This window comes from Chiloscyllium plagiosum, unplaced genomic scaffold, assembly GCF_037043375.1.
Source record: "Chiloscyllium plagiosum isolate Xiang-an unplaced genomic scaffold, Cpla_swu_hap1 HiC_scaffold_3, whole genome shotgun sequence".
NCBI lineage: Eukaryota > Metazoa > Chordata > Chondrichthyes > Orectolobiformes > Hemiscylliidae > Chiloscyllium > Chiloscyllium plagiosum.
Genome location: NW_028270141.1, coordinates 18,556,113 through 18,628,201, shown reverse-complemented (window position 1 = coordinate 18,628,201; position 72,089 = coordinate 18,556,113). Strand labels below are relative to the sequence as shown.

At 40.8% G+C, this 72,089-nt stretch overlaps 1 long non-coding RNA gene across 1 annotated transcript; it reads right to left on the bottom strand.

Annotated features, from left to right (window-relative positions):
- Positions 1-33,755: 33,755 nt before the first annotated feature.
- Positions 33,756-70,051, bottom strand: LOC148150528 (uncharacterized). The gene is made up of 3 exons (XR_015751779.1): positions 70,013-70,051; positions 48,316-48,457; positions 33,756-33,772 (listed from the first exon to the last, which is right to left on the bottom strand). It is a non-coding gene; the product is annotated as an uncharacterized LOC148150528 (long non-coding RNA).
- Positions 70,052-72,089: the final 2,038 nt, after the last annotated feature.

The following is a 72,089-nucleotide window of genomic DNA, read 5'->3' as shown; positions in this document are numbered from 1 at the left end:
TTTGGTATCACATGTTAAGTTCCCAGACCCTTCTCTAATCGGCATAATGGCTTGAGAGGTGCTCCTTTTCCTGGCGAGATACGCTAGGTACTTGCCTGGCTTGTCACCATGCTCATATAACCTTTGCTTTGTGAAAGTAAGCTCCTTCTTTGCTGTCTGCGTGAGCACGGAATTCAATGCAGACCGCAGCGCCATAATCCTCTGTACCTTGACCAACGATGGCCTGTCAAAGTGAGCCTTTGTGGCTACCTTCAACTGTGCTTCAAGGAGACGCTGCTGTTCGGCCTTCTGCCGCTTCCTACTGGCAGAGTAGGAAATAATTAATACCCTGGCACAGGCCTTGGCAGTTCCCCAAAGGATAGATGGGTTACTAACCGAGCCTGAGTGAATGTCTAGGAACACCCGAAATTCCCGAGAGAAGTACTCCACAAACATATTATCCTTAAGGATAAAGGGATCCATTCATCAGTGCCTTGGGCCCACTATAGCATCCTTAATCTTAACCAACAGGTACACTGGAATAAGATTGGAGATGGTATCATTACCAATCGTATAAAATGCCACCGAGTCCAGGGTTGCCACAGGGGTCAGAAAAAAATCAATCCTCGTGTGACATCTGTGTGGATTGGAAAAAAACATGAAATCCCTGCCTGTAGGATGGAGATGCCTCCAAATATCCACCAACCCTTACTTCACACACAGATCCACTACTTGTTTAGTTTGTACAGAGGGTATCGGGGGGCCTTTGGGCAACCTGTCTACCATGGGATCCATAAGACAATTAAAATTTCCCCCTATAATGATATGCCTGGACTCGAGACTGATCAATTTAGAGAAGGCATCTACCAGAAATTTGAGGGGATGGGCTGTAGGGTAGTAAACATTTAAAATACCATATTCTTACCCATTTATCAGGGCTTTGAGAATTACAAGCCTCCCATGTGTGTCTTTAACACACTCTAGTAACTTAAATGGGAGATTCCTCCTATCCAATATAACCGGTCCCCTACTTCTAGTATTAAAAAATGAAAAGTAAACACGATCAAAGCCATCCTGCTGTAGTTTCAAATGCTCCCTATCATCCTAGCATTTCTCATGTAATAAAGTAATATCCCACCATTTCCTTCTTAATTGGTGAGTGACTCCCCTTGGTGTTCCAGGTACACCATTTAATCAAGTCATTAGCCTTAGCTTCTGCAGTACCATTTAGAGTCCAGAGATAAGGAGTTTGAATTACAAATCACCGAGCTTTGGCTTTGCAAGACCCATCGAACATAAAAACTACATAAACTAAAACCATTAAAATAACAAACCTCCAAACCTCAAAGGCTAGATACAACAAAAACTAAAAAGCAAACCAACATATAACGCACCAATGGTGCTGAAGAGGGGAACTCATCCCCTGCCCGAAGGGGGCATCTAAACATCCCAAAACCAACTTCCCATCCCGTTGCCAATACTGCAGCCAGGACATTTAAATACCCGAACCGAGCATAAACTGCCCATAAGTAGACATCTAGCCATCCCAACCATTTGCTCTCCTCCTAGCTAGAGCTGCACCACAAACACAAGCAGAAAAGAAAGAAAATACACCATGAATTTACAACGTGAATAAAGAAATTTTGAAAGAAAAAAACATAAGTGCCCACTCATCCTTTGGTATAACTTAACTTAGAAATTGAAAGTACACATCCCAGCCGCCCCCAAGCATAGTTTAGACTAGATTATTACCAATAAGAAAATAGGAAAAGAAAGCCCTGACTGGACTTCCTCTTTTTTCAAAGAAAACTAGAGAAATATCCAAACAACACTACTATTTGTACATACTCATTTGTTCAGATGAAATTAGTTTGTCCACAAAATCTCTTGCCTTCTCCGACATGTCAAAGAGATGTATAGATCCATCTAAGGTGATCCAAAGCACCGCTGCATACCTCAGAGAGTACTGGATCCTGTGCTCCCTCAAATCTTTTCTTGATGCCGTCATAGGATTTTCTTTTCTGGATCACCGCCGCTGAGAAATCCTGGAAGAATATAATCTTAGAGCCCTCGTAAATTAGGGGGCTTCGGATCCTTCCCCTGGATTATGGAAGCTTCCACCATTCTCTCCTTATCTCTATACTGATGAAACTGCACCAAGATAGGACGAGGATGTTGATCCAGACCTGATCTCTGCGCAGTGACCCGCTGAGCCTCTCATTTCAGCCTCCAAGTTAAAGAATTTCAGCAACCAGTCCTTAATAAATTCTGCTGGCCGTTCACCTTGCTTACCCTCCGGTAGACAGGCGATCCAAATTTTGTTTTCCTGCCCCTGTTCTCAAAGTCATCAACCTGGTCAAGCAAATTACGGACCTGCCGGGATCCAATCCTTGGAGGAACTGGTATCAGCTTCCACCACTGTGACTCTGTGTTCTACCTCATCCGTTCTTTTCTGGAGGTCTCCCAACTGCTGTTCATGCTTCTCTAGCATGATAGAGATCGGGACCAGCTTCTCCTCAAGCTGCTTGCCTAACATCTCATGAGATTTCGTGAGCTTCTTCACCAGGGCGTGGTAAGAAATCGAGTCCGAGGATCCTGCAGGCTGGGCCCTGGGCCCAGCCTCGGACATACCTGCTCCCTTCTTCAGCATCCCTGGACAGTGAAAACCAAGGTAAGTTGCTCTCCAACAGTTTCCTGGGACTCCACGACCTTTCCAGAGTCCCAGGATATCGCGCTAGTCCGGGTAGGGTGGGTTAGGACTTTGTCCCACTTGCCATATGGTGTGGAACTCTGCAACACGATCTTTCCACATCGCCGCCATCTTGGATCCCTCTCAGCTACCTCTTTAATATGGTCAGAGTTTCTCAGTTCCCAGCTCTTGTGTTTGCTCAACTTCAGCTGCTGCTGACTGCAACTACTAGCACTGACTCTAGCCAAAGTATAACCGGTCAACCTTGAGAATGTCTTCAATTTCATAATCACTAGCATCAACATGTAGATCCAAAGGAACATCTTGGTCCTTGTGTGAGTAGGATAATTTATTCAGTATGTTAAACATAATCATCCTGGTACCTGGCAAATACCTCACACTGAAGTCATGTCCATGACAATAATTGATTTGTTTATGTCATGTATGATTCGTTTCACCACCATGGGTGTAGATTGAAACTCATGAGTTGTGATTATTCTGAAATCTGTGTGTGTTGAGTCATGTCACTATCAGACCATTGATATCTATTTATTAGAACACTTCAGGAAGCAAAGATGTGTTGCATATTGATACTACAGCATGATTCTGCTGATAGGACTGGAAATCCATTATACGCTGTGAGGCAGTGTTTGTCAGCTGTGCTATGATAAGCCAACCAATGTGGTATATGTATTTCAGGATGCATAATGGTAAGATGTTGACACTGGCTTCTGTATTGATTTTAGTATTTAGGTTGTGTCATCCTGCCTTCCATGACAGATGATGTGAATTATTATAAAAGCTTCTGATGGCCTTATATCACCAACATGGTATGTGAGCTAATAAATTGGAAAACTTGGTTATCTTCCGTAATTTGCCTTTTGCTGGGATAGCTCTAAACCATGATTAATACATTTGCATTTCTGCATCTTATTAATGCTTACATTACTGCCAGGATTGTGGCATTTTGTTGGTTATCTGTGTTTTGCTTTTGTGTCTGGAACCAGCTTTCCCACATACATGCCAAATTTACCTCAGTGCCACGTGCTCTCAGCTATCAAGAAAGTGGACTCTTTTAGGTAGCGGCACATCTGTTATAGGTTTTGTTGGTTATTTGTGTGCTGTCAACTGTGTCAATTTTCATTTGCACCTAAAACAGATCATTGCTGTTAGTGTACTACTATGTCTTTGTACATTCATCTATCGTCAAGTAATGTGTCAATGATATGACCCTTCTTTTTGCCCAAAGGATGCTTTTGAAAAGCTTTAATTGTTGTATAGGTGCTGAGTAACTCAATGAGCCTCCCTGACAGTTCCACTTTAGAAAAGTCACACTCATTGTGTTAGCTGTGGCAACACAGCTTTCAACAAACTTGAAAGATTGCTGTCTGTATGACATGAGCTAAATTAATCTGTTAATCCTGAAATTAATTCTGACCTTGATCTGATACTCGAGACCTTGGACTGCAAGTTCATAGTTCCTTGAAAGTGGAGTCCCAGGGAGACAGGATAGTGAAGAAGGTGTTTGGTATGCTTGCCTTTATTTGTTAGTGCATTGAGTAAAGGAGTTGGGAGGTCATTTTACGGCTGTACAGGACAGTGGTTCAGCCACTTTTGGTATACTGCATGCAGTTTTGGTCTCCCTGTTATAAGAAGGATGTTGTGAAACTTGAAAGCATTCAGAAAAAAAATCACAAGGATATTGCCAGGGTTGGAGGGTTTGAGCTGTAAGGAGAGGCTGTATAGGTTAGGGTTGTTTTCCCTGGAGCATTGGAGGCTGAAGGGTGACATAATAGAGGTTTATAAAATCATGAGGAGCATGGGTAGGGTAAATAGACAAGGTCTCTTCCCTGGGGTTTGGGAGTCCAAAAATAGAGGGCTCAGGTTTAAGATGAGAAGGGAAGCTTTAAAAGGGACATAAGTGGCAACTTTTTCACACAGAGAGTGGTGAGTGTATGGAATGAGCTGCCAGAGGAAGTGGTAGAGGCTGTACAATTGCAACATTTGAAAGGCACCTGGATGGGTATATGAATAGGAAGGTGTTGAAGAAATTCTCTGGAATCAGAGCACTTGAGCACTGCCAAACTTTTTTGCATGATATCATAGGGAGCACACCCTTCCTAAGCATGGTTTGATGATACTCCAAAGCACTGGCAGATCGCTGTGGATGTATATAGTCTGAGCTGACAGTTGCTAAATCAGACACAGAATCACAAGATATGCACTGGATGGCCTACGAGAACATACACCAGGAAGAGTCGAGGTCTCGCCAAGACTTTAATGTAACTAAACATAATGAGCTATTGTTCTCAGACCTTGAGTCAGTGCACAATCCAGATACTACATTTGCCTGTTGATGTTTGGCTGAGTTGTGCTTTCTACAGATAAACAGTTCATGAGTTATGTGATAAAAACAGAAGTTATGTGGTTGTTATAGAATGTTCTAGCAGGCTAGGATCACCCAGGGGAAAGGGTCAGGTCAGGCGATAGCAACACCATGACTAACTAAACAATGACTGAGAACAAGCAGTCTAGCGAAACCAACTTCCACAGAAGGGTTTAAAGGGATATGGGCCAAATGCTGGCAAATGGGACTAGATATATTTCAGATATTTATTTGGCATGGATGAGTTGAACCGGAGGTTCTATTTCCATGCTGTACATTCAATGACTCTATGACTCTAAGTGCCCAAATCATTACTGATTATCTATGGCTAGATCTTATAATTCGGAGAAGCAATTCCTTACCAATGGCAAGCAAGATTTGCCTTCTTGGGATTATCTATTGTTGGATCTGGCTTTGGTCCCTTTAAAACTTTAAAAATTGCAGGTTTACAATTGAAAGTATCTGAGTGAAGATGGTACTCATGCTGAATAAGGAGTGATAATCCTTGCCCAAGTTTGAAGAAAGAGAATGGCAGAACTGACAGAATCTAAATACAGGTAAGATCTTTCATGTTTGTGTCTTTTTAAAGAGAGAGAGAGGGATAGAGAGGGGTATATGTTTTAGTGCAGATCTGTAGCCTTTTTAAAAATTATTTTCATAACTTCAGCCTTGTTATTTTCAAGTAAGACACTTAAAATCAAAATGATATTAGCTTGTGTTGTCCAGGGCCATATCTACTGATCTATATGGCTATCTGTTCTTAAAGAAATTAATGTTGTTAATTGTCTGAATTCTCTGTTTTCCAGATGGTCTTCAATTAGTTTTCCAAACATCTACAAAGGCAATGAAGTCTACTTTTAAAATAACATCACTACTAACCATGGTGTGATCTTACCTCTAACAGGATATTCACCTTGCTTCTGTAACGTTTATGTTGGCAATAATGTACCTCTCTTTCAGCCCTTCACTTTTTCTGTGGCTTCATCTGCAGGTAACATCCTTGATTTTTTTCTGAGGGTTGATGAAACAGGACTTATGCTGTAAGTTTACTGCAGGGTAAGGCAAGGTGGAAGGTCTCAAGTTAACTTCATCTGGAACTGGAATCAAACCCTGCACCATCAGTGTTGTTCTGAATCATATGCCAGCCATCTAGCCTACTGAACAAATCCAGCATTCCCCCTCACTTCAAGGAATATAAATATTGATCCCTAACAGGATTTGAAGTTGGCACTTAAAATCATCGAACTATGAAATAGCTGAAAATGGCCAAAGTTCCAATATTCAAAAAAACATACTTTCGGAAAATGTCTTGCAGAATTTTTTTTTCACTTTGGTATTCACAGTGTAATGTTTTGAGAAGGTCTGCATTTTTTTTTGCACTTGCATCGTTCAGATAATTACACTGCTCACTATCTTATAATTAGCTTGCTGCCAGTTTTGGGTGAGGCCATTGTGCACATGTACTACATTCTAGAAAAGGTGGTTTGGTGTTGTCAACTGGTTGGGGAATTAATGTTGCTGATTTTGACCCATCCTTGGAGCCCTTAAGGGCACCTTTAATATCGCAATTGCTGTTGTAAAAAGGTAGAAAATCTGGACTGTTCTGTTTCGAGAAGTTTCAGAATTATTATATGCAAGTGAAAAATTTATTCTTGTGGAGTAATTACAAGCATATTTGTCTATCTCTGTTATTATCTGTTATTAGAGTTGCGGTAAGAGTAACAGAACATTTCATTCGCCCGCTCCTTGTCCACCCACACACCTAAACCTAACCTCCACATATAGGATTATAATGGCACCCTTAATAGCTGCTGTCATTAGAAGCAAGTAAATTAATATAAAAGGTGTTATACTTGACAGTCTAATGTCTGCAAGGCAAGACAAAGAACTCTCTCAGCCTTAAAAATATAGGATAGAGATAAACATATATTATGATAAAAGTAACTCATATTTTCATTTTTCTGAATCTACAGCTTACAGAATTACAGAATAAATTGATTTGAACTTTTAACTTCACTTGCACAGTTAGACTTTGAACTTAATCATACTGATCCTTGTAGCATTGAGTAAAAGCAATTGCCGTGTGTGTGTGTGAGAGAGAGAGAGAGAGAGAGAGAGAGTGTCCCCAAGACCAAAATCAAATGATGTGTGGCTCCTGCAGAAACAATAGTCGAACCATTTATTTCATTATTTTAAATGTCATGTAGTAACTGGGTTTTTGGACCTTTTTTTTTAAAAGAAGGAACATAATATATAAGCATATAACATTTGCTGAGAAAATTTGGTCATGGGTGCCCACTCAGTATTGACTTGAAATGGGTAAGGGGGACCAATGTGTCCTTGAATATATTAAAATGATGTCCCTCCTGAATCTGGCAAATACTTGGACTATCCACTTAAAGATCTGGGCAAAGACTGCAGCCATTGCAAATATTGGCCAGTCCAGAGATCTCATAACTCCTCAGTTCTGATGAAGGGCACTGGACTCAAAATGTGATATGTCTTTCTCACCATGGATACTGCCAGACCTGCTGAATGTCTCCAACACTTTCAGTTTTTGTTTCAGATCTCCAGCATCTGCAATTCTTTGTTTGAGTCCCATAAATTATGATTGTGCCCTGGAAAGAACATTCTGGTTTTGCTGCAGAGCATTAACGGAAGAGACACCAGTTAGAATTGATAAGTACAAACAGATTCTATGGACCATCTCTGATCAGGGGAACAATGCCATTTCAAGCCAGGCAGATCCCGACCAGGAAGCTGCTGACCTATCGTCATCCACCTGCTTTCAGAGACAAGAAATTCCCAACATTTGCAGAATTCTAACTTTAGGATAATTGAATCCCACCTTTTATTGGAAGGGTAATTGCAACCAGCTGTTGTCATATCCATACCCTGCCCTCCACTACAGTCATCAGTTTACACAATTTCTGGACAGGCCTACTCAGGACTATCGTGTCACCTACCCCGTTGGTGATGGAAGAGGTCTTGTCCACAACTTGCCTGGGTTGGGGGCAGAGGGTTTTAGGGTGGAGGTTGGGGCATTGTTGGGATAGGAGCTTATGCTTGGATGAGGAGCAGGAGGAATTGGAATGAGTGACTGCTGACTGGGTGTGGGTATAGGGGAGAGAGATTTGGGAAGACAGTCTGGTGAGGCAATTGAAGAAGGCTGGGAAAAGGAGTTTGTGGTGAGATGAGAGGAGCTGAAAAATGTGTTGCTGGTAAAGCGCAGCAGGTCAGGCAGCATCCAAGGAGCAGGAGAATCGACGTTTTGGGCATAAGCAGTCCTCACTTTCCCCTATTGAGATGAGAGGAGCTGAGTGTAATGTCTGTGGGGGTATTGTAGCTATACTGAGCCTTCACTCACCCTGGAATTTGGGGAGACTTTGACTGAAACTGATATGAGTGCATAAGATCAATTTTTTTACAAAGTACCTTAACAATACAGGTTTTCATTTTTGGCCTGATGGATTAATAGATGTTGATCAATAATGCACAGCCATCAATAAAAATAATAAAATGTCAAAAGTTGCTTTATAACTTTTTTATGTTTGTTGGTATACATTTTATGTCTAAAATATTTGTTCATGTAAATGTGAATATTACTGGGCAAGACCAGCCATTAATTGGCCTTGAGAGGTGTTGGTGAGCTAAAAGGGTCAGATCAGATAATAGTTTGCAAAGCATTGGCATAGCCCTTTGTTTAACTTCATGTACAGCAAGGTCATGTTCCCTCATTGGTACAACCTTCATTCCTATATTACATGTACTAACAGCAGTGAATGCTGAAATGAAGAGATCAATTCGATGATTTCAGACAAATATAAGGCATAGCTTTGATAATAGAAGGTAATATTGTTTCTACCCACTTAAAGTCAAATAATTTCATACCTTTGAAATGGTCTACAAGAATTTGCATTACACTGCAGATTATAAAATGTATTATAATTACATGGTTCCTTGTCACAATGATTTTCAGACACTCTTGTCTCTGGCCACTCTCATCCCTTGAGATGCCTTTGTGTCAGACCGCCAACTGGAGTTGCTAATTGCTTACCAGTGCCATCACCTCGCATCTTCATGTGCGTTACCTCATTCAGACAGTGGGCAAACTCCACCTTCCCCTCTATGGACAAGCAGATGACAGTGGAAGGGTTCTTACTGCAAATGAGAAAACAACAGGAACTGAATAAAGAATGGCACAAAAAATGCACCAGCAATGAGATGCAAGCACCAAAGAGTAACATAAAATCTAAACACTGGTGCCAACCTGGTGCACCTTGTTGCTCTTTTTAATGTGCTTCTAAGCTCTCTGACAAGGTGTGGTCCTGGAATTGGCAGCTAAGGTGGAGGTAGTTTGATGATTGTGATAACTTATGGCTTGAGATAACTTAGTTTGCTCAATGTCTGCAGGGTCCCAGCTAGCTGAGAGGCTCCTGTTTAGGTGGAATTGTCTCTTCTATCACTGTGCCATCTGGCAGTGGATAGATCATTGGCAGAGGTGCTGAGCAACATCTCAATATTATTAGGTCACCCTGTGAGTTGCACTCAGGTACCGAGAGCTGCCTCTTCATTTTGTTCTTGGTAAGCATTATCTACCAGAGATGGAGGAGTACATGGAGGGGAATTCAGTTGCCTCAATACCCTTCTGGACCGGACATAGGTGGATAGAGCTAATGGCTGAACTGATGCAGATTCATGACTGTATTTGGCAATCATTTAACTGTTTCTTTTTATTCATTCATGGAACAAGGGTGCCTGTGGCTAGGACAGCATTTTATTCCCCATTCCTAATTGCCTAGAGGACAGTTAAGAGTCAACCACATTGCTGCATGTCTGGAGTCACATGTAGAACAGACTGGGTAAGGATGGCAGATGTCCTTCCTTAAAGGACATCAGTGAGCCAGATGGGGTTTTCCAACAATTAGCAATGGTTTAATGGTCATCACGAGACTCTTAATTCTAGATCTAAAAAAAATTGAATTAAATTCTGCCATCTGCCATGCCGTGTTTGCTGAATGGGCTTCACCAACTTCTTGATGAAGGAAGACATACGCTCCCTTAAGACATGGCAGATGTGATGGCCAGGATATATTCTTCCTTCATCTGTGCGTAGAAGCTTGACCACATGTTCCATTATCTGTTGCCGCAACTCCCACTAGTTTCCTCTGGCCAACACCAGCTGAGGGCTTACCATGGGTCTGGTCTCTAACAGTCTTCTGAGTGTCAGCTGTCACAGCTCCCATCAGCACATCTTGAATGAGGTCTTCACCAGGTAGTGACTCTGTATTGAATCGTGGATGCATATCCATCGAGGTGAATGGATCTGTGTCAGTAGAGGGTGTGGGGCAATGATACGGTGTTGCATTCTGAAGGTTCTATGCCGTTACCTTCAGAAGTGGATTTCAGGATTGCTATCCAGTGAGCAGCCTGTCCCTTCAAAGTAAGGCAACCATGCACTAAATAACACAAATAATCAGGGCCGAAGGCCTCCCATTCCATCCTCCCATCCATGCCATCCAATATAGCCTGACCTCCATTGGTCTCCACTCAGGTATAGCGTCTCTTCCTCTATAGTTGTCAGGATGCAGATGTCCAGCACACCTCCACCCACTTATACCTGCTAGCTTAGGCCCTATTTTATTCTGTGCACAGAAGGGGAAAGTTAGATTCTTCACACTGTGGTGACCTCATTCCTCAATCAATTATCATTCCTCTGATACATGACAGATCTTCTGGGATGTCTCATCCATACGTTAACCCTCATGGGAATAGGAAGCTGCTGGCACTGAGAGATAGAGGCCTGTCACTTACATGAAGCCATTTCTCATGACACAGCTGCTGCGAGGGCATATTATTCTCTCTCCCAACTCACTGATCCCTTCTTTGTGTTGAGAACTGTTGCGGTTTTATTGTGAGGGGAATTGAATAGTGAGGTTGTGCTACAGCCAAATAAGGCATTGATGAGACTGCATCTGAAGTACTGTGTACATATTTATGGAAGCATGTTAATTTTATGGAAGGAAGCAGTTTGCTCCTTTAATATCCAAATAAGCGGTCTGCCTTATGAGGAAAGGCTGGAGAAGCCAGGGCTGTTTCCTCAGAATTTAGAAGAGTCAGAGATGCTGAGGGGACTTGACGAGGTGGAGCTTTCTTCTTAAAGGAGAATCTAGAACTGGGGCACAGTTTAAAAACAAAGGGTGGCCCATTTAAGACAGAGGTAAGTTCAAAGAAGTTCTGAAGGTTGAGTGTCTTTGGAATTCCCTTCCTCAAAAGGCAGTGGATGCAGAATTTTAAAGTATTTTTAAGACAGAGATTGATAGATTCTTGATTACCGAAGGGATGAAAGGTTATTGGGGATATGCAGGAATGTAGAATTGAAGGTAAAATCAGATCAGCCATGGCCTTCATGAAAGACGGAACAGGCTCAAAGGGCTGAATGGCCTCTTTTGTTCCTTAGCTGTAGGTTAGTGTTGCCCACATGTATATCACAGCGCTCAATATTCAGTTACATTTACCCTGACAATGCTGAGGAAGTTGTTAAATCTCTTTAAGCACTGCACCCATATATGCTAATAGTTCCCATTCCTCCACTGTCATCTCTGCTCAGGCCTCTATAATTTTGTGTGAAACAGAATTCTACAGGTTCAATATCACATAATTGAAGAAATTTCTCCTCATCTCATTCATCCTGTTTATGTGTTTATAGAAACTTTTACAACCTGCTTTTATGTTCCTTGCAAGTTTAGTCTTTCTTAAATCAACCTCTTTGCCCTTCTTTGCTGATTTCCAAACAGTTATATGGCAGCTTTTTATGACTCCTCTTTGGAATGGATAGTCCCCATAATTTTGTTTGTTAGCCGTGGTTGGCTTATTTTCATGTTGTGTTCTTTTGCCTGAAAGAGATGTATAACTGCTGCAGTGCTTGAATTCATTTCTTAAATACTATCCATTGCCTATCTATGGTTATGCCTTTTAATGAAGTTACCCAGGAGAAAGTGAGGACTGCAGATGCTGGAGATCAGAGCTGAAAATGTGTTGCTGGAAAAGCGCAGCAGGTCAGGCAGCATCCAAGGAGCAGGGCAATCGACGTTTTGGGCATGAGCTCATGCCTGAAGAAGGGCTCATGCCCGAAACGTCGATTCTCCTGCTCCTTGAATGAAGTTACCCAGTCAATCACAGACAATTTTCCCATCTTTGTAGTTTCCTATGTTTAGATTTAGGTCCCTACATTCCAATTAGAATACTTTACTTTGAATCCCGACGAAGACTTCTATCATGGTTTGGTCACTAAAGGACTTCTCACAACAAATAGTAATTAACCCCACCTCATTTCATAAAACCAAATCTACATTTTGTTCCCTGGTTAGTTGCTCAGTGCACTTGTGTAAAAAATCATTTTGTACACACTCCAGGAATTCATTTAGCACAGTATTATTGCAGATGTAGGTTGCCTATACTAGATGTAGATTAAAATCAGTCATGATAACTGTAACACCCTTTCTGCATGCTTCGGTAAATTCCTGTTTAATGCCATCTCGATCATATCACAACTATTTGGACATCTATGGACAACTGTCACTAATGTTTTCCATACTTTGTTGCTTCTTAGTTCCTCACAGACTGATTCCACTTGTACATATTCTCACTATTGCACTGATTTCATAGTTCATAAGAACACCATCTTGCAACCTTTTCCTTTTGACCTGCCCTTCATAAAGATCGACCACACTGAGACATTCAATTCTCAGCTTCAATAAACGTGCTGTCATGTTTCTATAATTAAAATTGTGTTTTTGACATTCTTAAATTTTTCCAATGCTTTGATTCCACTTGTTTCCAATCCTAGTTTCCTCTACCTTCCACTTTTTCTTTCTACTTTTCTATCTTTAATTTCCATCTTTGTTTCTCTCATTCATGTCTCCATACTCAGGTTCCTGTGCCACTCTAGTTTAAACCCTCCATTACTGTCCTAGAAAACGCTCCTGTGAAAATATTGGTCCGGTCCTGCTGAAGTGTAACTCATCCAGTTTGCACAGGTCCTGTTTTCCTCAGAGTCAGCCCCAATGCCTCAAGTATCTAAGTCTTTCCTTCCTTCACCATCCTCCAGCTACAGATTCATTCAGGCTATTTTCCTATTCCTGATCTCTCAAGCATAGGGCACTGGGAGTAATCCTGAAATTCCTGTCATTGACGTCCTGATATTTAATTTAAATTCCTAAATCACAGTATTCTTCTTGCAGGTCCTCATCCCTCTTTTTGCCCAGGTCTTTGTTATTAACATTGCTATACAATCCCTCCCACTTTAGAATGTCCTTCAGTTGCTCTGTGAAATGTTTGATGCTGGCCCTAGGAAGCAATATTTCAACCTGATATCATGTCTGCAACCATGGAAGCACCTATCAGTTCTCCTTACGATAGAATCCCTACTTCTATCACACTCTTATTTTCTTCTCCCCTACCCCAAACTGAGCCACTCCTCATGCACTGGACTTGGTTCTCACTGTATGCCCTTGATAAATCATCTCTGTTAGTAGCATCCAAAATGGGATATTTGTTGGGGGGAGAGAGAGAGACAGAGCGAGCGAGAGAGATAGAGATGTCTTCAGGGAACCCCTGGTGTATATGCACAGTGCTTTTCCTCTGTCCATTCCCTTTGTGTCCATGCACTGTTTACCTGTAGTGTGACCACTTCATTGAATGCAGTATTTGAGGTGGAGACTTTAGGTTTTATCCTGGATGCAACAGAGAAATGCAATTGGAACTGGGAATATGTAACATCTTTCACACTGGATTTTCCTTTCAGTACTTTACATGGAACAACGTCCTACATTTATGCAGCACCTTAGACACGTCACAAATGTAATGGAAGACTTGGTATGCCTTCAAGCCATATGAGCAGAAGAAAAGAAATGAATGTAGTTCGGTTAATCACATGTTGATTTTCATCTCTTTGTTCTGCATAGCGGATGTTTCACAGTCAGACTGTATATACAAATACCTAATCCTTTCTATTTGTGATTCATTATTAATGGTAGTTTTGAAAACTGTGTGCTTGCAATACAATTGCTGCAAGAAACCTGTAACAAATTTAGGAAACCTATCAAGTGAGGGAAATGCTATTTTTAAAAACAGAATTATCAGTTTGATGTTAAAAAGCAAGTAGTAATTTAAGCATTGTATTATATTTTTTAATAGACTATTTTGTTTTCAATTAAACCAACTGTGCATAGAGTAACTTCAGAAAATAAGATAATTAAATACGGAAGGCTAATTACCACTGTTTACTTAAGATCAGCAGCTAAAGTAACTGCAGAGCAGTTAAAGTGCCAACTATACCAGCTAGACCTGTCATCATTTGTACCTGTTATTTGTCACTTACCTTGATGTTACCTAGACCTTTCTTGTCTTTTTGTAGCTGATGTAATTCAATTTACTTATTCAATTTCTGCTGTGCGATATTATATTTTTACAAATTCTGAACTATTCCAGTTATTCTAATTATTTTCAGCAGTAAACAATCTCTAATCAAACGAAACAGTACGCATGAAATGACTTTAAATTTAAATGTCATCGTGGATCATTTTCCAACACGTTTGTCACAGCTACATTACACTGTTTCACAGAAGGCAATCTCATTTAAATTTGTAAATGTAACATAAAAAGAGCAGCGACATAAACGTATTTTGAGGGTGATAAAGCACGCCATGTTGTAAAAGCGTCAAACAATTCAGCTCCTTGTTACTATAGCAATAACTAAGTACAATGAATGAAGATGTTTGGAACTGCAGGTTCCCTGTGATTTTCAAAATGGAGATTGTATATATGTATAAAATAATACTAATAATTTTTATATATAATATCTAAATGTTTAATGCTCTAAAGTACTTACAGTGAATCTTGTAAGCAAGGCATTTTACTTTCCAAATCCTAAATTCTTTAAAATTTATGGTCTAATTTTTCTTCCAGTTTTCAAACATATGTTACCTGCCTCAGATTAAAATTAAATTAAAAGAAATGACTGAAGTGTTGTTTATACAATTTATTTGAACTAAAGAAAGCTATACATTCATTTTGCACCTTTCAACAGCTTCTGAACACATTAAAGTGTTTTACCATCAATGATGAAATATACTTTTTGAAGTAAATTCGCTGAAGGAATGTAGGAAATGAGGCACCAATTTCTACATAAGTCCCTACAAAACATCAATGTGATGATGACCAGATAACCTATTGAATGGCAATTTGTTAAAGTGATTTAACTAAGGGATAGTGATGGCTTGCAAGAGTTTTTTTTTAGATTCTTACAGTGTGGAAACAGGCTCTTCAGCCCAACAAGTCCACACCGACCCGCCACCCACCCATACATACATTTACCCCTTCACCTAACACTATGGGCAATTTAGCATGGCCAATTCACCTAACCTGCACATCTTGGACTGTGGGAGGAAACCGGAGCACCCAGACGAAACCCACGCAGACACGGGGAGAACGTGCAAACTTCACACAGTTAGTCACCTGAGGCGGGAATTGAACCCGGGTCTCTGGCGCTGTGAGGCAGCAGTGCTAACCACTGTGCCACTGTGCCACCCACCTGTTGAAGTGCAAAAGTACGTACTTCACTTCATTTAAAATGCAGCCTTTTTTTGTTAGAGAAGAACAATCTATTGACATTTTGGTTGAATTCCAATCCATAGCCTTGCTTCTCCTTCACTCTCTAGCATTCCTAGTTCTATAACTCAAGCTCTTTGATCTTGCTCATCCAATTCCAGTTATATGAACATCCTGAATTTTGGACATTCTATCTCAGCTGTCTTGCTTTTGATCCAGCACACACTAAACCTTGGAGTTTGCTCCCTAAAAATAGAAATTTTCCTGGAGGATTCTGAACCTCACACTCAGGATGGAATGTGGTCAAAAGCTCAGACAGTATGGGGAAAAGTCAGTCTGTGATTTTCCTTGTTGTGGCCAATTAATGGGCCGGAAGTTTGGCTTGTCACCCATTAAGAATGGTGGGTGGGCTGTCAAAACTGAAGGTTAGTGTGGGGCTTTTGCCCAAAACGTCAGTTTTCATGGTCTTCAGATAATGTCTGTCCTGCGGTGCTTTTCCAGCACCACTATAACCTTGACTCTAATCGGCAGCATCTGCAGTACCCACTTCTGCCTGTCAAAACTGATGGGCCAATTAGTGGCCTTTCAGCTTGAAAGGAGCAGCAGGCTGTAGGTCCAGTGTGTAAGGGAAAAATTACTTCAAAATTACCATCATAGGATGACAAAGTTGCTTTGCAGCAAGGCAGCTGCATTGGTAAAGAGAGATTCCTCTCCAGGGAAGCTTGTATCTGCTGCAAAATTTGGGCAGTGTACGAGGTTCTCTATACCTTGCCACAACCACCCCACCCACCCGCTGCTTCCAGAAGTTCACCTCCAGTGACCAAAACCTGACCCCACCAAAAGTAGGAACCTAAAGTCCTGAATTAGCCATTTTCAGACATGAAAGCTTCTTATATCACCTTCCACCTGCCTTTGTGAAAGCAGCCAGGGGCAGCTTGGTGTCTGGGAACTGACAGACCAGACAGACTATTTTTAGCTCCTTCCCCACTTCTGATCCGACACCTGATGGGCCCTAAAAGTTAAGGCTAAATTTCTCCACTTCTCTACTCTTCTCGTTTCCTTTAAGGTGCTCCTTTAATCCTCTTTGACCAAAGTTTGGTCATTACTTCTAATATATCTTTAATTGGCTTAGTCTTAGAATGTTATGATTGCTCCAGTACTGGCACCTTGGGATGTTTTCCAGCATTACAGGAACATTATACAGATACCCCCCCACTTTTCAAACATTCATTTACGCAATTTCGCTTTTAAAAAAGACCTACTTTAATACCTGTGTTTGTGAATCCAAAGAGGATTTTTGCTTTTATGAAAATCAGCGATACTTTTTCCCATATAAACCAAACACCTTTGCTTTACGCTATTTTTGGCTGAAGAAAGATTTCCTTGGATTGCTCCACTTTCAAATACTGGGAGCTGCCTATAAATGCACTGTCATTGTTAACGAAAAGCAACTAGCCAATCAAATTTACCTGGAACAATGTTTCTTTTAGATTTCTTAAGCAAGTGAACTGACCTTAAAAACATTCTGGTGATACCATGATGAAAGTTTTGGAAACGTTGTACAAGTAATTTTAATTGAAGCTTGATTGTAACACTCCCAAGTGCATGTAGATAACAAAACAAAGGGTGGTCGAGGCAGAAACCTTCATACATTTAAATAGTGGTTAGATATGCAAGGCATACAAGATTATGGGCCAAGTGCTGGAAAATGGGATTTGGTAGTTGTTCTCAACAATTGTGAATGTGACTGGCCGAAGATCCTGTTAATGTGCTGCAGATCTCCACGACTCTATAAAATGAATAATTTTAAAACAATTTTAAACATTACTTATAAATATATAATAATTTAGGAAAAACACATTAGAACAATTTTACTCTACCTTATGTAGTTGAATTTCAATCTGACTGCCTGTTGTGCATTAAATTGAATTTTATTTTTTTACTGATTTATGTTTGAACCATCTGTCAACTGGATAGCTAATTATGTCAATTTCATACAGGGAAAGTTAGTTAAAATTACTGAATTCTGTTTTTTATACTTTTAGTAAATTGAATATTTTGTGGAATAATTTTATTTCAGCTGTTGCTTTTGCAGTAGTTTCTCTCTATTAAGAACCTTTCCCCATTTTCTCTAATGACTGGTCAATTATAAATTCTGAAAGACCATTTCAGATTTTATTGTTGTCAGCTGCATATTAAAATAGAGTTTTTTATTCGATTATTGATTATAGGCATCACTGGCTTCGCTAGTGTTTATTACCCATTCCAAATTGTTCTGAAGAGGATGGTAATATGCCTTCTCGAACCGCTCCTTGCTTTCAGGTGTAGGGACACCCACAATGCTGCTTGCTAGTTGTAAAGATATGTCTTTTAAGATTACAAGGCTCATCAGAATCTAATAATGCGCAATCTTTACATTCCAACATTCTAATAAGCCCCTGGCCTGAAGAGATGTAGTCTAATCAGTGAAAGAAGAGATTTCAGTGAAAAGAAGGCAGTGCCAAAAGCTTGCTTAAGATGAAAGACATACATTTCATTATTTGGTATTACATAGAAAATTATTTTCCTTGACATAATCTTCACTGATGTGTCAAACAGTTCTAGGAAGTTTTTAATAACCAAGGTTTTAATAACCAAGATGGATCTTTATTTAAATTCATTTAGTGGAAACCTCATGTCGCCACCTGTACTGTAATGCAAAAGACCTGTTTCTTTACAATATCCATGTTTGAGCTACTATAATAATAAGCCACAAGTAATCCATTAGCACTATTTTGCCTCTGAGATTGGAAATGCAGCATTGGGAACCATTTTGATGTCCAAATATTTGTGTGGTGATATGGGACAGTGAAGCAATAGATAGTTGACACTTGTGATTTTCACCAAAGCATGTTGGTAATTGACTGGACCGTGCTTTTGGAAGCCAATTGGTAGTGACAAATGTCTACTGCAAATGGAATCGGTAAAGTCTAGGTCCTACTTAAAGGCATGATGGTGGTCATTATTGGGGCAGCTATTAGATCAATGTGCAAATTCCAATTCTCCAGGAGAAGAGGCAGAGCCCTGCCACCCAGGGCAGAGTTGTCTACATTTCACATTGCATTTCCGAAATTGTGCTGGAGGGTATTAGGAGCAACATCCTCTTTCCAGAGTGTAGGAGGGGAAGAATACCCTGCGAGAAAAAGCAGGCCTTGGCTGGAGACAATTGAAATTGAGTCATAGGACTGTGGTCCATTAAAGCTGGCAGCAAGAGGTTTAAGAAGCTTCTTCCCTCTAGTGGTTGACCTGACATGAGGGCTGATGACAGCCCTCTAGGTATACAAATACAAATGACTTAAAATCAGAGGTATCTGCATTAGTCCATGTGAATTATGTGTTTCAATGTCCAAGGGAGCTTTCCAGTTGGCTGCTGGCAGAATTCCTTTTTGTTGAAGCTCAGATGAACATGAATGCAGCTGACATTAGTTACATTTTCAGGCAAGATACAGGATCAATTCTAAAATCAGACTCTGAGAGAGTTTGAGACTGAATGCAGGGTATGGATTAGCTTGGAGCTTTTCTGTTGTTGACTGTAATGACATAAAAAGCAGACTAAGTGAGAATACCTAAAACTTTACGGGACATAGAGTATAAAAATTGGCAAGTCATGTTACAGCTGTACAGAATGTAAGTTAGGCCACATTTGGAATATTGTGTACAGTTCTGGTCGTCACACTGTCAGAAGGATGTGGAGACTTTGGAGAGAGTTAAATATTTATCAGGATGTTGTCAGGTTTCTCAGGCAAAGGCAGGAAGCTGGTGCTGTCATCGTGTCTCATCAAGCTCTTTTCTCATCTGAGTCAATCTTATGTCATTAATTTAAGGTAAAAGTGAATGGGGCCACAACCTGTTCTGGACTGCCTGGGCAACATGGCTGTTTAAAAAATGATATTGCAGTCAACCTCATTGACAATGAAACATGGCAGCACTCAGAATGGATGTCCAAGGAGAACATTGACATGCACTGAATGAATGCCACACTCTGTAACTTGGACAGGTCAGTGGCAGTGATGATGCAAAGTTGCCAGACGTCACCAAAGGTCCTCTCCTGTGGCGATGAGCGAATGTACCTTCATGATGCCCTCTGACCGAGGAACCATCCAATGCAGCAGAGCCTCATGATACCATTGAGGCAATCTCTGGAAGTAAGTTCCATGGCCCATCCATGACAAGTTCAACCATCCTGAGTGTTTAAATCATGTACAGTCACAAAGGACCAAATTGCCTACCCCTCAGCCAAAGCTACAAAGAGAGAATCATATAAAAGTGGCTGCGAATGTCCGTCACCATGTCAGTCAGAGCACTGACTAGTTCACTTGGATTTACTTCAATGTGTACTTTGTTACTTTTTCACTAACACTGTAAATATTGACACAACTCCGTACATATGAGCTTCTATTCTTTAATGGAAAAACTCAACAAGAGGGATGAGGTGGTAAAGGTAAGCAATGATTTTTCAGTGGGGCGGTGAAACCACTGTACAGATGTGCCACATGCCAAACATGATAGATGTGCAGGACTAGCACAGACGATTGGGCTGGTAAGCAGCACACAGTTTTAATGGGTCAAAAGTTTGTTTTCATGGCCGTGCTTTAAGTCCAATACACGCCACTTATCAACCTTGTCAAGATCAAGGGTGCCCTGCTGTTCTGCAGGAAGGCTGAATACCACATCTCATTATCTACAAGCAATGTGCATGACGGTGGATCCATCAACCCCCCCCATCTCTTCAGGGGGGAGTCTGTCCCATTCTTCCAGGCTGGGTATTCTGCTGTGGAGAGACCACCTCATCATCGTGGAATTTATGGAGGTTGTGGGTAGTCGCTTCTTTGTAGATCTAAGCTCTGCATCAGTTAAACAAAATTAATCAAATCAAAATGCCTCAGCTCCAAACAATGAGACGCTAACTGCCTTCCAGTAACTCTGTCTGTATTGGTAACACCAGACCAGCTATTCTCGGCATTGCTTTTATTTTCTGCAACAACCTTTGTTGTAGTACCTTATCAAATACTTTCTGGAAATTTAAGTCTACTATGGCCACTTCACTTTTTGCACAGTACATTACTTCTCACAACGAACTCCAATGAATTATTAAATGAGACTTCCCTTTCACAAAAACAAGTTGTCTCTACCCGGTTACTTTGATTTTTCCCACATGCCCTCCAACAACATCTTTATTAATAGATTTTAAGATTTTCTTGAAGACAGATTTAAACCAGCGTGCTGTGTCTCCCCTCTTTGAATAAAGGCGTTACTTTAACTATTTTCCAAATCCAATGGAGTCTTCTCCAATTCTGGAGGAATTTCTTGGCATTAGTGAACAATAAAGTTCATTTCTTTTTTCACTTAAGGAACCTTGCAATTGGCTTTCAATATTTTGACCTAATTAATTAAATCTTTCAATTATGTATGATGTCTGTGTGCTCAAAAAAAAATGCATTTGTTGCAACCAACTGATAAGGGGCTAAAAAGAGTCAAATTACCGTTCCAAACTTGGTCATAATACCAGAATTTATTTTTATATTTTTATAAAGGGTCACAATCTGAAAGATTGCTTTTTCCTCTCCATAGATGTTCTGTGACTTCTATTTCCACCATTTTCTGTTTTATTTCATACTCATTGTTCCACAATCATGCTTTAGAAAAGAAAACTGTAACAAGAAGATATTCATTTAACACAACCAAGATTGCCCGCGAGGGAAAAGAGGAAGAATTATTTATTATACATTCACTTGGAAGATGTCATATTTCAAACAGTCAATAAATATGAAATGTCTTTTGGCAGAGCAATGTTCACATCAAGGACACTTGAATTATGAATGAAATTAACTGCAATACTTCTTTAACCTTGATCTTGCCAAATCAAAGAGAAGTTATGTTACTTTTGTAAGGGGATATGTTTGATCACACATAAACTTCTTGGAACCACATTTGTGTTAATTAGAAATTAAATGTTCATTAGCACAGGAATACCAGGAACAAATTATCAGACACTGCCACAGCCATGAATTTAAATGGGATGAAAACCCAGCTGATCAAGATTCTCTCTAAATTGTAACTTGCTGCCACAACTAAACTGGGATTGCCACCACGCCAGAGGTTTGAATTTGAATAACCTGAATGCTCACAGCATTGGCTTCACCAACTTCTGTTTTTCTCTTTTCCTGTATACTGTCTCAGCAGGGTACCCAGAAAATGTTGCTACAAAATCAGTTGGCTGATCCTTCACTTTTGTGACAATATTATGGCTTTAGGAGGTTATTTTATCCTGCTTTTATGTGAAGAGTGGTTGTAAGACAGAGGTGAAGAGCAGTCTACTAAACCCATTAGAGTAAACAGGTTGCAAAGTCTTGGGCTTTTTTTCTTAAAGTTAGAACAATAGAAGCAGCCTGGATGGGTGAAGCCAGCACTAACAGACCAGCATTTCTAAGTTTTTTTAATTAGTTTTTAGGTTTAGCTTTAAGCAGGTGTTATTGTGAGCCTGAAGAAGTAGAAGCTATCCTTTCCCTCTCTCAGTTACAGCTAGAAGCTGGGGTTTCTCTCTGCTACTGGATTACCTGTTAGACAAACCTATTTTTCTGAATTTGACCTTTTGCCAATGAGTGTATTTATATGATGTTATTATATTGGAACAGTTAATTAGTAATAGTTACTGCTATCATTCTGTTAAGTTCTCCAATAGAGTTAAGTTATCTAAGTTCTTGCTTTTGTTGCATTTTAACTATAGCGTTTAAATAAATTTTACTTTGCTTAACATCGAATAGTTTGACCAATCAAATTGCATCTGGAACACAACAAGTTACATTTGCCTTTAAATTACAAAATTACAACAATGTTAGGGTCTAAAAATATTTTGAGGGGGGGTCTAGTCTGGTCCATAACACTTTACAAAGGTAGTCTCCATATTGAAGGGCAGCTTCCCTTTTAGAATTAGATTCCCTACAGTGTGGAAACAGGCCATTCGGCCCAACAAGTCCACAACGCCCCTCCAAAGACTGACCGACCCAGACCCATTCCCAACCCTATATTAACCCTTGACTAATGCACCTAAGCTACATACCCCTGAACACTATAGGCAACTTAGCATGGTCAATTCACCTAACTTGCAAATCTTTGGATTGTGGGAAGAAACTGGAGCATCCAGAGGAAACCCATGCAGACACGAGGAGAATGTGCAAACTCCACACAGACAGTCACCCGAGGCTGGGATCAAACCCGGGTCCCTGGTGCTGTGAGGCAGCAGGGCTAACTATTGAGCCACCACGCTGCCCCAATTTTATGGTTTAACTTGTTGGTCAATCAGCTGAGAAGAAGTGATTGACATCCAGTCCTGAATTTGACAATGCTGCCTTGTAGTCTCTGCTGACTGAGGTTGAATCTAGGAGAAAGTGAGGACTGCAGATGCTGGAGTACCAGAGTTGAAAAATGTGGTGCTGGAAAAACACAGCATCCGAGGAGCAGGAGAATCGACGTTTCGGGCATAAGCCCTTCTTCAGGAATGAGGTTGAATCTAGCGGAGACACTTTCCCTGTTAGGCAGGAAGCCTTCTTGCACCAACTTGAGTAGGGAGTGAGCGAACACTACCAGGTATGGTCAACGCCTTGAGTGTGGGACCAAAGATGTGAAAGCAATCCCAACAAAAAGTTTTCACATTGGTAATGAATGAATGTATCCTCAGATTACATCTCATGCCTGCCATTTAATGAGGTACATACAGGAAAATGCTGATGGCAACTTCTCATTCTACTCAATGCACTACAGCATTATTTCCCACCCAGTCGTACTCTGGCAGGTAGGACTCATATCCATTCACGTAGTGCACTATACTCATTTCTTTCTGCCTCCAGATTTCCAGCTATTCAGCAGTGGCAGACATAAATCACAGTTTATAAAGTGTCATAAGGTCATGCATCATCTGCTCTCAATCTGGCAAGAGGAGGTTGTGAGCAACACCAGAGAGTCCCAGAAAACAGGAGGCCAGCAAGCTGCTTCCACAACGTCTCCTCAAGGAGGTCTTTTCCAGCTCATGGAAGTAGCACTTTCCATAGAATCTGCTGCCACAGAGTCTGTCCAGCATGCTGACAAATAATCCAACTCAATTCTGTGCTTACCAGAGATGTAGCATTAAGTGAAAGCTGCAGACAGGATCTCCCGCTCCCTCCACAAGCTTCCTCTACTGCCTGTATATTTACAGGTATAGAAGACTCACAGTCTACCACAGTCTCAAAGGAGCAATGAAAAGGAAAAGCAGCACCAACCCCACTTTAATAATGAGGAGGTACTTCCCAGAAGGGAAAACAATGTTGTTTGGAAATAAACATAAATGTCCACCATTTTTAAATGTGCGAGGCAAGTTGGACCAGTAGGTCTCAATCAGCAATTTTATTTATTTTTCTTTCTGCTTATTGTATAATCTCAACCACTCAATTAAATAATGAGGGGCAATGTCACACTGTGAACTTTGGACTAGTATCGAGCTAGGATGGTAATATATAGTGCATCACTGAACCTGAGCTGGTGGCAGCTAGGCCTGAGAAAAGGATACATAGCCGGTGTCCCATCTCACTGGAGGACAAGGACATATGTTCTGCTTCAAAAATTTTGCATGAGTGCATACAGGAAAATGCAGTTGGCAATGAACACCAAGATAACTGAGGCATGGGTATGTCTACCAGACAGCTTTCTGTCAGTGTTTGAGAACACGGACGAGACAGGCTCCAGTTTGGCAAAGAAACATTGTGAAGCCCATCCTTTCCTCAGTAGAATGTGATGCACCTAGGGTCTGGTATTGCTATCTCCGTAAGCAAAAACCTCCCAAAGTCTGCAATGGAAATTCAGGTGAAGATCATGAGCTTCATGGTTTCTGCCAGTCAGGTTCAGACTGCTACAATTATGGGTGAACATCGCAGTGCACAAATGGGTGTCTAAGTTCTCACAGAAGCTCAATAATCAGTGCTCCAGCAGATTACCAGGATCAGTGAACTGCCACCCCATGGCAGTGATTAACTGGAACCATCTCTTCTCTATTAGGTTAACAGTATTCATATTCCCACCACTGGCACTTCACCAGATCCCCTGCCGAAGCAGCTAGACCACACTGCTGTCATTCAGGCCAAGGAGGTGACCTCAAGGCCCAGGACAGTTCAGCAGCATTGTGCCCACCAGCTGCTCTTCAAAGGTATGCAGCACCGAATAGAAGTACAGCACTGCAGAAGTACTCTAGACGAGACGAACGTCCCCACTGGAATGTGTTCTAGAGAAGGGTCACTGGACCCAAAACACTAACTCTGCTTTCTCTTGATGATTGCTGCCAGACCTGCTGAATTTTTCCAGCAATTTCTCATTTTGATTCTGAATAGTCATATCTGCTTGCAAAATCAGATATTTTGATGTATAAAGCCACTCTGTAAAGCTTAATGAATTTATTGTTGAATGTTGGCCAAAGGGATTGTCTAATGTGGTATGCAAAGCAGGAGCTGTAGATGCTAAGTTAATGATTTACGTAGAACAGCTTCTTATGGTATATCATACTTCATGTGATAGGAACATACGAAATAGGAGCAGGAGTAGGCCATCTGACCCCTCGAGGCATACGATCATGGATGACCTTTTCATGACCTTAGTTCCATTTACCCACCCTCTCACTATAACCCTTAATTTCTTTGCTGTTCAAAAATCTTTGCCTTAAAAATATTCAAGGAGGTAGCCTCAACTGTTTCACTGGGCAGGGAATTCCACAGATTCACAAACTTTTGGGTGAAGAAGTTCCTCCTCAACTCAGTCCTAAAACTGTGCCCCCTTATTTTAGAGGCCATGCCCACTCGTTCTAGTTTCATCCAACAGTGGAAACAACCTTCTTGTTTCTATCCTATCTACTTCCTTCATAATTTTATGTTTCTATTAGATCCCCACTCAATCTTCTAAATTCCAATGAGCATAATCACAGTCTACTTAATTTCTCCTCATAAGCCAATCGTTTCAACTCCAGAATCAACCTACTGAACCTCCTCTGCACCCCCTCCAGTGCCAGTACATCCTTTCTCAAGTAAGGAGACCAAAACTGTACTCTGGGAATGGCCTAATCAACTAGGAGAAAGTGAGGACTGCAGATGCTGGAGACCAAAGTTGAAAAATGTGGTGCTGGAAAAACACAGCAGGCCAGGCAGCATCCGAGGAGCAGGCAAATCGACGTTTCGGGCATAAGCCCTTCTTCGGGCTTATGCCCAAAATGTCGATTCTCCTGCTCCTTGGATGCTGCCTGGCTTGCCATGGCCTAATCAACACCCTGTACACCTGCAGCATAACCTCCCTATTTTTAAACTCCATCACTTTAGCAATGAAGGACAAGTGTAGGATGGAGTAAGGTGAAACCTGTATACACTCCAGACCTACTTTGTTGCTGATGTCCATTGTTAATTGACTACAGTTATACTTAATCCAGTGAAATTGAAAAAAAATTACATCTTGTAGTTTGAGTGAATACTTCAGCTCATCTGCTGCATTCCCAAAATAGCTGGTATCACACTCCCTGCAAGCAGCAGTCGGTCTCTGTATTGCCAATTGAAGCAATGTCTGACCTATACTGCCTCCAGGGAGAAGAAGTTGGGCAAAAACAAAATGTAATTAAATTTAGGTTTTTATTCAATCGTTCTGCAAAGTTTTTGTCTGAGATAGTTTGTAATTAAGCATTGGAAGCTGAAAGGAACAAGACCAACAGCAGCTATGCTTGTGTAGGAACCAATGTTGGTGAAGACATATTGAGACATTGCACTGTGCTCATGTGAAGAGGTTTGTTAATTCATTGGTCTGAGGAAGCACTTAACTGAAGGGCATTTACTGAACTAATTGTTAATACCTTCATGACCAGTTTCATTGATAATTAATGTTTTTAAATTGTCAGTGTGGAATTTGTGTTTGAAGTTCCCTAGATTGTTAAGTGACATGATCAGCGTTTTTCTTGGTAACCTGTAGCAGCATTTCGGTAAGGATTGCTTCCAGCCAACAAACAGGGTTATAGATGGTCTACTCCCACCATTACCTACTCCTTTGTCAGGCCTCCTTGGATGCCAATGTTGTGCAACATGCAGCAGGCTTAGTGGAGTTCTGAGCTTCAGGAAGTCACAATAGGTGATCTTCACTCAGCAGCTCATTATACAACCAATTTTCCTTTGATACAGTCATTTGTCTGCATGATCCTGAGTTATCATAGAGCCATTGTGTCATACAGTGCGGAAACAGACCCTTCAGTCCAACTCATCCATGCTGACCAAGTTTCCCAAACACAACTAGACCCACTTGCCTGCATTTGGCCCATGTTCTTCCAAGCCTTTCCTAATCATTTTGTTCAAATACCTTTTAAATGTTGTGATTGTACCTGTATCTATCACTTTCTCTGGCATTTTATTCCATATATGAACCATCCTTTGTGTGAAAAAGTTATCCCTCAGGTCTCTTTTAAAATTTTCTCCTCCCACCTTAAAAGTACACCCTCTAGTTTTGAACTCCTCAACCCAAGGGAAAAGACTTTTGCTACTCACCTTATCTATGCCCCTCATGATTTTATAAACCTCTGTAAGGTTTTCCCTCATCTTCCTATAGTTAAGGGAAAAAAAGTCCCAGCTTATTTAGCCTCTCCTTTCTCACTCAAACCCTCCAGTCCTGACAACATCCTGGTAAATCTTTTCTGAACGCTCTCCAATCTAATAATATCCTTCCTATAGCAGGGTGACCAGAATTATGTACGGTACTCTAAAAGTGGCCTCACCAATGCCTTGTAGTGGTTAAAGCCACCATGAAGAAATGCCAAACCAGGAAGTGGCAGAGTCTGTGGGAGGGATCCCAGCATTTTGAGATCTAAGAATGAAAATGTAAACTGAGGGCATCGAAAAGAACAAGCCAGCACTTAAAGCAATAATGGGCGGCACGGTGGCACAGTGGTTAGCACTGCTGCCTCACAGCGCCAGAGACCCGGGTTCAATTCCCGTCTTGGGCAACTGTCTGTGTGGAGGTTGCACATTCTCCCCGTGTCTGCGTGGGTTTCCTCAGGGTGCTCCGGTTTCCTCCCACAGTCCAAAGATGTGCAGGTTAGGTGAATTGGTCATGCTAAATTGCCTGTAAGTGTTAGGTGGATTAGTCAGCGATAAATATAGGGGGGTGAGTTTTTCTCCGGAGGGTCGGTGTGGACTTGCTGGGCCGAGGAGCCTGTTTCCACACTGTAGGTAATCTAATCTAATTAAAAAAGTAATCTAATCAATAATGCATGACCATAACTGCAGTGATTGGTAGGATTAAATTGGAGTTGAGGAAAATACTTTTCACCCAGACAGTGTAAGGGGTCTGGAAATTGTTGTCTTAAAGCTGTGCGGAGGCAGGAACCCATAACTCACTTAAAAAGTGACCGGACATGCAGCTCAAGTACCATAAGGACAGCAGCTACATGGGAGCACCACCACCTGCAAGTTCCCATCCAAACCACTCGCCATCCTGACTTGGAAATGTATCACCGTTCCTTCACTGTCGCTTGGTCAAATCCTGGTATTCCCTCCTTAATGGCATTGTGGGTCTACCTGCCACACATGGACAGCAACATTTCAAGTCAGTAGCTCACCAGCACCTTCTCAAGGGCAATTAGGGATGGGCAATAAATGCTGCCGAGATGCCCCCATCCCATCAGTGAATGAAAAAAAACTGCAAGCCGACCGACTAAATTCTGGGAAGTGTTGATGGATTAGAATTTCTTGTAATTCATGAAGAATTCATGTGCCTCACTGTTAATTTTCTTCCCTCAACCAATTTCATTTTGTAGGATCTTACTTAGAGAGATTAGGTGCTGCTTTAGTTTCAGAAACAGTAATTACAGATCATTGATGCAAGTTTGGTCTTTCTTCTTTCTTTCTAATGGTCTATCCTTTCAGGAATCCTGAAATGTGAAAATATTTCATTATCTTATTTAATTGCTCTCTCTGGGGAAAATAAGTGAGTCTTTGCTGACATCAGTCAGATCTTACTTTTAATTTCAGCAGTGATCATGGTACTGTTGTATGTAAATTATCACATGCTAACTTTAATTTGGTTACTTATTAAGAGGTCTCACAGACAATCAAATACTGAAACAATTACTAAAACTTTACGGCATGTAGTAACCAAAATAAGACCCCTCAAATAAGGAAGCTAAACCTCATCACACAACTTAGCTAATGCCCAATTAATGGTAGAATTTACCTAGAATGGTAGAATGATTCCTGAAGAAGGGCCTGTGCCCGAAACGTCGAATCTCCTGTTCCCTGGATGCTGCCTGACCTGCTGTGCTGTTCCAGCAATAAAGTTTCAACTTTGATCTCCAGCATCTGCAGACCTCACTTTCTCCTAGAATTTACCTACAATTCCAACCAACAGTGTCTGTCTCTGGATATGACCAGGATTCAGTCCGTGTGCATTATCGCTCTCTGAAGTTCTGCTGCCGAAGAATCCCAAAGTTGAATGCTGATTTTCTGTCTTGTGAAGTTTCTGAAGTGACATTATTGATGACTCTTTAGGTCCATTCAACATTGACTACATTTCTGGAGTCATCAAGTTTAGAGCTTGTCTTCTTATCAGGAGTAGCTCCTCTGTTCCTTGTTACATTCAACGTTTACAGTCTATTTGAAACATAGCCATTAACTCCTTGCATTCTTCTGCAGGACGATCCATTTGTCCTTGTGCCATAAAGCAGCCAGTTAGCAAGCAGTTGTTAAAACAATCTGTTTATGTAGCTTTGACTCTTTCTTCTCCCGGGCATGGCTAATTGGCTTATTGTATTTAATTCCTTGTCCCGTTATCTCAGGAATCAGCTCATTCCAGAAAGAGTCATTGCTGATTATTTTCAATCCCTGAACAGTTAGTAAAGTTATGAAGATTACAAATGTCACATTATCTTCACGTAAAGACCTTATTAAGAGGATCGTGAACCAGAGGGTACAGAATTAAAATGTTTCATGAAAGAAGCATATGCGGAGGGAGAAGCAACTTTTTTCAGAATGGTTAGGGTTTGAAATGCACTGGCTGTAAGTGTGGTGGAGTCAGGTTCAATCAGACATTTGAAAGGGCATTAGATATTTATTTAAATAGAAACAATTTACAAATGTTAAGGGGAATAGTTGGGAGATCAACATCAAACCAAAATGCTCCAAGCCAGTGCAGACAAGGTGAGCTGATTGGCTATCTTCTGCATGTAGCAACTCTGGTGATACTGATTCTGTGATGTTTCTTTCTTTAAAAGAAGGGAAACTAGAAGGGAAAGTATAAATAATTAGTTGACCAACATGTTTCGGGTTGTACTGTACTGGCTGACGGATTGGTGTTCCTTGGGATGGGCCTGAAGCATAAAGTGGTCACATATATGAGATCGTGGGTTAGATTCATAGGTTATATTCAAACAAATGGCGCACTGAATCTGCCTTCAGAATGAGGTGGAGCTTTTCAAAACTATATACCTTGCAACTAGCAGAGAAGGTACGAAATTGTAGACTCAACTGCATGGGTACAAACGGCTGCAGCAGGGTCTCTGACATGGAGCTGAACCTGCTTTGCAGTCCTCCGACAATTTTTGGAACCCATCTGCAGATTTTTGATTTTAATTGCTGCCAACAGCACTTGATGGAAATGTTCAAAATTAAAGGAAACAAAGAAAATTCTTCTTATCCAAACCCAAAGTTAAATTTCACATTCATATGTGTCCCAAATAAAACTACAGCTAATCTCTATGTAACTATCATTTAACTGTTCTGCCACAATGTTCTGAAATCTGATCGCTTATTTTACATCAGGGGAGACCAAACGTAAACTTTGGGAACGGTTCGCCAAGCATCGCAGCTGGGCCCACAGGGGTCGACTGGGCCTCCCATTTCAACTCCCCTTCCCACTCCCTTTCCGACTTGACCATCCTTGGCCTCTTCCATCGCCACAATGATCCTTCCATCGCCACAATTTCCTCCTGCAAATTGGGGAGCAACACCTCATCTTCCGCCTGGGCAGGCTACAACCCGGAGGACTCAACATTGAGTTCTCCAATTTCAAATAACCATCCTTCCCATCACCCAACTCCCTTCCCAGCCCCTCCCCCTCCTCCCATTAGGGAGGCACGGTGGCTCAGTGGTTAGCACTGCTGCCTCACAGCACCAGGGTCCCAGGTTTGATTCCAGCCTCGGGTGACTGTCTATGTGGAGTTTGCACATTCTCCCCGTGTCTGTGTGGGTTTCCTCCGGGTGCTTTGGTTTCCTCCCACAGTCCAAAGATGTGAAAGTCAGGTGAATTGGCCTGTTAAATTGCCCATAGTGTTAGGTGCATTAGTGAGAGGGAAATGGGTCTGGGTGGTATACTCTTCGGAGGGTTGGTGTGGACTGGTTGGGCCGAAGGGCGTGTTTCCACACTGTAGGGAATCTAATCTAATCGTCCATTCCTCTCATCGACCCTTCCTTCCAGCCACCAACTGGATTCATTCCTCCCATTTACCTGCCTTCACCTCTCCGCACTTCACCACCATGCCCCTGCTACCCCCTTTATTTGCAGCTCCTCCTACACCCACCCTCAATCCTGAAGAAGGGTTACACCCAAAACGTCAACTTCTCCACCTCGTGAGGCTGCCTGGCTTGCTGTGTTCTTCCAGCCTCCTGCCTGTCTACCTTGGATTCCAGCAGCTGCAGCTTTTTTGCCTCTGCTGGTTTTATGTAGCTGATCTGAGTGCACAGAAGGAAAACTGGAGAATCGTGTCTATGCTGATTTCCATCTCATTTCACTGATTTGTAATATTGCAGTGATGTCCTTGTGTAATTTTAAGTGTGACTATTAAGTTGATTGCATGATACATAATAGGCGACAAAAACCATTGACATCCAATTATCCAAACACTGACCTCTACACTGGAACCACCAGGCACGCTGACAGAGAAAAGTAATCTTATTATATGTTAAGAAAACAATCTCAAACATTGCAACCTAATTCTCCCCGTGGTATATTTAATGGAATCCTTATACAGAAGAGACATACCATGTCATGATTTTACTGTTTTGGCTTGGAGCAAGGTGAACTAGAAAATATAATACAGGTGAACTATCGATTCTCACAGAGTTGTTTCAAGATTGCCTGTAGTGTAACTATAACTGAGTTAAAGGAATTCATATTTTGTAGTAATTTAATATCCTTTCTCTGAAAATACACATTTCTAAACATTCGCTACCAGGGCACGTAAAAAAACTGAAGAATTTTCAAAGCTGTGAATCAGGGCAAGAACTTAATGTTCTATGAGAATCAATAATGTTCAAGGTACTCACTTGGTGTCCGATCTTGGAGCAACTTCCAACAGATTCAATCTTGAGAAGACCAAATAATCTAGGCCTGTTTCTTTTATAATCTTATAAGTTTATTGTTCATTGTTTTGTCAAAAAGTGTGTTACAGTTATTGGCAATATGATATTGTATGAATGAATAAATGGGAATATTCATCACCCACAATTTAGAACCATCTTTTAATTATTCTCAAACAGCTAACAAGTCATTTAACCGACATAGATGTCAATTGATTAATGCGTTAGTTATGAAGCATGGAGCAGAAAGTGAAGTACCGCACACGGAGAGTCATTTTTTACCAATCAAATATTGAGAGTCTTGATGGGGGTTGGAAAGGTTGTTTTGAGCTGCCTCATTACAAAGAGGAGTGTTATGAATTATCAAACATAGGCAAGACACCGTGACTTTCAAATAGGAATATGAAGACAGTGCCTCCACATCTTTATGTGAAGGGTTCAAAAGATCGGGGACAATGTTTAGCAATTACACACAGACGTTCATTCTTGGCAAAGCAGGAGCAGCATTCTCACTGTTCAAAACTACTTTGGAAACTAGAACTGCTGATATCCCCTTTCAAACTGCCTTGTAGAAGTGGAAGGCATCACCCAGCACCTTCCCTCAAGTTTAGAATAGAATAGAATCCCTACAGTGTGGAAACAGGCCATTCAGCCCAACAAGTCCACACCGACTCTCCAAAGAGTATTCCACCCAGCCCCATTCCCCAACCCCATCTCTCAACATTCCCCTGAATGATGCACCTAGCCTACACATCTTTGAACACTATGGGCAATTTAGCACGACAAATTCACCTAACCTGCACATCTTTGGGCTGTGGGAGGAAACTGGAGCACCCAGAGGAAACCCACGCAGACACAGGGAAAATGTGCAAACTCCACACAGGCAGTCACCCCAGGCTGGAATTGAACCTGGGCCCCAAGTGCTGTGAGGCGACAGTGCTAACCACTGAACCTGCCTACTTGTTTGTTTAGACCTTCCTCCATCACCCTTGACTAGCTTCCATTAAATCTTAAGCTCCTCCCCAGCTGAGTGAAATCTGTTGTATATGGATCTGAGAGGGTCATCACTGAGGAATGGCATGAGCACTACCAATTACAATATCATATGAACTTGTGGACAGGTCAATATAAAATTAGAGGAGCGAGGCCTAACTGGTCCTCCTCAAAATCTCTGTAATGATGTCTGTTGTGTCAATGCAACATGCAACTAGCAGCAAATGTGCAAATAACCACATCTTGTTAACTATAGCAAGCTCTTCTCGTTAGACTAGGAGCTGGTTTTCCTTTGTCACAGTAGATCAAACAGATTCTATAGTTCCTTATATTCACAAGAGAATTATGTCAATGACCTTCATCATGAACAGCAGCCTCAGTATGCAGCTGGGAGTAATGGTACAGATTTGAGCAGAGTTGTGAGATCTTCAGACTCAGCTTTAAATCATTTGCTTATTGAGAACAGACAGCAGTGGGGCACAATTGAAGATTTATGAACTCTACAGAAGAAACTCAGTTCTCAACAAGAAAGAATACCCCAGTGGATGGTAAAACATTTCTGATTTGGTCAGTGATACCTTGCAACAGGAGAGTTAGCAACCCCCAGGCAAAGTGACTCGAATGCAGATACAGGCTGCATCACAAGGAGCTGGCTTGTGGGGATGGATCTGAGTCAGAGTTCAGCGGTGAGCAAATGGGGATTCCATGTGTGAAGCTAAAACATCCCTGGTGACCCTAGAGAACATTTAAAGTAGCACAGTAAAACACATTGGAAAAGTGAAAAGTTTTTTAAAAAACTACAATTCTGATTGAGCTGAGGCACCTCAGAAAACTATGACTATTCATAATTGGTGAAGATTGGTATTTGCTGTGTCAATTATTTAAACATTCTCTTGTGGGATGTGGGCATTGTTGGCTGACCAGCATTTATTACCCGTCTCTTGTTGCCTTTGAGAAGGTGTTGGTGAGCTGCCTTCTTGAATCACTGCAGTCCACCTGCCATGAGTTGACCCATAATGTCCTTAGGGAGAGAATTCCAAGATTTTGATCCAGTGACAGTGAAGGAATGGGTGACATTATTTCCAAATCAGGATGTGAGTGACTTGGAGGGGAACTTGAAGTTGGTGGTGTTCCCATGTATCTGCTGCCCTTGTCCTTCCAGATGGATGTGGTTGTCAGTTTGGAAGATGCTGTCTGTGGATTGTTGTTGAATTCCTGCAGTGCATCTTGTGCTTCGTACACACTGCTGCTATTGAGCATTGGTGATGGAGGGAGTGGATGCTTGTAGATGTAATGCTAATCAAGCGGGTTGCTTTGTTCTGGATGGTGTCAAGCTGCTTGAGTTTTGTTGGAGCTACATCCATCCAGGAAAGTGGGGAGTATTCCATCACATTCCTTGTGCCTTGTAGCTGGAAGTCTGGGGGTGTGTTACTCACCATAGTGTTCCTAGCCTCTGAGCTGCTGTTGCAGCTATAGTTTTTATGTGGTGGGTCCAGTTGAATTTCTAGTCAACGATGACCCCAGGATGTTGATAGTGGGGGATTCAGTGATGGCAATATTATTGAATGTCAAGGGGCTGTGGTTAGATTGTCTGTTATTGGCAATGGTCATAGCCTGGCATTCGTATGGCATGAATGTTGCTTGCAACTTGTCAGTCCAAGCCTGGATATTGTCCAGATCCTGTTGCATTTGAACAGGGACTGCTTCAGTGTCCGAGGAGTCACGAATGGTGCTGAACATGGTGCAATCATCGGCGAACATCCCCATTTCTGACTTTATGTTTGAGGGAAGCTCATTGACGAAACAACTGAAGATTGTTGGGCCTAGGACACTATCCTGAGGAACTCCAGCAGAATTGTCCTAGAGTTGAGATGACTGACCTCTAACAACCACAACCATCTTCCTATGTGCCAGGTATGACTCCAACCAGTGGAGAGTTTGCCCCCTAATACCAATTGATTCCAATTTTGCTAGGGCTCCTTGATGCCATATTTGGTGAAATGCAGTCTTGATGTCAAGGGCAGTCACTCTCAGCTTAACTCTGGAATTCAGTTATTTTGTCCATGTTTGAACCAAGGCTGTAATGAGGTCAGGAGCTGAGTGGTCCTGGCAAAACCTAAAGTGGGCATTGCTGAGTAAGTTATTGCTGAGCAAGTGCTGCTTGATAGCACTGTCGATAACACCTTCCACCACTTTTCTGATGATCAAGACTAGACTATTGGTTAGGGCGGTAATTGGTTAGGGTGGATTTATCCTACTTTTTATGTACAGGACATACCTAGGCAATCTTTCACATTGTTGGGTAGATGCCAGCATTGTAACTGTATGACTAGGGGAGCAACATGACTAGGGGAGCAACAAGAATGTACTATCTCTGAGAATTCTGAAAATAAAATGTAGCCACCGACAAACAGACAGGGGAAACTGTGACAATACCTACAAATGTTAATCTCTCAGCATACACAATTGCATGTGTTTTGACATTCCACCAACTTGATATACTTATACTGGAGAGCAAATACAGTCAAAATGCCTGGAATATTGCAGATATTCTACATTGTAACGACTGAACCTGCAGGTCCACCAACACATCATGACTTAATGCTAATGACAATCCATGGAATCATGATTTGGAGGTGCCGGTGTTGGACTGGGCTGGATAAAGTTAAAAATCACACAACACCAGGTTATAGTCCAACAGGTTTATTTGGAAGCACTAGCTTTCAGAGCGCTGTACCTTCATTAACCTCAACCACCTGATGAAGGAGCAGTGCATCGAAAGCTAGTGGTCCCAAATAAACCTGTTGGATTATAACCTGGTATTGTGTGATTTTTAACTTTGTCCATGGAATCATTCCAACAATCAGAGAAACAATAAAAACTGCAGCTGATTATTCAAGAATCACGTGCAGAACAAAATATGAAAGAACAGAAGTTCTCTTTCTTCTGAATTAGTGGAGCTAAGATCCATTGGCTCTCTGCTGTGGAGATGACAAGACTGAACAACTAGCTCAAGGTAAATTCAGGCTTGAGAATACTATCTCTTGGATGTCTTTAGGGGATAGCTCCACTTACTCACAAAGAGATAATGAAGAACTGAAAGAGAAAGAAAGGAAGCAGACAAGCTACAAGATCAATCATCAATCCACTGATAAAAATGTTCAGCTTGTAGGAAGATCTGGAGCAACTCCACGTGTAAACAGATTTAAGTCAGCAGGAGCAGCTATAGAAAACTTGGCTTGAGCTCAGCGCAGTACTGGAGAAAAAAATACAGACCTACAAAAGTAGGTAGGAATGCACAGGACACACAATAAGGAGCTGCAGGTACAGCCCTTTTACAGAAATAAGTGCCAGCAATGAAGTTCTTAAAGAATCAAGCAAGGCAGTGGAAAAGGTCCAAGCTTCAGAGGAGAAAGAGAATGTTGCAGAAGTTAGACAGTTATGACAGCAGGTACTGAAAACGAAAATATGCTGCACCAAATCACTGATAAATTTGGAAGGACCCAGACTGAAAAACCAGAAGGTTCAAAATGAGCTGGAAGACCAAAGGAACAAAACAATAAATGTCAAGAAAATTGAGACCAGTTGAAACTGCCTGAGGAATGAGATCAGTTGGTGGCTAATCTAGAACCAAACTTGGCTGTCATGCATCAGCAAAAGAAAATTCCAGAACAGAAACTACAGTATGATAGAAGAACCGATGGATCCTGCAGATAAAGTTAACATCACATTTATCAGCATATTACCAATACATTAAAGATTCATCAGCTCAATTCTTATTGTAAATAGTTAAACATTTTCAACAGGACAATGTTGCCCCTCAACCTTACCTTTTAATAAAATTCATCTTTAAGTCCTTGGTATTGTGTATACAATGCTGTCATTCTCCTGACAAATGGTCTAGTTTTTGTTTGCAAGCTGCCAGTAGAAATCAATTGTTCCCTGTGATGTCAACTGCATAACTTGTGTTTTATGATTCAAATAAACGACTGATGAAATTAATAAATCACTGAGCATTTATTATCAGATTATTATAACTAACATGGCAACTATATTGTCAGGTAGTGAGCTATAGTTAAGTAAACACTATCTACAGCCAACAACATTGTAACTACATGGTCTGAGACATCATCATGGGTCTGGCAAGGATGCCTGAGAACTGATTGAATTACAGAAGAGGTGATGGTTATGTGTTAATGGGGAAGATTTGGGTGAGAACTGTGTGTAGTTATGGCAATCAAGTCAACATCAATGTTGAAGGAGTTTGTCGTTTGTGAACTAGAAATAAAGATGATGAGAAAAATTTAACAAGAATCTGTATAACCAATATCTGGTATCTGGGAGGCTTGGCACTTAAAATTAAAGGTATCACTTCAATACAGGGTTAGGCAAATAGGAATCAAACATATACTTCCTGATGAAGAATGCATGGGACAGCACGATGGCAGAGTGGTTAGCATGCTGCCTCACAGTACCAGGTTCCTGAGTTCAATTCCAGCCTCGGGCGACTGGCTGTGTATAGTTTGTATATTCACCCCCTGTCTGTGTAGGTTTCCTTCCACAGTCACAAAGATGTGCAGGTTAGGTAGATTAGCCATGCTAAATTGTCCTGTAGTGTCCAGGGATGTGTAGGCTAAGTGGATTAGCCATGGGAAATGCAGGATTATAGGGATAAGGTAGGATGAGGATGGCTGGGATGCTCTCTGGAGACTCAGTGTGGACTTGTTAGGCCGAATGGTTTCTATGGTTTCAATGAAATCCTCCTGTTGAGATCAAGACATGCAATCAGCTTCAGATGGCTGAAGGAGTTAAACTATATAAAGTCAAGGAACAACCACCATTCAAAGGACAGTCAGAAGAAGACTTCATAATGTCCCTAGACTCATGGTGAAGCCGAAACAACTGAATGAATCCAGATGAACGATACTGGCACAAGAAGTTTATTCTGTACAGTCGCCAAGATTGAAACCTGTAACTATACTGGATTGCTAGATTTTCCATTACCATCAATTCTGAACAGATTGCAAGGACTAGGAAGGTTTGCAAGGAAAAACATAATGTGAGAGCCTGTGAACAGCATACACTTGAGACAATTGAACAAGCTACAATGAATGTAACTCAGAGTGCTACACAATTTACTGAACAAATAAAAATGTCAAATTTCAATCAGATAACTCAGAGAGACCAGTTCAAACAAAATATTTTGACCTCCTTATCTTCCCTGAAAGAATCTAACTGAAGAAAAGTTATTGGAGTTGAAATATTAACTCTCTTTCTCTCTTCACAGATTCTGCAAGACCCGCTGAGTTTCTGCAGCACTCAATTTCAGATTTGCAGCATTTTATTTTCAATTGGTTTCGACTTGCCTCTGCTCTTGAAAATGGTGGAGCAACCTTTAGCTACCTGGATTCTTCCCTCAATCACAAACTCCTTGGCTTTTGTTTCTAAAACAATTCAACTCTCCCTTTCCGTTAAAGTTTTGGCGGCCAGCAACTGAGATTCGTCAATTAGCTATAACATTATTGGTGTAAGAAATTCATTGTACTCGGCAGGGAATTCTAGTGAAAAATGTAGGTACGGTTGAAATCGGTTTGGTTACAATCTCAACTTTTTATCAGTGGTTACAAGAAAATTATTTATTGTGGAGGGCATTCTAGCCGAATTAGGCAAAATATTAAATGATTATCAACAAAGCAAAATTCTAGCCGACTTAGATAAAATATTAAATGCTTATCAACAAATCAAAATTCTAGCCGACTTAGGTAAAATATTAAATGATTATCAACAAACCAGGAACTGTATTCAACACAGTTAAAAATCACACAACACCAGGTGATAGTCCAACAGGTTTAATTGGAAGCAGTAGCTTTCGGAGCGACGCTCCTTCATCAGGTAGTTGTCACAACCACTTGATGAAGGAGCGTCGCTCCCAAAGCTAATGCTTCCAATTAAACCTCTGGGACTATCACCTGGTGTTGTGTGATTTTTAACTTTGTCCACCTCAGTCCAACACCAGCATCTCCAAATCATGTATTCAACACAAGTCTCCATAAGACAAACAGGCAAAAGTAGTGAGGCAATCAAAGTCTAGTAATTTTGCAAATAATAAAAAAAATAGATAATAAACACCTTTCAGTGAATCCTTTGATCAAAATATTTGAGATGCTTGAGAATAGAAATGCCTTTGTTTGTTTAATATGATGCTTCTTTTATGGCATTTCAACAGTTCAGATCATCAAGGCATAATGCCATGCACCAGCTTCCTATTTTTATATTTCTCCATCAGCTGTGAACCTAATGGCAGAATCAGGGACCCCATTTTAATGGATATTCATTTCATGAAGTACAGTTAGTAGAGGAAGTCTCCATCCATCACTTGCAGCATCAGTAATAGAAAAGCATCCACTGGTCAAATTCTCACAGTCTAAAACTGGTATGCATTATTTATGTCAGCAGCTAATCATTGCAATAAAGATAAATGTAACTTCAATAAAATCCTAAATATTGGAAAATTGAGGAACATTTCTTTTCGACCAACATTGTGTCAACCTGCGAAATAATTCTGAAGGATGAAACACCTAGAAAAATAATTAGTAATCGGCTTTCTCTTTCAAGTTGAAATGTCTTTTTGAAGCTGAAATAATTTTGCATTAGAAAGGAAAGCCTAAGTTTGGCTACTGTTGGTATATTGTCTTTGATGTTGGTTTGTCTTGATTACTTAATCTTCCCTCATATTGTGTCTTGTGCTGTCGTTTATTTGATTTCACAAATTGCAATCTGTTCCGAGCCAACTTTGTCTGTCACATAACTATTATACACAGGCAGAGGTCACAATATAAGAAACGTTTTGGTGCTGTAAGTGTGATAACCCCAAGCAACAGGTACTGTATTAATGAATGCCTACAGACATTCTTTTGGAATACTTTAATTGCCATCAGAAATCATTCAGCAAAGCTTCCTGAATAAATATATTTTAGTAATTGGAAGTGATGTTGAAAAGAGCTTCATCTATTTATGTGCATGACAACTGCTCCCAGGGAGTTGTAATTTATGCAGAATCTGTCATGTATTATTTCACAACATGCGAGACTAAGTGCAGAAATGTCTGTAAAAGAATTTTTTTTTATTTCCATGGAAGAGTGGCTATATTGAGAGTTTGCATGATTTATTCTTGGTTTCGTTTTCCACACACACTTCTGATGAAAATGAGTGTGAATGAAAAGCCTACCCTTTCTGTTGCTAATGTTTTAATATCTTTTGCATCTGGATTAAAGTGAACTTCTTGATGTTTGTTTCCCTGATTGAATCCATGTGCTTCTATTTAAAACAAATCACACTTGGTATTCAAATATATTCTGATTAGTTCTGTTGTACTACAAAGGGAATCTAAATAAAGTTGCATCAGTGCTTCTGAACCATTTTTAACAGGAAGCTTCAAATCCAATGGTGAAATGGTAACAAAGAAAAGTTTTGGGTCTTGCTATTGATCCCAATAATTTATCTTTCCAAAACTTCAACAATTTACTGAATATTTGAGCATGTGATTGGGCCACAGAGACAAGCACAAGATTTTGGTTGTCTTGGAAACATGAACTGAAGTTCTAATGAAATGATAGGCACTTAATTGAGTAGTCCCAGAAACCAGTTGGAGGGGGTTATTATACATAATTAACCTGGACTCATTAATTTCCTCAGAGGCAGCATATCAATTTTTTGTTACCTTGTGTTTTTATGTGTTTATCCAGTGCTCATCCTAATTTCGACGTGCTGGGAACTTGAGCTGGGAGCCATTATCATGAGTCAAACAGCTAACCTTCTCCTGCTTAAAGTGGTAGGAACAGGTGCTAAGATCCTTTGTGAGCCGAATGTAACCTGCGAAACACCATGCAGAAAGCAGCCTGCAAACCTGTTGAAGCTATACTGGCAGGTTTAGTGGAGAAGAGGGAAAGGATAAGTGATTTGCTGGGGATTAGGAGGCTGTCCAGATACATGCTTCGAAGGCAATGGGTGCAGTTAAACTTGGAGATCAACACCAGCAGTAGAGACTTGGGGTTGCAGATAGTTCAATTACTTCACATGAAAGGTCAAGGTCAGTCAATCTATCTTCAACAACACCACTAGTTTCATACACTCCTCAATTCCCCATATATCTATCACCTGCCTAACAGCATTTTTAAAATATCATTGGGATTCTGTATTTTATAGGAATGTCAGGTATAGAAGGCTTGGAACAGGAGTGGGCCTTTTGGCCATTCAGGCCTTGTCCACTGCTCAATAGGATCATGGCTGATCTGGTTGTAGTCTCGGCTCCACCTTCCTAACTGAACTCTGTAACCATTGACTCCCATTTTTATCAAATCCATCTAACTCAGCCTTGAATAAACTTGAAGACACAACTTCCAATATCTTTTTTAGAAGATAATTCCACCCGTAATGACGTGGGGGTTGGGAGGGGTGGGATTCTCAATTTTGCCTAAGACTCCTTTGAATCACTTCTAAAATCTTTAGTTAAATAAGGATACCAAAACCAAACATAGTAATGGGTCACACTAATTCTTATACAGCTGCAGTTAAACATTCCTATTTCTTTTCCACTTCCTTTACAATAAATATTTGCCTTCCTAATCACTTGTTGTACCTGCACACTAACTTGGATTAACATGCACCTTTTGTGCCACTGAGTTCTGTGATTCTCCTCCATTTAAATATTATGCTGCTCTTCTATTCTTCATTCCAAAGTGGCCAAGTTCACATTTACCCGCATGATATTCCACCTGTCAATTTTTTTTGACTGCTCACTCAAATGTCTATACCGTTTTGCAGACTCGCTGTCCTCTTTTGGCAATTTACTTTCCTACTGATCTTGGTGACATTGGAAAAATTAATTTCCATACATTTGTTTGGCCCATCATCCAAGTCAGTGATATATATACTGAACTATTTGGCATTCCAGTAGTGACAGCTTTCCAGGCGAAGGACTATACATTTTACCCTACTTCTTATTAGTTAATAGGGGTCAATCATCCATGCTAATGTGCTACCCCCTACACTGTGTGCCCTTATGTAGCTCAGCAACCTTTTAAGGCAATTTTAATTGCGCATCTCTTAGAAATCAATTACACTACCTTTACTAGTTCCCCTCTATCCAATGTGCATGTCTTATCATAAAGTAACTCTTAACAGATTAGCTAAATATGATTTCTTTGCCAGGTTGGCTCTGCCTGATCAAAGTGTGATTTTGTGTGATCAAAGATACTGCTATAACCTCTTCAATAATGGATTCTAGTGCCTTCCCCAAGTCACATATTGGGCTAACTGGCCTATTGTTCCCTGTCTTGTGGCTTCCTCCTTTCTTGAATGCTAATATTACATTGCCATTTTTCAGTCAGCTTGAACCCTTTCAGAAACTAAGGAGTTTTGCAACTTTGTAGCCAATTCACCATTTTTCTTTAATAATCTAGGGTAAAGACTAGGGGTCTTGTCAGTCCTTTTTTCCCGGTGATAGATACAAATATATGAAATAGGGGTAGGAGTAGCCCATTTGGCCTATTGATCATGCTCTGTCATTCACTAAAGTCATGGCTGATCAGTTTTTCTTTTGAATTTCACACTTCTGTCTCCTTCCATAGCTCTCCATTTACCTGCCTAACAAGAATCTATCCTCCTCGGTCTGAAAGATATTCAATAACACTTCCCCCCCAACTCCAATTGCCTTCTGAGGCAGATGGTTCCAAAGGTGCACAACTCTCTGAGAGAAGAAAAATTCTCATCATGTCTCTTCTGAAAGGACAACCCCTTTTATCAAAAAATAATGCTTCCTACAAAAATAGAGTCATAGAAATGTACAGCATGGAACAGACCCTTCGGTCCAAATTGTCCTTGCCGACCAGATATCCTAAATTAATATAGTCCCATTAGCCAGCACTTGGCCCATATCCCTCTATACCCTTCCTATTCATATACCCATCAAGATACCTTTTAAATGCTGTAATTATTCCAGCCTCCACCACTTCCTCTGGCACCACCCTCTGTGTGAAAACGTTGTCCCTTGTCCCTTATGATTTTATAAACCTCAGCCTCCAGCACTCCAGAGAAAATACCCCCAGCCTACTCAGCCTCTCCTTATAGCTCAAACCCTCCAACTCTGGCAAAATCCTTGTAAATCTTTTCTGAACCCTTTCAGGTTTCACAACATCTTTCCGATAGGAAGGAGACCAGAATTGCACACTGTATTCCAATAGTGGCCTCACCAATGTCCTGTACAGTCACAACATGACCTCCCAACACCTATACTCAATGAACTGGCCAAAAAAGGCAAGCATACTAAACGCTTTCTTCACTATCCTGTCTGCCTGCAACTCCACTTTTAAGGAACTACGAACCTGTATTCAAGATGAAATATTCTTTAAATGGCCACTTCATCAAAACCGTTCAGGATCATCAATGGCTTTAAATAGTTAGCCAGGGACGCCCATATCCCACAAATGAATAAAAGAAATCAAATCAATCTTTAGTCTTCTCCAGTGAGAACAAGCCCAGCCTAACCAACCTATTTATATCAGACAACTCACTCATTTCGGTATTGATCGAGGAAACCATCTCTGAACCATCTCCAGTGCATTTACATCCCTCTTTATTTACAACAGCCAAAACTCCACACGGTATTCAAGATACGATCTCACTAATGTCGTGTAACTGAAGCATGCCATTCTTATTTTTATGTTCAGTTCCTCTCATAATAAAGGAGATTATGCCATTAGCTACCTTGATTATGTACTGTATCTGCATACCAATGTTTTGTATGTCATACACCAAATTCCGTCTGCATCATGGAATTCTTAAGTCATTCTCAGTTTAAATAATACTCTGTTGTTTTATTTAGCTACCATACCTTTGCTCCTTTCATCTACATCATTGATGTAAATTTTAGAAAATTGCAGGACTCTAGTTGTCACATCCTGCCAATCAGGCAAAAACTCATTTATGCTTACTTTACTTGTCAGCCAATCAAACCTCTACCTAAATGCCTCTTAAAGGTTGGTATCGTATCAGCTCATACTATCTACCCTGGCAATGTGTTTCAGGGCACTTATCATCCCCTGTGTAAAAAAACTTGTCTCACACATTTCCATAAGACCATATTACATAGGAACAGAAATTAGGCCATTCAGCGCAGCTGCTTTAAACTTTCCCCTCACGCCTTAAATGAATGCCTTTTAGTGTTTGATATTTCCTGGGGAAAAAAAAAACTATCTACCATATCAATGCTTCTCATAATTTTATATACTTCTATCATCACCCTCTGACACTCCAGCAAATATAGTCCAAATTTGTTCAACCTCTCCTTATAGATCCAATCCAAGCAGCAACTTGGTAAACCTCTTTTGCACCCTCTGTAAAGCCTCGACACCATTACTATCATTTGCTGACCAGAACTGCACACAATACTCCAAATATGGCCGAGCTAAAGTTTTATGCAGCTGCAACATGACTTGCCAACTTCTACCCTGACCAATGAAGACAAGCATGCCATATGCCTTCTTTATCACCTTCTCCACTTGTGTTACCATTTTCAGGGAGCTATGGACTCGCACCTCTAATTGCCTCTGCATTTCAATGTTCCTAAGGCTCCTGTCATTAACTGTATACTTACCACTTGCATTTGACCTCCTGAAATGCATCACCTTACACTTGTCCAGTATAAACTCCATCTGCCATTTCTCTGTCCAACTTTCTAACTGATCTATATTCCACTGTGACCTTTGGTGACCTTCCTCACGCTCTACAAATCCATCAAGTTTCATGTCACCTTATCAGACCACCTACATTTTCAGATGCTGCCAGACCTGCTGAGTTTCTCCAGCATTCTGTATAATAAAAATCATATTTGTTTTCAAAGCATATCAGTGAAGAAAATGACAACACTTTACAGTTTAGATTTATAAAATCTAAAGTAGAGTAATATCAGCAGTGACTAACTACACAAAGGTCAAAAATCACACAACACTAGGTTATAGTCCAACAGGTTTAATTGGAAGCACACTAGCTTTCGGAGCGACGTTCCTTCATCAGATGAAGGAGCATCGCTCCGAAAGCTAGTGTGCTTCCAATTAAACCTGTTGGACTATAACCTGGTGTTGTGTGATTTTTAACTTTGTACACCCCAGTCCAACACCGGCATCTCCGAATCATGTCTACACAAAGGTCAGTCATCTTAAGGATACATACGAAACAATTTTGATCATTTTGACTAATAGGCGCTCTAATTTCAGCAAGACCAATTTTAATCCTGTCTGGTCATCAGAAAAGGACAGATGGATAGTTAAAATGGAGGTGCAAATTCCTGCTCTTTCCCTTGTGTACTATCTGCTGGCTGCTATTATAACTGGTTAGTATTTGATTTCACGAAGGGAGACTGCTGCAAGAAGGCTTTGACCTCATGACTATATTCAAATCGGGATCCAATGACACAATTAGGATCCCAATACATTTTAACGCCGTCATAGAAGATCTATGGAAAATCTCCCAACTGAACTTCTTTGAGCCACTGCAGCACTATATAAACAGACCCACAGCAACAGGTCAAATTAATGAAAGAAACATTATACTATTTAGTTTGCAGTTTCTAACTTAGAAATCAGTTTTTATTCTGCAGTTTCTGCTCTTTTCACCCTCTAAACAGTTTTCTAAGTATCCTGTCACCCCCTAATGAGTTTTGACATTTTCCCAATAGTTTGTGAGATCAAACATGGGCAAACAACCAGAACCCACTGGAGATCAATCTACCGGGCCTTTAGTTGCTTGTTTTCTCTCTGCATCCTTTCTTGTGTTTGTTATGGTTGTCAGTTTTTTTTTTATTTGACAGAGAACAAGGACCTGTTGCCGTCAGGGACCAGCACCAAGTGATCAGGAGGAAGGTATTATATGAAGAAGGCACTTCATAGAAGCTCCTGTCCAGCACATAGGTTGCGAAAGCCAGGAGAAACATTCTTGGACCTTTTTAACAAGCAATGCCCCAGACCTCTCCAAGCTGCCTGAAGATATCTCTGCCTCCTGCAACAGGATCTGTTGTTAGTCATCCACAGGAATCATGTCACAATTCTCACCAGTCGTTCCTTTTAACCAGCTACAACTGGTAATGACAGCCATATCGTTTAGTCTGCTGAATTAAGCAAGTCAACAAAACCATGTTTGTCAAAAGTGAGCAATGTATCACTCTCCCCATCGATTTCAATAGTCAGCTTGAGAGGAGCTGGCTTCCCTTGTGTCCAGGGATTTATTGATCGCAAACAAGTCATCAAAGCAGGACAGAACTCACCAGAAATATTCAAATATAGAGAAAGCTATCACCCCATTAACAGTTAATCACTAGTACAGTAATGCAAGTTTCTGCATAGTATCCAGGCAGTTTATCATGGCTTAAGACCATAAGACCATAAGACATAGGAGTGGAAGTAAGGCCATTCGGCCCATCGAGTCCGCTCCGCCATTCAATCATAGCTGATGGCATTTCAACTCCACTTACCCGCATTCTCCCCATAGCCCTTAATTCCTTGTGACATCAAGAATTTATCAATCTCGGCCTTGAAGACATTTAGTGTCCCGGCCTCCACTGCACTCTGCGGCAATGAATTCCACAGGCCCACTACTCTCTGGCTGAAGAAATGTCTCCGCATTTCTGTTCTGAATTTACCCCTCTAATTCTAAGGCTGTGTCCATGGGTCCCAGTCTCTTCGCCTAACGGAAACAATTTCCTAGCATCCACCCTTTCCAAGCCATGTATTATCTTGTAAGTTTCTATTAGATCTCCCCTTAATCTTCTAAACTCCAATGAATACAATCCCAGGATCCTCAGCCGTTCTTCGTATGTTAGACCTACCAGTCCAGGGATCATCCGTGTGAATCTCCGCTGGACATGCTCCAGTGCCAGTATGTCCTTCCTGAGGTGTGGGGACCAAAACTGGACACAGTACTCCAAATGGGGCCTAACCAGAGCTTTATAAAGTCTCAGTAGCACAACGGTGCTTTTATATTCCAACCCTCTTGACATAAATGACAGCATTGCATTCGCTTTCTTAATCACGGATTCAACCTGCATGTTTACCTTAGGGAATCCTCGACTAGTACTCCCAGATCCTTTTGTACTTTGGCTTTATGAATTTTCTCACCGTTTAGAAAGTAGTCCATGCTTGTATTCTTTTTTCCAAAGTGCAAGACCTCGCATTTGCTCACATTGAATTCCATCAGCCATTTCCTGGACCACTCTCCCAAACTGTCTAGATCCTTCTGCAGCCTCCCCACTTCCTCAGTACTACCTGCCTATCCACCTAACTTCGTATCATCGGCAAACTTCACTAGAATGCCCCCAATCCCTTCATCCAGACCATTAATATATAACGTGAACAGCTGCGACCCCAACACTGAACCCTGCGGGACACTGCTTGTCACCGGCTGCCATTCCGAAAAAGAACCTTTTATCCCAATTCTCTGCCTTCTGTCAGACAGCCAATCCTCAATCCATACCAGTAGCTCACCTCGAACACCATGGGCCCTCACCTTGCTCAGCAGCCTCCCGTGTGGCACCTTATCAAAGGCCTTTTGGAAGTCTAGATGGACCACTTCCACTGGGTTTCCCTGGTCTAACCAACTTGTCGCCTCTTCAAAGAATTCCAACAGGTTTGTTAGGCACGACCTCCCCTTACTAAATCCATGTTGACTTGTTCTAATCCGACCCTGCTCTTCCAAGAATTTAGAAACCTCATCCTTAATGATGGATTCTAGAATTTTACCAACAACCGAGGTTAGGCTAATTGGCCTATAATTTTCCATCTTTTGCCTTGATCCTTTCTTGAACAAGGGGGTTACAACAGTGATCTTCCAATCATCTGGGACTTTCCCGGACTCCAGTGACTTTTGAAAGATCTCAACCAACGCCTCCGCTATTTCCTCAGCCACCTCCCTCAGAACTCTAGGATGTAGCCCATCGGGGCCAGGTGATTTAAGACCTTTTAGCTTTTCTAGCACTTTCTCTTTTGTAATGGCAACCATACTCAACTCAGCCCCCTGACTCCCTTTAATTGTTGGGATATTACTCATGTCTTCCACTGTGAAGACTGACGTAAAGTACTTATTAAGTTCTCCTGCTATTTCCTTATCTCCCATCACTAGGCTTCCAGCATCAGTTTGAAGTGGCTCAATGTTTACTTTTGCCTGTCGTTTGTTTCTTATGTATTGAAAGAAACTTTTACTATCATTTCTAATATTACTGGCTAGCCTACCTTCATATTTGATCCTCTCCTTCCTTGTTTCTCTCTTTGTTATCCTCTGTTTGTTTTTGTAGACTTCCCAATCTTCTGATTTCCCAGTGCTCTTGGCCACTTTATAGGATCTCTCTTTTTCTTTAATGCATTTCCTGATTTCCTTTGTGTTAGAAACAAAATTCAATAAAATTATACGAGACCACCAAAACTGGAAACAAGGCAATTTATTACGAACTTACAAGTAAGGGCTTCAATTGCATAAGCAAATGAAAGCAAATTAGAACTTAGGTTAGTGTACCAGTTATACCCTTTGAGCTGAGTGAGGTCATCTCTCCAGACTCCCAATTACCCAATCACTCTTACTATTTCACCTCTACCCATCTATGCTCCACGCCCATTGCCCCTTTCTTTCCAAGTTGGCAATTTCCCCCCTGCACGTGCTGTCATAAGGCTAAACTCTTATCTCGATGTTCCCCTTTGTAACTTCTTTCATTATCCATAGGTACATTCCATTCTTGTACATACATCTTAACAATGTATCTTTTTCATGCTTCGCTTATATGTTTCAGTAATCTTAGCTTTTTGCTGAAATTGTTGTTTTAAACATTATGGTAAAAGGAATTATTTTCTTTAATAAATCTACATTAAAGTTAGTACTTATTTATCCATAATTATGCACTGAAAAGTAGACATACTCTTCCCTAAATACCTGCAGAGTTAATAGTTCTCTTGCTGTACCCCTTTTCTGTATGCTTTTTCTATATCTGCAAAAACAACACTTTACCCCATTTCTAACACTTTGTCAGCCATGGCTGTCTAATCCCTCCCCGGATAATCTTTCTTTTCTTGGGGATGAACCTCTGTACAGTGTCCTCAATTTTACCCACAAACTCCTGCCATTTTTGCTCTACTGTCTTCCCTACTAGGCTCTGCTTCCAGTCTATTTTCGTCAGTTCCTCTCTCATGCCCTCATAATTACCTTTTATTTAACTGTAACACCATTACATCCGATTTTGCCTTCTCTCTTTCAAACTGCAGACTGAACTCTACCATATTATGATTGCTGCTTCCTAAGTGTTCCCTTACTTTAAGATTTTTTATAAAGTCTGATTCATTACATAGCACTAGGTCCAGAATAGCCTGCTCCCTTGTGGGCTCCATGACAAGCTGTTCTAAAAAGCCATCCTGTAAGCATTCCATGAATTCCCTTTCTTTGGATTCACTGGCAACATTATTTACCCAGTCCACCTGCATATTGAAGTCTCCCATGATCACTGTGACCTTGCCTTTCTGACATGCCTTCTCTATTTCCCGGTACATGTTGCGCCCCTGGTCCTGACCACTGTTAGGAGGTCTGTACATAACTCCCACTATGGTTTTTTTGCCTTTGTGGTTCCTCAGTTCCACCCACACAGACTCCACATCATCCGACGCTATGTCATTCAGTGCCATAGATTTAATTTTGTTCTTAACTAACAAGGCAACCCCGCCCCCTCTGCCCACCTCCCTGTCTTTTTGATAAGTTGAAAACCCTTGGATGTTTAACTGCCAGTCCTGACCCCCCTGTAACCACGTCTCTGTGATGCCTACCACATCATAATCATTCACGATGATCTGTGCCATTAGTTCATCTGCTTTGTTATGAATGCTACGAGCATTCAGGTAAAGTGCCTTAATGTTAACTTTCTTATCATTAGAGATATTGGAAGTCATAAGATGTCCTAAGTTATCCTTCCTTTTTGCTGCAATTCCAGTCTGCCTCAAGTTTAAATCTGCCTGCACACATGCTATCCTACTGCTTATCTTTCCATTTAACTCTGTACTCCCTGTCGCTTTCACTTTCCCTTGTCTATCCCATGCCAGCCCACCATCCTTCAGAATGGGTACCCAAACCCATTCCCCTACCCTATTACTCTACATTTACCCCTGACTAATGCACCTAACCTACACATCCCTGGACACTAAAGATAATTTCCCATCCTCCAATCATTCCTGATGAAGGGCTTTTGCCTGAAATGTCGACTCTCCTGTTCCTCAGATGCTGCTTGATTGTTGTGCTTTTCCAGCACCACACTCTTGACTCTAACCTCCAGCATCTGCAGTCCTCACTTTCAACCTCCAGAAAGGCTTACTCCTGTTCCTATCCCAGGAACGTGGCAGGACAGTTGTTTCAGGATAACATGTGACCATAGAATCATAGAATCATAGGATCCCTACAGTGTGAAAACGGGCCATTTGGCCCAACATGTGCGCACCAACTCTTCGCAGATTAACCCACCCAGACCCATTCCCCTACCCTTTTACTCTACATTTACCCCTGACTAATGTACCTAACCTACATATCCCTGGACACTATGGATAGTTTCCCAGGCCCAATCCACCTTACCTGCAAATGTTTGGACATGACAACATTCTGTAATTTCACTGCTTCTAAGTAACACAAGTATAATAAAAACCGGGAGGACCACAGAATCATTGTTAAACAAGCAATATTGATGATAAAACAGAGATTTGGGTGTCTTAGCAGTCTAGGTATTTAACACAATAAGCACCACAAAGTCACTGTGGACAAATCAGGATCCGTTGACTGTGTTCTTCCAAATGTTCCTGTATTCTAGGAAGGGTCTGTGTATTCACTAATCAATATAATTTTATGAGAGGGAAATTATGTATGATAAATCTAGCAGAGATTTCTAAGGATTTTCAAAATATATTTGATAAGGTGCTACATGAAAGGTTATTACACAGGACTTCAGTGACTGGAGATGATATATTAGAATTGATAATGTATTTGTTAAAGAACAACAAAAAATTTGGAACAAATGAGTCATTGTCAAGGCAATTACTAATGAGGTGTCACAAGGTTCGGTGCAGACATTTCAACTATTTAGAATTCCATGTTATGACTTAGACGAAGGAACAGAGTGTAACAAAGCAGGAAGCACATGATCATTCCAATTTAGGTTGTGTGCGCTTGGTTTTTGACTGATTTCATAGCAGGAAGTCACCTTCTGATGCCACTTTCTGCTACCTTAAGAAACCATTCAGGAGGAATAAGCTATCTGTTAAGCATCCCTCTCTTCAAAGTTTCTCCTGTCTTGCATTAAATTTTACAACTTTCTAATGAGACAATGGGGTGCCTTAATGTCAACTCATTAGAGCTAACAGAGCATAACTTGGCAAGTATTGATGATTAACTCTTGTGCAAATTATTCTATATGCTTGACTGATATGGATTTATTCGTGTCTGCGTGGGTTTCCTCCGGGTGCTCCAGTTTCCTCCCACAGTCCAAAGATGTGCAGGTCAGGTGAATTGGCCATGCTAAATTGCCCATAGTGTTAGGTAAGGAATAAATGTAGGGGTATGGGTGGGTTGCGCTTCGGCGGGTCGGTGTGGACTTGTTGGGCCGAAGGGCCTGTTTCCACACTGTAATGTAATCTAATCTAATCTAAACTGATTTCAATACTGCATATCTTGTGGAACTCGCATTAAGACAATAAGTTACCAGTGTGTTTTTGTTCAGAAACTGCTTTGTGGTGTGGAATTCTATAGTGATTAATGGTTAGTGGGATGAATTAATTTAAAATCGCAAAGGAGAGTAAATAAGTTGATTAACCTTAAACCTAATACCATGTTACTTCATGTTGTTATGATCCCAGCTGATGTTATTAGTGGACAGGTCAGATCCCAGACTAAAACCTGGCTTGATAGATCTTTTTTTGATCAATGAGGTTCTCTTTCACTGAAACACTAATACGCAATACTAGAGATTTAGTTTCAACAATAAAACAAGTTTATTGTTCAAAAAAGAAAAAAAAACAACCTATCTACACAAAAAAGAAAGATTTCAAAACATAAAAATACAAAGCCATCCACCCCAATACCATAATTTTACAGTGCCAGAGAGAATTGCCTTATGTATCACATGCATAGATTTTACATAGAGTTATGGAGTCATACAGCACAGAAACAGATACTTTGATCCAACCTGTCCATGTCGAACATAATCCCAAAGAAACTAGTCCAACCTGCCTGCACATGGCCCATATCCCTCCAAATCTTTCTTATTTATGTACTTATCCAAACGTCTTTTAAATGTAATTGTACCCACATCCACTACTTCCTCTGGAAGTTCATTCCACACAAGAATCAGCTTCTGTGTAAAAAAATGTCCCCATGTCTTTTTTAAATCTTTCTCCTCTCAACTTAAAATGTACCTTTTTAAAAAAAATTCTGCTTGTGAAGGTCTGATGGCCTCTTCCTTGAGTATTCGCACAACTGAGCTTAGACTTTGAGATTCATGGTTCTAACCAAATATATATGGTCTGAACCTCTCAAAATCCTTAAACTGAGGTAACCTGTTTCCTAAATCTTCTGAATTAGCTCCTTTCTTTGGAGGAACTCTTTCTTACATCTAACTTCAGCTCGTAATTATCTGAACTGAAAAACTCAACTTTCAAAATTATGGGGTTTCCCTAAAAAAAAAACCCTCATTCTTCTAAGCAGAAATCAAGCCAAAACTTTTCAGTGTTTACTCTGTCGAATAGTACAACTCTCACAATGCAAACAAAATCCCATTATCACCCCAGGAAATCTCTCTCTCTCTAATTTTGGTTTAATATGATATTCACAAGTTAATGCCATTCTAAAACTTGCACAACACTAGTGTAAATTCAAATTTTAGGATAAATAATGTCTAAATTTAAACTAAACTGTGTGCACTTCTGGTCTCCCTGCTATTGAAAGGATGTGAAGCTTGAAAGGGTTCAGAAAAGATTTACAAGGATATTGCTGGGGTTGGAAGGTTTGAGCTATAGGGAAAGGCTGAGTAGACTGGGGCTATATTCCCTGGAGCGTTGGAGGCTGGGGGTTGACCTTGTAGAGGTTTATAAAATCATGAGGGTCATGGATAGGCTAAATAGACAAGGACTTTTCCCTGAGGTGGGGGAGTCCAAAACTAGAGGGGGAGTCTAAAACTTAGGGCCAACCTTTTTAGGCAGAGGGTGGAACGTGTATGGAATGACCTGCCAGAGGAAGTGGTGGAGGCTGGTAACCTTAACCTGCTCTCTTGAGCAAATGAAAAAGACATTTTAAAATGGTTAGGGGCCATCATAGATATTGATTTAGGATCAAGTGACAACATTAGGGCTCAAGTGTGATTTAAATTGGAACCAGCCAGGGCAACAAGTAGAGTTAGGGCAGTGAGAGGCATATGCGTTGAGTTTAGTCTCCTTGATGACCAATAGGAATAGGAGTGCTCTTGCTGCCTGGAATCTTGCTCTTAAATGTTTATTTAACCTATTGCCCTAATCAATCTTTTCAGAGATGTTATTACACACCTCTGGAGCAGGCGCGACTTGAGCTGGAGAATGACTAGCCCAGCAGCAAGTACACTACCACTGTGCCACGACAGGCCTCTCGAAAGCTTGCTCCTAGTCACCGTCTCTTCACCTGAATTCAATTGAAGACGATCAGCACCCATTCAGATTAAGCCTGAGTGATAAAGTATCCTGAACCCTATGTTATAGTTGGCTGGACTTTTTGCCATCTGCTGCAGTTCTAACCAGGAGTTCAATTGGCCTAAAAATGCTTACTTAATCATTAAATGCACTAATTCATTCTTTACATCTGCCTAACAATTACTGGCCATCAGGAGTTATTTACATAGCCACACAGGAGCAGAAACAGTGACTCTGTTTAAATCAGAAATTGGATTTACAAATATGCTTTATATACTACTAGCTATGATGTATGATGAACATTTTACTCACAAGTGTATCCTGTCAAAATATTCATCATTAAAAAAGCTAACAAATTTGACCTTTTACAACCACATAAACGTGTGTAAAAATAAGCTGGGAAGCTTGAGAAACCACATACAATATAATTCTTCAATGAATAGAGCAGGCTAGCTGGCCATTGAACTGACTTGTGGTATCTTCCCCTAACTCTGATTTCTTGAAAAAGCTAGGATCGACGTCCCGAATGGCTCAACTCACTTGCCACCCTGTGGGTGCCACTCCTGAGTTAGCAGCTTAAACCGAATACCTTCTAACATGTTCACTTCCGGTCTCCCTGCTACAGGGAAGATGTTATTAAATGTTAAAGGTATGGAAAGATTTACAAGGATGTTGCTGGGGTTTGAAGGTTTGAATTATAAGGAGAAGATGAATAATCTAGGGCTATTTCCCCTGGAGCGAAGGCTAACAGATGTTACAGAGGTTTATAAAATCATGAGGGGCATAGATAGGGTGAATAGACAAGGTCTTAAAATTAGAGGGCGTAGGTTGAGGGTGAGAGAGGAAAGATTTAAAAGGGACCTTAGGGGCAACTTTTTCATGCAGAGGGTGGTGTGTGTATGGAATGAGCTGCCAGAGGAAGTGGTGGAGGCTGGTACAATTACAACATTTAAAAGGCACCTGGATGGATATATGAATAAGAAGGGATTAAAGGGATATGGGCCAAATGCTGGAAAATGGGACTGGATTAATTTACGATATCTGGTTGGCATGGATGAGTTGGACTGAAGGGTATATTTCCATGCTGAACATCTCTATGACTCTATTTCAATATTAATACATCTTTGTCTGCTGAGCTGTGGCCTTCCTCACTGTGCATGCAACAGCATGGGAAGATAATAAATAGAGCGATAATTAAAGAAATGTTTCATGTCTCAGAATAATAAATATCTGTTCTAATTAGCAGCCAAAAGTTTAGCTATGGGGTGATATCATCATTCTCAAAATGTGCACAAGAAGTAATGGTATCCATCTGGTGGTGACAAAATGTTGTGTTAACAGACTGGAGTTCTTGGCAATTCGGAATTATATGATTCAGAATAGTTGGCAGAGAATTCCGTTTGTGGCTAATTTATTGAGAGTTACTAGTTTTTTAAAAAAAACATTCAAATCAATGTTCCTTGTTCCTTTACAGAATGCACACAATTCAACTCCTTTTTGAGCTGCATTACTGCAATAAAACCTAAAGGGCCTGCACACTTCAAAAGGTCAGTGGGGTGGAGTTCTGTTGTTAAGTCTTAGTTTGCATACATTATATCTCTCAAAGATTCATGCTCATAATAACATCATCAAAGATGATCTTATAAAAGTCTCAGTCTCCATCTGAACTGAGGCCACTTACTACATGAGATGCTTGTGGAACTATTTGGAAACAAATTGCTCAGTATTAGTCTGGTGTGGAATTCCAGTGACATATATACCAGGATCTGTAATAAAGTTTTATTGAATCTTTCAGGACCATATTGCTTGCATCTAGTTCTTATGTTACAGGGGCTAACATTAGTACAACATCATCAAGTACGAATACCCTCTGAAGTTCAAAAACCCATCGCAGCAGGGCAGAACAGATCAGGACACTAAAACAAATGTTAGAAATTGCCTGTACGTTTAAGTGCCATCAGGAAACTTGTTAAATTCTCGATTCAAGTTATTGTTGTAAGAGATTGTGATGATTGTTGTAAGAGATGTCCACTGCTCGCAGCTGATTGCAATGTGATTTCCTTTTGGATAGATCAACCTGTTCAGGAATGTTGCGGACACCTTTGGGGCAATGGGACTTGCTGGGGCCTATCCCGCTGTCTGTGGAGATCTTTAATTACTTCGAAGTATGTAATAAAGAAAATTGAGTTGGCAAGAGAAGTACACATTTTCTTGTGGCTGTCACAAGGTAGATCCATGTGAAGATCTTCCAGTGGGACACCTGCTCTTTTACCTGAAGTTATAAGTTTATTTGTTTCTATTGTTATCAGTGACAAAGGCCATGGAATATTAGAAATCTCTTTTCTGAATAACGACGCTTTCTGGACCCATCATTTTAGGAGTTCGCGACAGTTTGATAATGATCCTACCAAAGTTTTCTCCAAGTCAAGTCTTGAAGATTTTTTCAATGATGAGTAACAAATAAATGATTTTTTTCAGCCCAGTGAAGTTGGGTTTTTTCTGTGTTGTAAATATGAAGCAATCGTTCAAGGCATTTGACAATTATTTTACTTTGTGATGTAAAAATATTATAGAAAGACTAATATATGATGAAAGAGCAATTTCCAGGAGAATCTGTCAACAACTTCATCAGTTATCATTGCAGTAATTGCAAGCAGTTGTAATTAGAGGCAGAACTGTCTTCATCTTCATCTTCATCGGAATTTCTTCATCTCTTTCAGATCTTTTACAAGCAGAAGATTGCACATTAGGGAAGTTTACTAAGAAGATCATCCAAACCTATCCATCATCAGGTAAAACACTTCAACCAATCACAAGAGAAAGCAATGCAAAGATTGTGCAAATCTTTCGATACTGGAGTCACTGTTCAAAATGTGAAGTAAAAACACCACACAAACAAAATCAGCACCCAACTCTACTGTAATAATCTAAATTTTACAAGAAAGAGGGGCATGGATTAAAAACAAGTGCAAAAATCAGAAACTAACGGTCCTTATACAACAGTAATAACATTGCTTACATCCATAAAAAAGTCAATACTTTTCCCAAACACCGTACAAAAATTGTATTATTCACAGAATAAGCCTCCACTAGGACATGCATTTTTCTTCAAATCATTATTGATTTTTTTTTTCTGTATTGCAAAGACATCTCTGTAATAAATTTTGAGATTAATTTATGAGCATTTCAGATGTTGCAAATCTTGTTACACCTTTCAGAAAATGAAACAATTATCAAATAGTTGTCGAAAGCTTTTAAGACATCAAAAGTATCATGATCTTGCTTCAGTTTTTCCTCCCATAATATGGTTTTCTAATGGTCCCACAGAAATACAGTCTTTTTTTGGAACAAATTTGTTCTGCTTGTGATTTGTTGTGTAGATCTGAAGCAATTGTATACCTCACATTGACTTTTCTCCCACGCTGACAAATTTAATTCTCTGCCTGAAGTATCTGTAACCTTGTATCTGCCTGAACATGGACTATATTACCCCATTTCTTTGTTTAAATTCAATTACTCACTTCAAATGTTGAAATACGTTTAAAATTATTTAAATTTGACTGCACTTTCCATTTTTCTTCAAGTTTGAATTGTTTCGATTTATTTGTTATAAAACTTGTAGGAAAAATTCTAGCTTGAAGGGACTGTCATTAAATTCTAATGATTGACCAAGCAAAATAATCTTCTAATAAAGCTTAGTATTGCATTTGAATATTGTTTTGTACTGTTTTAGGAGCTTCTTTCATCAAATCATTGTTGTTTTTTTTCTGTATTGCAAAGACTCTCTGCAACAAATCTTAAGATTAATTTGGAAGCATTTCAGATGTTGTAAATCGTTTTAAATCTTTTAGCAAATGAAACACTCCCAACATGCAAATTTAAGATGGTGCTTCCTTGCTATTTGTACATTTATTCATGGTGGATCTCCTAACGTTCAGAGCAAGATGAAGAATGCACACTATTTCTCTCTTCCCAACTGTTTTGCACCTTTTTAAAACCAGAAGAGGCAATCTTGCACTTTAACTAATTTCAGTTGTTGAATAAAGATTTTCCTTTTGCTCAGGGCTCGTCTATTTAACTTACATCAGTGTCTCTTTTGACTTATAGGTCTAATTTCACTAATGATGTGCCATTTGAAGAAATTTTAAATAATGTGTCTGAGTAAAAGATTTATTCTGCAGTAGATAATAAAATGGAGTGTGATGAAATTTATGGTCTTTTTTTAAAGCAATGATTAAAAACGAATTATGCCTTCTTTTCCCTTCCCAGCCACATCAGCACTGTAAAGACTTATAGCCTTTCGTAAGTTATCGCCGAGTCCTAAGTCGCTGCATTTTGTCAGATTGTGATTCAGGTCTTCTGCTTTCATGAGACTTTCTTTAGTCCTTGCAAAGCCCTTTAATAATATTAGTTCCCTAATTCTGTCAGATTTACAGCTTTAGAAAAAGGCTGTTGTTTTCTAGAGTACTTCCAGTCTGAAACTTATTGTGTGAAATTTTTTCTTCTCTTCGGATTGCTGTGGATTATCCATTGGTGTTTTCTTCACTTTAGACAGCAGCCTGCACCAAAGGTACTATATTGCAGTTGGCACCTGGTTATGACAGGATCTTTAAGTAAATATGCTGCTGCCAAACATCATTGTAATACTAATCAATGGACTAACTAGCATTAAATGGTGAAGAAATAACCACTAACAAGTCTTCTGTAAAGAAGGCACAAGAAGTAGTTTATGTAAGCATGGTGGCTCAGTAGTTAGCACTGCTGCTTCACTGCACCTGGGTTCAATTCCAGCTTCGGGTGACTATCTGTGAAGTTTGCACATTCTCCCTATGTCTGCATGGGTTTCCGCCAGATACTCTGGTTTTGTCCCACCATCCAAAGATGTGCAGGTTACATTGAGTGGCCATGCTGAAATTGGGAGAATGTGAGCACTGCAGATGCTGGAGATCAGAGGCGAGAGTGTGGTGCTGGAAAAGCACAGCAAGTCAGGCAAAAGCCCTTCAAACATTGCTCCGTATTGTTCAGGGATGTGTGAGCTAGGTGGATTAGCCATGGTAAATGTGAGGTTATGCAGATAGAGTGGGGGTTTGGGTCTAGATGGGATGCTCTTTGGAGGATTAGTGCAGACCTGATGGGCTGAATGGCCTCTTTCTACATTGTTTGGATTCTATGATCCTGCTCTATACCTGAAAAATAGTTTGGATGTGGATCAACACAATGGCTGAGATGCATAACTGCTGTTCAGGAGAAGTTAGAGAAGCATCTGAAAGTCAAAAGATTAGAGAGTTCTTTTGAAATGTGATAGTAGGAAGAGGTGGACCAGTTGGGCTCAATGGTCTGTTTTGTGCTGTACGTTTTATCATTCTATGCATCTATGTAAAGAGAGAAGGTATAATCAGCTTAATGACATAAGGATGGACTCATGGACTCAGGCTACTGTCTAAAGTAAAGAAAACACCAAAGAATAATTCTTAAAAGTTTATCTTTTCTTTTAACATCTACACGTTGGGAGCAAGCATCAACGAATGGTCTAACTGAATTAATAATATTACCATAACATTCAGAGAATGGTTATATTGAAATAGAATGCTCCTTGTTTGTTAACCTGCTAACTGCAGCCTTGTTTATTTCCTTTTATTTGTGAATGGTCAGTGGAGTAGCCTTTGAACGAATATAATTTCATTATAGGTTCTTGCTTATAATCTGCTGTTAAATTATTCATCTGTAGGTAAACATGCTCAGATACTTTTCCTTCTGTGTGTCTGTGTAGAAAAATGACCCAAATCTCCTGATAGGAAGATAGGGCATTGCTGAACTGTAGACAGGAATTATGACCTGGGACCATGCAAATTTCCAAAGTAACTGATTCTGTGGGAGTTTCCCAGGCAGTTGAAACTTCTGATAATCAACAATCTGATCTCTGTAACTCTCTGGAGTTACAGAATTAGAGACTTTGGAGGATTTGGACGATTATGAAAGATTTACAACGATGTTGCCAGGGTTGGAAGATTTGAGCTGTCGGGAGAGGTGGAATAGGCTGGCGCCGTTTTCCCTGGAGTGTCAGAGGCTTATATGATCATGAAGGGCATGGATAGGATAAATTGACAAACTTTTTTCCCTGGGATGGGGGATCCAGAACTAGAGATTTAGGGTGAGAGGGGAAAAGTATAAAAGGGATCTAAGGGGCAATGTTTTTACACAGAGGGTGGTACGTGTATAGAATAAGCTGCCAGTGGAAGTGGTGGGGACTGGTACAATTACAGCATTTAAAAGGCATCTGGATGGGTATATGAATAGGAACGGTTTAGGGGATATGGGTCAAGTGCTGGCAAATGGGATTAGATTAGGTTAGGATAACAGGTCAGCATGGACAAGTTGGACCAAAGGGTCTGTTTCCATGCTGTATATTTCTATGACTCCATGGCTCTATCCTGAATAGTTAGCCAGGAAAGCTTAGAAGCATTGAAACCTTCACTAAATCCTGGCCAATTATTAAACTGAATTCCCCACCTTAACTCACTGTTGAACACATCCAGAGTGAAAAAAAATTATTTCCTAGCACCCTGTAAAGTAATTATGTAACATCAAACACACAGGTAGTAAGCTTTAAAAAAAACTGGGGTCTGTACTGGAAATAGAAAGACAATTACAATTTAAAGTTCTTAGGATCCTTCAGTTGTGAAAATGCCCAGAGTTCTAGCAGTGTAGCTGTTGTCTTATGTTCTCTGTGCATAGTTGATATTCCAAGTTACTTTTTCACTGGACACTGGTTTTGAGGTTGGCAGTGGGAATGTTTTCCAGTTCTTGTTCACAAATCTATTTTCCCTTGACTGCTGTTTAAAAGAAACTGTTGAGAAAGATATATTTACATATTCCTGAGTCTTCCTTTGTTTTCCCAAAGCTCAATACTCCACAATCTCAGGAGTTGATCTCAGTGTGTAACTTCCAGATAGGTGTGAATAAACCAGGAGATGCTGATCTGAGTCCCAGCGCGTGTTTTATAATGAAATTAATTTTGGCTCTCATTGATCCTTATTTATTTGTGATTTCACAAACTTGGCTCAACTTGGTCAGGTCATCACAGCAGCCACTTCAGGTCAGTATTGTCCTATTTGAAAACCGCCTTTAATCTATGAAGGTATTGTTATTAGAATCAAATGACATTATGTTGTATATTGATAGTCCACTTTTACTATGATCATGGCAGACTCTTGCCCGGAAATTGGGCAGAAATCTGCATAAGGAATGGTCGGGAGGTGTAAAGAAGCTGGACATTGGGAGGGTTGAATCTGTTTGTAAGCTAAAGGCTGCTAATGGAGAGTATGCAAGCCAATTGAACTTTTCTTATTATGGGGTAAATCTGAAAGGTGCTTAAAAAAAATGGTGCTCTCTCATTCTCATCCTATGCCCATGAAAGAACTTGTTCCTCCTTGTGGACAGAGTCTCACGACTGCCCTGATACAATGGCAGGCTGAAAGTTCTGAGATTTCACAGATGCTATCTATTGCACTGACGGAACTTATTGCATTAAAGTTGAGGGATACGTTGACCTTGCCAGCCAGATAGCCTTGCTTTGAGGCTTGAGCTATAGCTGCATAGTTTATCAGTAATACGTTGGAGATGCAAACGTGCCCAAGATCCTATCTGAGTGGAATTCAGACAGAAATGTTTGCTTAAGGCCTGTATTAGATGTGTCTTCTTGCATCCTTCCCACTCCCTGTCCTTTGTCCCAAGTGGTTCTGCAAACATCTGCCCTCTTAACTGCTTCTCCAGTCCTCCAGCCACAAATTCCTAACAATCTTGATAGTCTGCTCTGGACTGGAGTAAAACTGCCCTGAAAGAGCCAAAACCAATGCAGGACCAACAAAAATCCCTCCTTAGAAACCAGCAGCTTTAAAAAAACTGAATCACTAAACTGCATGTCAGAGAATGTAAGCCTTTGTATAGTGCTACTAAAATATTCTTGTTGAGCAAATTTATCAAATGGTGAGTTAAACACTGAAGCAGTTCAATTTCATGAAAGAATCCTTCTAAATCACACATTGAGCACTCACTTCAGCAGTTTTATTACGGTTTGGAATATGTCCGATGCAGCCTTGAAGATTTTGGAGGAGCCAGCAAATTTCTAAAGCATGATCTTCCCCTTCACTTTGGGTTAACTCATTTTTCTGTTAACGGGAACATAAGAACCAGAGTAGCCCAATCCACGCCCCTCAAGCCTGCTCAGCCATTCAATAAGATCTGTGGCCTAACTCCAATATGTCTGCCTTCAACTCATATCGCTTGGTACACTTGCTCTGCCTACCACCTTTGTCACCTCTTCAAAAACTCTGAGGTTTGTCGGGCAGGATTTGTTCTTCATAAATCCATGCTGACTGTTCCTGACTAACTGAAATTTTTTTCAAGACAATTAGTTACGCAATCCTTGACAATTTCCCTACCACAGATGTTTGGGTAACTAGTCTGCAATTCCCAGGTTTTTCTCTGCCACCCTTCTGGAGTGGAGCGACATGAGCAAATTTACAATTCAGATGTACAACTCCTAAATCCAGGAAATGCTGAAAGATTATGGTTAGGGAATCAGCAATATTCTCTCCTCTCCCCTTTAACACCCATGAATGGAAACCGTCAAGTGCTGGGGATTTGTCACTCTTCAGTGCCATTAATCTCCCTATTATTGATGAGTTACTTAAGCTAATTTTATTCAGACCCTGTCTCTGATCCTATGTCAATTTCTGTGAGACTTCTGGCATACTATCCTCCTTTTCAGCTGTGAATACTGACATAGACTGTCCCCTGAACATCTCCCATCCCTCAACATCTCAGTGTAACTCCATAATAGTGCAGCATGGTGCCAGGGATCTGGGTTCGATTCCAGCCTTGGGCGACTGTCTGTGTGGAGTTTGTACATTTTCCCCATGTCTGCGTGGGTTTCCTGAGGGTGTTCTGGTTTCCTCCCACAGTCCAAAGGTGTGCAGGTCATGTGAATCGGCCATACCAAATTGTCAGTAGAGAATTGAATTGAATTGAATTGTATCTATTGTCACGTGTACCGAGGCACAGTGAAAAGCCTTGTCTTGCGAGCAACACAGGCAGATCACAGAGTTAAGTAGCATAGATAAGTAAGTAATAGGTAAACAGCGGCAAAAGCAAAACACAGATCAGGATATGTAGGTGAGGTGCATTAGTCAGGGATATATGTAGGGGAATGGGTCTGGGTGGGTTATCTTCAGAGGGTCGGTGTGGACTTGTTGGGCCGTAGGGCCTGTTTCCACACTGTAGGGGTTCTATGATGATCTGAAAGGAAACAGATCCTGCAAGCCCTCCCACTGTGCCCAGTAGGAAAATACCATTTCCAGAGAGCGACCAAGGGATTAAAACTCTGACCCCCTTCATCCAGCTTTGCTGCCAGGCAAATCAACCATCCCCAGAAAGACCCCCACCTTCCCCCCGGTCTGGTAGTTACTCAAAAGTATTGTCTAGCTCTGAGCAGGATGTATTAATTAAGGGACTTTGAATATTCAAGTTAAAAATGGTTCTTCAATGTGCTCAATTGCTCCTCAGCTAAAAATATGGCATGCGAGAATACATAAACTTAAAAAAAACTGTTGCAACTTAGTGGGCGGCACGGTGGCACAGTGGTTAGCACTGCTGCCTCACAGCGCCAGAGACCCGGGTTCAATTCCCGACTCAGGCGACTCTCTGTGTGGAGTTTGCACGTTCTCCCCGTGTCTGCATGGGTTTCCTCCGGGTGCTCCGGTTTCCTCCCACAGTCACAAAGATGTGCAGGTCAGGTGAATTGGCCATGCTAAATTGCCCGTAGTGTTAGGGTATAAGGGGTAAATGTAGGGGTATGGGTGGATGGCGGGTCAGTGTGGACTTGTTGGGCTGAAGGGCCTGTTTCCACACTATAAGTAATCTAATCTAATCTAAATCTAAAACTCTTGTTCCAATTTATTTCACAATCAAAAACAGAAGGTTGCTGGAAAAGCTCAGCAGGTCTGGCAGCTTCTGTGAAGAGAAATCAGAGTTAACGTTTCGGGTCCAGTGACCCTTCCTCAGAACTGAACCTGAAATGTTAACTCTGATTTCTCTTCACAGTAGCTGCCAGACCTGCTGAGCTCTTCCAGCAACTTTTGTTTTTGTTTCTGATTTACAGCATCCGCAGTTCTTTAGGTTTTTATTCCAATTCATTTTGCTGAGCATATAAACAAAGAGCAGGATGAGGCCATTTGGTATCTCACATGTTTCACTCCTTAATAAGATCACTGCCAGCATTCAGCCATCGGTGCATTCACTGATCTTCAGATGTTTATTGCTTGGAACCGATTCCAACATTTTTTCTTTTGATCGTGGGAGATAGGCATCACTGGCTAGGCCACCCTTTATTGCCCATCCCAGCTTGCCCTTCAGAAGGGGAAGGTAAGCTGCCTTCTTGGACTCCTGTAGTTCTTTGGGGTTAAAGGCATTCACAGTCTTGTTAACAAGGGAGTTCCAGGATTTTGACCCAACGACAATGAAGGAATGGCGATACAATTCCAAATCAGTATAATTTGCACATAACAATTCTCTGGTTAGTCGCTGCAGGATATCTTGTATCCTTAACCATCATTGTACGTCAGTGATAATGGGAATGTACATTAAAGGTAGTAGATTGGTACCATATTAAGTGTGCTACTGTATCCTCGTGTTGAGCTTTTTAAGTGTTGTTGGAGCTGTACTCATCCAGGCAATGGAGAATATTCTGTCACAATCCTGACTTGTGCCTCGAAGATTACGAAATGGAAACAGGCGGTGAGTTACTCTCTGCAGAATTTCTGCCTTCTGACCTGCTCTCCAAGGCACAGTATGGCAGGACTAGTTCAGTATCTGGTCAAAATTTATGCCCAACATGCTGGTAGTGGTAATCTCCTTGAATGTCAAGAGTTGATGTTTATATTCTTTCGTTGCTGAGTGGTGTGAAGATTATTTACTGCGTATCAGTGCAAGCCTAGATTTTGTCCAATTCATGCTGCATATGAACATGGGCTGCCTCAGTATCTGAGGTGTCATGAATAGTGCTGAACATTGTGCAGTCATTCGTGACATCCCCACTTCTGACCTTATATGGTGACAGATAATTTTTGAAGAGCTGAAGGTGGTTAGACTGAACACATTGATTGTAAAGTATCTATCCTGATGAACTCCTGAAGTGATGCTCTGGGACCGAGAAGATTAATCTCCACAATCAGCTTCCTTTTTGCCAGATATGTCTCTAACCAGTGGAGCATGTTTCCTGTGATTCCCATTGACAGTTTTGCTGAAACACTTTGATGTCATCCTTGGTCAAACTCTGCCTTAATGTCAAGGACAGTCCCTCTCACTTCACCTTTTCAGAGTTCAGTTCATGTTTGGAAAAAGGTTGTAATGAGGTTAAGAACTGAATGGCCTTGGCAATTTCCAAGTTGAGTATGTCTGTAAGCATGTTATTTATTTTCAAGTGCTAGTTTGTAGTACTGTTGACTTCACCTTTCATAGTTTTCCTGATGATTGACAGTAGACTGGTAAGGAATGAACTGATTATTTGCAATTGTTCTGTTTTTTGCAGAGAGGATGCCGCTGGGTATTTTCCCACATTGTCAGGTGGATGCCTGTGGTTGAAGACATTTTTAAAACTATTACTGAAATGTTGTCAGGACTCATAGCCATTGCAGCATCCAGTGCCTTCTCGATATTGCTTTGACTGAAATCAATTGGCTGTGATGATGGGGGTTTACGGAGGGGTTAGAGATGATTAACAACTTGACAACTCTGGCTGAAGGTTGTTACAAATGTTTTTGCATTGTCTCTTGTATTGAATGTGTTAGGCTTTGTGGAGCCTCCTCCTGTTATTTGTTCCATTGTCCACCCCCTACCATGATGGATGTGGCAGAACTATAGAGCTTAAATCTGATCTGTTAGGTGTGGGCCTACTGCAGTGAATCATAATGTACATTCAATTAAAATCCCTTCTGAGCAAGATAGCTAAAAATTCAAAGTTTATGCACTGCTTTACATCTACTTCAAATATTTCAGCATCTATTAATAGGCTGCTGAAATAATCAGTTGCTTCTTTATAAAACTAATTGCTGGGCTGATTTTTTTTACTCTTTCCTGACATCTCCCTCTCTTCCTTAGTTCCTTCAGACTGTCAAGACTTCTGCAGCAGATACAAAAAGTGTTTTTTCTCCAATATTGCTGACTTTGTTCTGTAAAAGAATGTTCATCTGTCAGTTTCTTTCATATGCTGTCAGCATTTTTGCTTTAAGTGCAAAAATATGATAAAATGTTCTTTTGTTATAAAGTAGAGTGAACTTCTTGTCCATGAATCAGAAATAATGGTTCTGTATTCAGAATCTGAGCACTTGTAGGTTTATTAAAAGTCCATTAAAGGCTTATGCTCACAGACAACACCAAGTTATAAACAAAATAAAGAACTGCAAATGTTGGCGATCTGAAACAAGCAATAATAGAAATCGCTGGAGAAGCTCAGTAGGCCTGGCAGCACTGTTGGCATTTAAAGTCCAGAAACCTTCTTCAGAACTGATAGCTAGGATAAGGTATATTTATGTTGATAACCAGGAGGGTGGGGCAGGGGGAGGGTGTGGGGAGATTGGGGGAAGGTAGTTGGCAGATAAGTGGAGACGGAGACTGAGAAGAAAGAGGGAAAAGAAGGCAGACTTTCAAGGGAATTGTTGATCGTAAACCAAGGAAAAGACTCTGGGTGGGTGATAGTAAGTGAAAGTGAGGACTGCAGATGCTGGAGATCAGAGTCGAGAGTGTGGTGCTGGAAAAGCACAGCAGGTCAGGCAGCATCCGGGGAGCAGGAGATTCGACATTTCAGACAAAGCCCTTCATTAGGAATGAGGCTGGGAGCCTTGGGGGATAAATGGGAGGAGGGTGGGGCTGGGAGAAGGTAGCTGAGAGTGGGATAGGTGGATGGAGGTGGGGGTAAAGGTGATAGGTCCCAGGGGAGGGTGGAGCGGATAGGTGGGAAGGTAGATGGACAGGTGGGACAGGTCATGAGGGCGGTGCCCAGTTTGAAGGTTGGAATTGGGATAAGGTGGGGAGAGGGGAAATGAGGAGAAACCCACATTGATGCTGTGGGGTTGAAGGGCCCCGAGGCAGAAGATGAGGCATTCTTCCTCCAGGTGTCAGGTGGTAAAGGAGAGGCAATGGAGGAGGCCCAGGGCCTACATGTCCTTGGCGGAGTGGGAGGGGGAGTTGAAGTGTTCGGTCACGGGGCAGTGAGGTTGGTTGGTGTGGGTGTCCCAGAGATGTTCTCTGAAGCGCTCTGCGAGTAATTGTCCAGTCTCCCCACTGTAAAGGAGATTGCATCAGGAGCAACAGATACAGTAAATGACGTGTGGAAGTACAGGTGAAACTTTGATGGATGTGGAAAGCTTCTTTGGGGCCTTGGAAGGAGGTATGGGGGGAGGTGTGAGTGCAGGTTTTGCAATTCCTGCGGTGGCAGGGGAGGGCGGATTGGTGGGGGGTGGGGGAGTGGGGGGGACCTGACGAGGTAGTCGCAGAGGGACAGTCTTTATGGAATACAGACAGGAAAGGGGAGGGAAATATATCCCAGGTGTTGGGGTCCATTTGTAGGTGATGGAAATGTCGGAGGATGATGTGATGTGTAACCTTTGTATAGTGAAAGTGTAAGTGAAAATGGGTTGGCTGTACTGAAAGCAACCTATGTCACGACAGTACATGTGGAGTGGGGAATGTGGATGGGTAAAGGACTTGCAAGGAGCTGTTCATGTTTTAAAATTGTTAAACTCAATATTGAGTCCTGAAAACTGTCATATTCCCAAAGGGAAGATGAGGTGTTGTTTCCCCAACTTGTGTTGAGCCTCACTGGAGTACTGCAGCAGACCTGAGACAGAAATGTTGACCAGGGAACATGCGCTGTGATGTAGTGGCAGGCTCAGCAATGTCTATGAAGTTATAAATGATGCTTATGTTTTGCTAATGGAGGAAAAACAGACATTGCAGTCAATTAAGCTTAATCTTCCCTCCACTCTTCCTCTTCGAATTTCATATTACAACTTCATTCTATTTATGTCTTTCTAACTATATTATTTCACGTTAACTTGCTGCTGTTTATATCAGTCATCGCCAAATTCATCAAAACATTCCGAGCTCTCTAAATAGGTATTACCCAGGATCTTATTTCTGCCAACCATGAACTCAAGGTTACTAAGTTGCTATTTAGGGTTAGAAAGATGTAGAATGTACTATTTAGAGAGAAATTGGTTTCAAATGTAAGCAATGCATAACCTGATCTAGTAAGTAAGACGTTCCTACATTGTACAAATGTTGTTTAGCTGCAAGCTTTTAACTATAGAGCTTTCACAGAATGGATTTCTTTACTGGCTCTTGATGTATGTCTCTTGGAATCTCGGAATTGTCACAGTACAGAATGATTCCATACAGCTGGTGGCTCAGTGGTTAGCACTGCTGCCCCACAGCACCAGTGACCCAGGTTCGATTCCAGCCTCGAGCGACTGTCTGTGTAGAGTTTGCACGTTCTCCCTGTGTCTGTGTGAGTTTCCTGCAGGTGCTCTGGTTTCCTCCCACAGTCCAAAGATGTGCAGGTCAGGTGAATTGGCCATGCTAAATTGCCCATAGTGTTAGGTGCATTAGTCAGAGGGAAAATGGGTCTGGGTGGGTTACTCTTCAGAAGGTTAGTGTGGACTTGTTGGGCCAAAGGGCCTGTTTCCACACCGTAGGGAATCTAAGCTGCAAGCCCATCGCTTCTGTGCCATGCTCTCCGAATGAACATCAGCCAGTGCCATCCTCTGCATATTCTCTGTAACCATGCACATTGCTCCTTTCCAAATAGCCATCTAATCCCATTGATTGAGCTTAGCTTCACCTCCCTCTCATATAGTGCATTCTAGTAATCACTTGGTTCAGGAAACAGGGTTTTCCCGCATCACTTTTTTAGAGTCATTAAATATTTTCAAAATAAAGTGTTAGACAAGGGAATCAAAAGTTGTCGGGGATAGATGGGAATGTGGAATTTGAAACACACGCAAGTCATTCATTATTAAATGGCAAAGCAGGCTTGAGGGGTTGAATGGCTTAATTCTGTCCTGTTTTGTACGTTTGTATCTAACCCTGTTTTGCCATCAGAAATATTACGAGTTTGGTGAAAGAAAATAGTACAAAGTTGCATTCAAAAACACCAAACAGTGCACTGATGAGTTTATCATTACAAAGAGTTATGAGCTTAGTCATTCAATAGAAGCAATATGTCTTTTATAAACTGCACTTATGTCTGAGAGGAGCCTAAATTGAATACCACTTAAATACCTGAAAATAATCTAATATAAATAATTATTGCAAAGGTGGGAACCTATTTTCCACAGCACTTACACGACATTGTTTATGCAATAATATTGATTCCTTTGCAATTAATATTAAACATTAGCAAATAATATATACAAAGGAGGAAATGTAAAAAGTGACATTTGTAAAGGAGTATCAGAACTGTCATCAAGTCATAGTGTCATCGAGATATACAGCCCAGAAATTGACCCTTCAGTCTATCTCATCCATGACAAACAGATATCCTAAACAAATCTAGTCACATTTGCCAGCATTTGATCCATATTCCTCAAAAACTTTCCTATTCATATACCCATCCAGATGCCTTTTAAACACTGTAATTGTACCAGCCTCCACCACTTCCTCTGAGAGTTCATTCCATACACGTACCACCCTCTCTGCGAAAAAATGCCCCTTCGATTCCTTTTAAATCTTTCCCCTCTCACCCTAAACCTATGCCTTCTAGTTCTGGACTCTCCCACCCTATGGAAAAGACTTTGTCTATTTATCCTATCCATGCCCCTCATGATTTTATATACCTCTATAAGGTCACCCCTCAGCCTCCAACGCTCCAAGGAAAACAGCCCCAGCCTGTTCAACCTCTCCCTCTAGCTTAAATCCTCCAACCCTGGCAACATCTTTGTAAATCTTTTCTGAACCCTTTCAAGTTTCACATCATCCTTCCAATAGCAATGGGACCAGAACTGCATGTAATATTCCATTCCTGTGGTTAATTTGTACTGTTTGATATAATCTTTAAAAATCTAATTACTAAATAAAAGCAATTTATTTACAAAACCCCTTTTCACCAATGCACTCCTGGGCTTCTTTATTGGATGGTTATTCTTATTAGATTTAAAAAATCTAAACAATATGGCTGTAAGTTATTCTAAATGGATCATACCTATATTTTTCGAAAGCTGCTTCTATACAAAGATCATACAACTAGGCAGCTGTCTTTCTGGTCTGCAGTCCTCAGACAAGGAGGTATGGGGGGGTGGCAGATATTTTTCTGCGTGGCAGGGTGCCATGTGAATCTCACACCTGTACAATATTGCCACAAGGTTATTCAGCAAAAAAAAACACATGGGCAGCAAGTGAGAACCATACCTTAAAGTCTGAGGGAGTAGTTTAGGGGAGTAGTAGGAAGGGTTTAGAGGGATAGGAGCCAAATGTTGTGTTAAGGAGCCATCAGGTTCGAATTGTTCAAACTGCTGAGAGAAAATGTCTAGGATTTATCAATCTTCTATTACATTGTAACTTGCATGTTTTGCACTTGTGCATTTTATGCCATGTAGGATTGTGTAGTTTGTGCTGTCCATGTAGCACCCTCAGTCCAGGAGGAACGCAGTCACGTTTTTACTGTATCTGTTGTATACGGTAGAAATTACAAATAAAAAGTTACTCAACTCTTTACTCTACTCCCCATAGTCTGTGGAGGTATCCATCAGTTGGTCTTAATCCATGATTGTCCCAGTGCTACGAGCTAGTGAGGGCAGGAATAGGAGGATAGAGCTGATGAATGCATGGCTGAGGAGCTGGTGTACGGGAGAAGGATTCACATTTTTGCATCATTGGAATCTCTTTTGGGGTGGAAGTGACCTGCAGAAGAAAGACGGATTGCAACTAAATTGGAAGGGGACTAATATACTGGCAGGGAAACTTGCTAGAACTACTTGGGAGGATTTAAACTAGTAAGATCGGGGACCCAGGGAGATAGTTAGGAAAGAGATCAATCTGAGATTGGTGCAGTTGAGAACAGAAGTGAGTCAAACAGTCAGGGCAGGCAGGGACAAGGTAGGACTAAAAAATTAAACTGCATTTATTTCAATGCAAGGGGCCTAACAGGGAAGGCAGATGAACTCAGGGCATGGTTAGGAACATGGGACTGGGATATCATAGCAATTACAGAAACATGGCTCAGGGATGGGCAGGACTGGCAGCTTAATGTTCCAGGTACAAATGCTACAGGAAAGATAGAAAGGGAGGTAAGAGAGGAGGGGGAGTGGCATTTTTGATAAGGGATACATTACATTACATTTGATAAGCATTACAGCTGTGCTAAGGGAGGATATTCGTGGAAATACATCCAGAGAAGTTATTTGGGTGGAACTGAGAAGTAGGAAAGGGATGATCACCTTATTGGGATTGTATTATAGACCCCCCCCAACAGTCAGAGGGAAATTGAGAAACAAACTTGAAAGGAGATCTATCTGTAAGAATAATAGGGTAGTTATGGTAGGGGATTTTAACTTTCCAACCATCGACTGGGACTGCCATAGTGTTAAAGGTTTAGATGGAGAGGAATTGCTTAAGTGTGTACAAGACAATTTTCTGATTCAATATGTGGATGTACCTACTAGAGAAGATGCAAACTTGACCCACTCTTGGCAAATAAGGCAGGGCAGGTGACTGAGGTGTCAGTGGGGGAGCACTTGGAGCCAGTGACCATAATTCTATTAGATTTAAAATAGTGATGGAAAAGGATAGACCAGATCTAAAAGTTGAAGTTCGAAACTGGAGAAAGGCAAATTTTGATGGTATTAGGCAAGAACTTTCAAAAGCTAATTGAGGGCAGATGTTCGCAGGTAAAGGGATGGCTGGAAAATGGGAAGCATTCAGAAATGAGATAATAAGAATCCAGAGAAAGTATATTCCTGGTAGGGTGAAAGGAAAGGCTGGTAAGTATTGGGAATGCTGGATGACTAAAGAAGTTGAGGGTTTGGTTAAGAAAAAGAAGGAAGCATATGTAAGGTAAAGACAGGATAGATCGAGTGAATCCTTAGAAGAGTATAAAGGCAGTAGGAATATACTTAAGAGGGAAATCAGGAGGGCAAAAAGGGGACATTAGATAGCTTTGGCAAATAGAGTTAAGGACAGTCCAAAGGGCTTCTACAAATGCATTAAGGACAAAAAGGTAATTGGGGAGAGAATTGGCCCCCTCAAAATCAGAGCTGAAAAATGTGTTGCTGGAAAAGCGC